We start from the raw sequence: 72,089 nt of genomic DNA, 5'->3' as shown, positions 1-72,089 counted from the left end.
TGACAATATGAAAGCATTGTCTTTTGACACCACAGCAGTAAATACAAGTAATTATTATTTTATAACTAATGCACTTTAAAAACTTACACATGATATATTTTCATATCCAGTGGTTCAAAAATAACATTTTCCATCCAGCAAAGCATTTCATGTCAATTTTCCTTCAATCTCAATTTTTTTTAACGATATATTTTTGATAGGCATACGCAAGGGAATCGCAACATTAATCGAAAAGGAATTGAAAAAAATTGATTTAGTTACCATGTCGTCATCATATTTTGAAATTATATTGAGAGCAGTTTTTGAATTCTTTTGGTCAAATTCATCTGGTCCTAATGTACCAATTTTTAATCGATTGAGAACTGCTTGGGATAAAGTTCAAGAGTAGAATCGAAGATAAGGCTAATTAAAAGAATCTTTTACTGAAAAAATAAAAAATTCCTATTTAAAACTTTTCAAAAAAAATTATTCTTCCGAGAGTTTCTCACCACATAAGTGATTACAAGAATTTACTTGAATATCATTAATTATTTTGGGTTTTAATGTCTAGGTTCAAATCAATTTCAAATATCTAGGAGCTATGAATCATACGCGTTGGATGTCGAAAAGTATATGGGCGATTCTCTGTCAACTCAACGGGTCAAAATTTTTTTCCTACATCTAATATGATTAATACATTGTTTGGGATGTCAGGAATGTACAAAAAAATTTATAGAGCGATTGGGGCCTTCTATCACCCTTTTTCAGAATTCCAAACTTTGCATTTTTCGCATTTTTCCGTAATTTATCAAATAGCGCTAATATTTCATTAAGCTCTAGCTCAGTGTAGAATGACTCAAAAGTAAAAGTGCATCAAAGCTTTTTTGTTGGAAATTGTTCGAATTTTCAGAAAATATGGGTCCCGAAGCGATCTGAGCCCTCTGGGGGCTTCTACAATCGAAATAATAAAAAAAAAACAAAAAACACTAAATCTACTCAAGTATGATCCGGACTTTCCTTTCCAGAGCTAATTAAGAAGCTTCCTTAACTTGTTAACTACTCCCATGTAAGTTTTTATAATGGTTTGAGCCTTGGTTTGCGCTGGAGACACTAATATGTGTCGAAAAACGTGCAAAAAAGGCCCCTAAAGCAGAGTATAGCCTTAGATCTTTACATGTTACACATGCTAGGCAAACTCAAACCTCAAACATATGTACATAAACTTAAAGAGCACAAAATTACCTTTAATTTGAGATATATAAAAAGTCCTTAAGTCTTCTAGAACCGAAGATACATCTGTTTGAAGTTTCACTGAGAATTAAAGCATAAAACCTGTCATTTTAATAGACCAGTTGACATGGTACTTGAATGTTCAGTAAAACTTCAAATATTTGTATCTTCGGTTCTAGTGGACTAGGAGGTGACTTTGTGCTCTTTAAGGCTATAAAACTTTGAGTAGGGTTTATTACTTTTTTACTGAAGCAACAATATAAAACATGCAAGCTCTTGAGTCGCGTATAAAACTATATTTTTTGTTTTGAAAAAGTAATTATATAGCTTTTTACAATTATGATTGATTGTACAATTATGACTAAATAATGATGAATTTAAAGCTAGTCTCGAGTTTTTGTAGAATTTAATATTAGTCAATGATGAAGCAGAAAGTGGTATAGCTTTGATCGAAGAATATAAAAATTGTTTAGCCAAAAACAAAGAACAATTACAATACCTTCTACAAGTTGTACGAGAACACCACAAGCGTTTTATAGATTACGATGAAAAAACGTTAACTAGCTCATAAATAAATTTAAATTCATACGAATTTACAAAATTCTGAAATTTATTTTGCTGTTATTCTTATTTTTATTATTATTATATTAAATTTAATTCTTATATAAATTTCAAGCACAAATTCCATGTCAATCACGAGTATTTGCTGATGTAATCTTTTCTTTTAAATATATAATAAAAATAGCAAAAAAAACGTGAATAAAACGCAGGAAGAAGATGATTGCATTTCAAGTTACGAAAACGAATCCCACAAAAACAGCTGTATCTCAGTGAAAGTTTAATTTTTAAAATCTGAAAACTGCGTTAGAATGGTGAAAAAAAATGTATTAACATTTGAATTGTCATTTTTTTATAGTTGATTATACGAGACCGTTTTTGCAATAAACAAATACGTTTTTTTGAAGAATGCGAAAAACCACGTTTTTTGGTATAAAATTGCCCATAACTCCCAAAATAATTCATCTATCTTCTTTTTAACGCCAGATTCGTGAAAGGTAATAAAATTTTGCATCAAAATAGGTAATCTTATGATATTTGGATTTTTTCGGGAGGAGCTACAAAATTTTACAGAGAAAATAATAGATATTTAAATGTTATTTAAATTAAAAATATTAAGTTAGGTAAAAAATCAAAATACTCGTTAAGCAACCAGTAAAAAGTATTAATTGAGCTAAAATCTTTTGGTGCTTCATTTTTAGTGATATTAATGTCACAATAAGAATGTAAAATTTAGCTTTCGAAGACCTTCGATTTTTTGATTCAGTCTACTGTCGACGCTTATGCTTTCGTAACGTCTATAATGCGTCGTGCAACTGTGTCTCTCTCACACGCGCTATGCATGTTCATGCAAGTTGTTCGATCAAGTGACAATGTATCAAGAAGAATATCTAAGAAATTCGAGTAAGTCTAAAATATTAAGTTAGCTGTTTATGGACAGCCATTAAAAGTAAAACATTTTTTGATTTATTTCATTGAGTACATTAAAATATAACACAAAAAAAAAATATTGAAAAATCTTGAAAAATCTAAAAGAATATCATGAAAAATGATGTCTTGAAAAAATTTGAAAAAAATCTAAGTTCAAGCAATTCAAAATTGAAAAATGTTGAATAAAATTCCATAAAGAAAATTCAATCAAGGAAAGGACTCTGAAATTTGACTTCAAGTGGTTCTGTATCATTAAATGAACAAAATACTAAAAGTGAAACTTCAGAATTATCCTTGGTGGAATTTTCTTTATGGAATTTTTAAATTATTTACTTTTGAAATTTACATGGAAAAGCGAAAATCCTGAACGATTCATTTGATTTTTATTCTGTTGAATTTTTGTCTTTCATAGCGACATAAAAATTTTTTGGATAGCTCATCTAACAAATAAATGCTTGTCGATATCAAAATCCTCTTCAGACATTATAGATAACCGTATCGATTTGGAGCTCGAATGAATGTTTAAATGAGCAAATTGTATACATTTTGACCCATTTTGTTAGCGTTCTCATTTAACCCATTTTAATTACAGTTTTCATTTAATTTATTTTCATTTTGATTCACATTAAGCTCATTTTCTATGTTTTGATTTTCTGGATTTGAATTCATATTTTCAAATTAAAAATTATTTTATTCGAAATCTTTGATTACTTAAAATCACTCTTTTATAACTCGAAATTACTGAAAATCAATTCTTAAGAATTTTGGAACAACACCATTAAAATGAAGAGAAAAAAGTCGATCGATCCATGTGTTTGGATTTTTTTTCGGCCTCTTGGTAAACATTTGTGAGCGAGCTTAAGACACGACACTTTCAGCCAAAATTGCCGTAATTGCGCAGGGTGGCAGACTCATGTTGGACGCGCTCCTATATCCTTTTACACAATTGCTGTAACCCACAAAAATCCCTTTTTCAGCTTTAAAGTCCCATTTCAACCTTTTTTTGTTAAGGAATGTTTACATGAGCTTCAGTACCAAAAATTTGAAAATTGAAATTATCGAGTTTTCTATAGAATCATAATTCTCATGGAGTTTTAAAATCAATTTCAATCTATCTACTTCGGTTTAATATGAAAACAGCTGTATTTGTGGAGTCTGCCCAAAGAATTTTATCGAGACTTCCTCTTATTTACAGATGCGAGCGGATTCTACAAGAGTACGCATTTTTCTCTTGCCCTTTGCATTTGAGTTTGGCATATAAAGCGTGACATAGTAAAGATGGAGGAATATTCTTTTGCATACTTGTATTTATTTATAGGGATGTTTTAAGGTGTCAGGCAAAGATTATAGATGCGCTGAATTTAATGATCGAGTCAGAATTGCTGATAAATAAGTAATTCATGGAAAAAAATTTTTTTTTTCAAAAAATAAAAATAAATAAGTTCTGCGTTCAGTAAGTGTCAGAAAATTTTATTTCGTTGAAAAAGCACTATTTATAAGTTCAAATCGGTGCAAAAAACGCAGAGAAATAGTTATTTCAAAATTTCGAAAATTAGGTCGGGACTTAAAACTTTTGCCACACATAACCTCGGTTCTGGTACTCGAAGCTGAGTGGGGCCTCACACTCGAAAAGGAGCAAAATGAATATTTATCGATGATTGGTCATAAGGAAAACTTGGCACCTAAAAATAAGCGATGATTAGCAGTCGTTCAAGTAGTAGTAAAGTGGCGAGCCTTATCAACAGAAGCAAAAATGATCCGGGTATCTACGACGATCGTAAGGTCCAAAGTAACATTTAATTGATACTGTACCATATGAAGAATTTGGCAATATGAATTTTGGCACAATTGACGAGTCTCGTAAAAATACTGCGACGGACAGCCTACCCCGGGTGGGTAATTCAGCTCGACTGCCGTGCACTTTATTTATGGGGGCCCGCTTTACCTGACTCGAGTCCCAGAGGGGATATTGGGCCCGTCACCAGCACGGGCGAGCCGTGAGCCCGTTCACTCACCTTCCTTCGCTTAAGCTTCTGATACCTGAAATTCTCGAATAGGTCAAGCGAAATGAATTGACACGCGTTCCTTTACGATTAATTGATTTATCTTTATTTAAGGCCCACGAGGGCAAATGATAACAAATAATACGCGAATTACAATCTTCGGCTTACGATACAGCCCCGTAGCCACTTACGCACGCGTTGGGCACTTTCCGATTGCCCACGAGGCCGAGACTTGCTCGCACGTTACGATCGGCCCAGTGTCGTCGCTACGACACTCGCGTGGCCTCACTTACACTAACACACTTGCTCACACACACACACACACACGGGCGGCCCGGCAGCCGCGCCGACCAACGGCTTAGAAATACCTTACAATTACCCCAAGTTCTTCGGCGCCTCGCTGCTGCACTGATGACCTCTCGTCGATGCTCTGGGTGTAGTCTTCGTGGCCCAACTACTACTGCTGCCCGCGTCCGGGCTTCGTCGTACCTCAACGTGTGTTGTCTACATTCAAACTTCTCGTCCTCTTTCGGGCTCTGCGCACCTCACTCGTGCGATTCTGTCTGCCCGATCGGACGAGTCTGCTCCGGCGTCTTGCCCACCTGGGCTCCGATCTGACTCGTGTATGCAATTTCCCACGGGCACTTGCTCACCCGCGTCACAACGACAACTTCAGCAATCACTTCGGCAACTTCGGTTTCACGCACTAGCTCGCGTTTTCCTGCGTCTTTCTATCGCTCTGGGTTTTGCGTGGCCTTCGCACTCGCCAGCGTATTCTAATCTGCCTGCCTCGTAGCGAAAGGAATTCGCTCGGTGTCTGCTCGGCTCTTTTTCTGTCCTTCTCGCACGCGTTGATACTGGGCTACGCTCCTGGCTTCACATCATCAGTCCGACGGGCCACCGCTTATCATCTACCTGAAAACGCGCGAGAGAAGGGAGACACACACGCACTCACTCATACATACGCGCGTGCGGCAGTCTCGGCGCGACGCATTTTCTGCGAGTGCTCGACTCGCTTACTGACGGCTTGTGCTCCGTCACAATACAAAATAAATGGTCACATGAAAAACGATTCAACCATAACATAAAACAGCGGTAGTCTCGACGCTCATGCCCTCAAATAATACGGAAAAGTTGGCATTCAATTTCATTGGTCCAATAGTCAAGCAACATTTGACAAATAAGATAAGATGAGTTTGAAAAACATTTATATCACTAATGATGAGGCTCTTATCCAGGCAGATGTATAAACGTAATCTTGCACCTAACAGACACTAACACGGGAGGAAAAGTTGGTATTTTATATTTTCAAGCAAAAAATAAGCCAACGACTGAGCCAATGGTACTTATAATCGATCTCGCATTGCGACGTCCCATGCTAATCCTTTCCATTGACGTCAGTATGCTCATGACACTCGAAAAAGTTGGCACTTAACATTTTAAAGCGAAAAACGAGCCCACGGCCGATCCGATGGTACTTATAATCGATCTCGCTATGGCACGTCGCATGTGTATGCATACACGTATCTATGAGTTTTACTAGAGCTGTTTATTGAACTTAGTATGCTTATGAAACTCGAAAATGTTGGCATTCGACATTTCAAAGCGAAAAACGAGCACACGGTCAGACCAATGGTACTTATGATCGATTCAGCTTTGGTACGTCACATGTGTACTAGAACTTGCGATTGTACTGATTATTCTTCTGGCCATATCCAATCGAATATTTATGCTGTGTTCCAACACATTTAACATTATTTTATGCAACAAAAAATCCATTCGGATATTTTTGGCAAGTCATTAAGCAACCGTACATTCTTTTTGAAACATTTATTTTCGAATTTTTTTTCAAATTTGTTGTATAATGTAGTATCTACATTTTTCATACATAAACATGTTATTTATATTAATTCAAACTTGCAAAAGCTTACATATTCAATAGTTAATGTGAGGCTGAACATGGCCACAATTGTACTCAACCACACATTCCAAAACTCGCAGGAGATACTGTCGGACACACTGCAACTCGCGTGGTGTCACCGTAGCCCATGCTCGATGAATCCTCAGGATCATGTCGTCTGCGGTAGTCGGCTCACCACGGCAGCATAAATCTTTTATTGTACCCCATAGGTAAAAATCACAAGGCGTCAGGTGAGGGAAACGCGTGGGCCATCTCCGATCCCGCCTTGACCTATAACCCATCCACCGATCTGCGAACATTTCGTTCAAGCAGGCGGTTACATCGTTGGTACCGTGACACGTTTTTCCGTTTAAAATGGCAAAAGCAATGGGACCGGTCGACAAAAGGCTGCTGGATGCACAGGCTCATTCCGAACATCAGAGAGTGGGTCAAGAGGAAACATGGAGAAGTGAACTACCATCTTACACATCTCCTGTTCGAGCATTGCTATTTCAAACACCACTGCCAGTGCTACGACAACACCATCAACGCACAAGGCCCGACCTGTCCCCACATAGTGGAAGACGCAGAGCATGTGCTCTTCCACTGCCCGCGGTTCGGCGAGGAAAGAAGGAGACGAAATGATCTCTGCCAAGAAGAAATAAAGCCCGAGAACATCATCGGACTCATGCTCACGAGCGAGTCCAACTGGCACGTGGTGACCTCCTTCGCCTCCTTCGTGGTGACAAGACTGAAACACGAGGAAATGGCCAGAAGAATATGACCGGATGATGCGGTAGGAAGCAGACGGTGCGCTAACCAGCCCTCAGAAAGAGCAAACTGCTAAATTTTCCCTCCCCGCGAAGTAATGCCTAACGGCGGTCCCGCGGGAAAAAAAAACAACAGGGGAACAAGAAAGGAGAAGATGGATCGTACATGAATTATGTAGAAAGCTATTGCGTTGTCAAACATAATGTTTTTTTTTTCCACTCCACTCCATTCGGACACCCACTGGTAACCGCCGCTAGGCATTGCTGCGGTGAGGCCGGGGTTAGTTGAGCATTTCTGCTACTTCTATATTAGTCGTTTCCATACATCCCCCATCCGTCGCATAGTGAAATGTGACGATTAGGAGTCAGGGACTTATTCTTCTCTACTTGGTGAACCTCCGATCCTGCGCGATGCCGTCTCTTGATTGTCTTGTCCCCTTTTTCAGAGCTTCATCTTTATGTGGTCACATAGTGCTGGCGTCTCCTCCTGAGTTAAGTATCAGAACTCGCTGCTCAGTGCCATCTTGTGAGTGTGGTTTTCACTTTAACAGGATATTTTTATGATGTCAAAGAACGTTTGAATGTAAAAAAAAATGTATAGATTTTTTTTCATTTTCAATGGGAATGTCCCCTTAACCAAATTATATTTTTTTAAAAAATTGGATAAATTCTTAAAACTGAGAAAGTATGTGCGCGAAAAGTTTATCCTGCACATTAGTTCAACAGAAGAACTCTTGGAGATAGCCGAAGAAGCTATCGGAGCCGATATTGTTCGGAACAAGGATGGAGTTGCCGAACTGGCGAATTATTTTGAAGAGTTCGGAGGTGTTTAAAAATTTTACCACGAAGATCTGTGTTTGATGAGCCCCACGTTTCTCATCATTTTTTACTGTTTTTTTTTAGTATTTTCATTCATTATAAATGTAAAAATCTTGTTCTCTGAATAATGTAGTTTTTATTGCAGGCATAAAATAATGGGTTATGATGACGTTAAATATTTCGCCGGTTCTTGTGAAAAAAAGCACACCTCGTTGCAATGCCGTGAAAAAAAGCACACCTCATCGAACACCATGAAGAAAAACACACCCCATCGAGCGACGTAAAAAAAAACGCACCTCATCGAACACCATGAAGAAAAATACAGCTGATCGAGCGACGTGAAAAAAAAACACACCTCATCGAACACCGTGAAGAAAAACACAGCTGATCGGATGCCGTGAAAAAAAACACACCTCTTTGCAACGCAATGAAGAAAAACACACCTCATTGAAACGTTGCTAATCAAGAAGGGCGGTACCACCTAGCCGGCTAAGTATAAAAAAAATTATTTATATAAAAAAATTTAATTATTTTAATAAAAAAATAATATAAGAAGATAGGCCGATCAAGTTGAAATTATCCGTTACTGAGAATTTCGGCTATGTGCAGCGCGCTTATACATACAAGTAAAATCGAAAAAAGCTGCGATTCGCGAGCTGTTAAAGCAGTCGGAATGATATCGAATAATAATACTCGGGTTTCCACGAGCCAACGTATTGCCTAGGCTACAAATATATGTCGGGTGCGCGTATGGTGAGATTTCGCGTTTGTGCTTGGAATGTTTACAAACGTTAAGTATAGATAGCATGTCAGTAGGTCCTAGGCTCACTGTATATACGTTAATCTGTTAACAACATACTTTGTCGCGTACGACATGCTGCATCTTTCAGGCACTCAGTTCTCACACGCTTGACGAAGACGATACAACCAACTATTGTGCGCCTGTAAAATTCCTTTTGTTTATTAAGAATGGTTCTGACTGTGCTGCATCGATGTATCTTTAGGTAAGTACAACATATTTCTGAACGTAATAAGTATTTTTTATAGTTATTACATTTATTTTCCTTAGGTTTTATTGATTTTGAACCGCGATATGAATATTTTAATGTGCATAATATAAATCATTGACTACACTCTTCATTGCGGTTATTTGTTTTGTGTTTTTAACTTTTCTGCATCGAATATTCAAAATCGCGTGTGACCATTTGAAAAGTAATAGAGCGTTACTATTTTCCCTTGTTCTAAAGATACGTTTAATAAATCAAAAGTGTTTATTATAGATATTTTTACAATAATAATTTTAATAGTTGTACCGAAATATTTGAAATTCTAATAGAAAAACATTATTTTTGATTGTCTAGAAAATTATCAGTGTCATAATTTAATCTCCTTTTATAAGCATTTTCTACAATAAAATTTGACAATAGCAATATCTCACGTTGACAATCCTTTTTTTCATTAAGATTCGAACCATTGATAACGAAATTTCAACTGCCTTCCCATACCATGGCCAAAACAAACAAAAAATATAAAGGTACGTCGCAGTGCAAGTTTAATAACATTTTTAATTTTTTAGGACCTCGACTCTGTAAATCTATTATAAATTATAATCTCAAAATAATTTTTCATGTTATTTTTTTCGACTTATTACAGGTAAAAAGTATAAGGCCAAAAAAAAAATGCATCGAAGAAAGGTAAAAAAGCTAAACCACTAAAAAAAGAAGTATTTACGGATATAGAAGAGTTGTCGGAGCTGGAATTGTCAGAAGTAACTGAGAATGTCGATGTGGAGAAATCTGAAGAATTTGAACAAGCACTTAAGAATGTTCGTACTATTCAAGTGAGAGTTACGGATACGAGGATAAATCGTAGTTCACAATCTGAAGAGGAATCGATGACTTCTGAAAGTGAGTCTGCATCTGACGCAGAAGATGATTTCGGAAAAATTACATTTTTGAGGCGAATGTACAATAGAAAAAGTAATCAAGAAAAACAACCAAATGTAAGAAAAAGAAAGCTCGATAAATCCAATTGGAAATCTGAGAAGGCGAAAAAAGCTCGCTTAAACGGAGTTGCTGGAGTTGGACTTGATGGCAAAGTAATTCGTGCAAAAGAAATAAGATACGGTTGTGGAGTTAAATGCAAATTACAATGTCACAATACATTAAATCGAGCAGATCGAGAAAATGCATTCCAACTTTATTGGAAATTGCCAGAGCGACATCTTCAATGGCAATGTCTCATAAATTGGACCGCAGAATCACTCAAAACGAAGAAAATTTATAATGACAGTGACGTCTTAACTTCAGACTCTGATTCTAACCCCGGAATACTTACAAGGAGACCACCTCAACTCCGGGTCATGGATCTGGCCCAAAATCATAGAGGGTACTTTGGGCACCTAGAAAACATGCCCAGTAGGTTTAGTTTGATCTCATACGCCCCTGGAAGAAGTATAATGCACATGCTACATTAAAATATTAATTATATGTAAAAAAAAACCCTTCTATCATCACTTAATGTCTTCATGCGTATGAAATCAAGTTCAAACTCCCTCAATATACTTGAACTAACTCTCTTTCATGTCCTGAACACATTTAAAAAGATTCACTAATCCAGCTTTAGTTATTAACTGTCAAAATCTGACAAAAGCGATCAAATTAGAGCCAAAACAGGCGCCAATATGCACTTACGTCTACAATATAATTAAAAATATTTGTTAAATACAAACTCTTGTTGTTGATCCTTCTTCACCATCTCTTGACACTCAATTAGAGTAATTTTATTTAATCTTGAGTGATAGTGTGGCTTCATGATGATACCACACCATATCAACAAGCATTGTCGCTCAAGAATAGAGAAATTGTTTATTACAGTGATTTCTTGGCGCTGGATTAGTGAATCTTTTTCAATGTGTTCAGGACATGAAAGAGAGTTAGTTCAAGTATATTGAGGGAGCTTGAACTTGATTTCATACGCATGAAGACATTAAGTGATGATAGAAGGGGTTTTTTTTACATATAATTAATATTTAAATGTAGCATGTGCATTATACTTCTTCCAGGGGCCTATGATATCAAACTAAACCTACTGGGCATGTTTTCTAGGTGCCCAAATTACTCTCTATGAGTTTGGGCAAGATCCATGACCCGGAGCTGGGGTGGTCTCCTTGTCAGTACAAAGCAAATAATTTACAAACTGCCAAAAAAAGAAAGCGAAAATTTGGTCAGCGTGTGTAGAAAAATGTTTCTTGACACTTTAGGTAAATATTTAAATATCATTTATAATTAAGACTTTCGTGTACGAATTTTTCCCTGAGTATACACTTCGTACAAATAATTATCAATTCGTCAATGTAACTTCTTGTTAAATTTGTGCTGAATTGTTTGGATTTTTAATACATAACGAGTAAACATGTTTTTCTTTTTCTACATATTCATACGTACATTTCGTGTGTCAAGCAAAACATTTTGCGCGATCTTTATTACTTATGTAATTTTCATCTCGTCTTCACGAGATGTTGAGCTTTCAATTTCTTAGACTTTACTCATATAAGTAGTCTATTGTTTCATCTTTGGGCGTAAGTCTTGGGTATTAAATATTGCCCGTGTAAATTGTACATCATCATTGTAAAAAAAAGGGAAAATAAGGAAAATTATATTAAAAAAAACATTTTATCTTTATCAGTCATTTATTAGATATCAACGTCCAGATTGTGAGAACGGCTATGAAAAAAAAATTGAGCTCACATGGAACATCAGTAGCTGAGAGGGATTTAAGAGGGACTCACAAAAATAGACCTAACCAATATCCGGAAGAAATTAAAAATCTTATAATAGCGCACATTAAAAATTTCCCAACTATTGAATCGCATTACGTGAGAGCAGACACCCAACGAAATTATTTACCGAATGGTTTAAGCTACGCTGCAATGACCAGAATGTTGAATGAAGAGTTGAAAACCGCTGGAATGGACGATCTTCAAGTTTCTCCGCATTTTTACAAAAAAGTGTTCGATGAAAACTTTAACTATGGTTTTTATCGAACGAAAAAGGACAAGTAAGAAAATACTGTAAAATCACATAAATATTTATTGTTTATTTCTAATGAATACGTTTCAAATTATGTAAAATTTATATTATTCGGAATGTAGATGCACCGTTTGTGTTCAGTACAACAATTTAACACCAGAACAGGAGGCTAGGAAAGACGAGAGAGTCAAGCATTTGAAAAACAAGAAACTAGCTCGTAAAATTGTGATTCAATCCACACAAGAAGCTGAACTGGACTCGTCAATTGTTGCAATACATTTTGATTTTCAAAAAGTATTGTCAACACCAAAGTGTGAAGTTTCGAATCTATACTATTTGTCCAAGCTCGTGGTATTGAATTTTACCGCATACGACCTAGCAAAAAATTTGGGCACGTGTTTTGTTTGGTGGCCAAAAAAGGTTCGAACGAAGTGGCTTCCGTCTTAATGTATCAATAGCAGCATATTATTTCGAATCAACCACATGTAAAAGATATCCGAGCTGTGAGTGACAATTGCGTGGGCCAAAATAAAAACCAAAACGTTTTTACGATGTTGGCCATGGTTGCAGTTTTACACAACATAAAAATAAAGTACAGGTAACGTGGTGATATTTTAGTTTGTTTTTATAATTATATACTGAAGAAGTTATTTATGCAACAAGTGCCCAAATATATATTAATGATCTCGATGGAAAAATGTGAGTTATTAACTCATCGTGATACTAAAAACTGTCATTTTGCCCTCTTCATTTGGTGATTATATGAAGAATGTCATGAATATGAAAATTAGCCAATTAATATACATCGTCGCGTATTTATGTGCTCACTTTTAAAACGGATGATTCATTGAATTTTGCCTCGGGATGATCATTGCTATTTTTCACTGCAGAAACTCACAATGGTGCTTGTTATAATTTCGACGAATCAAACATTATTCGCACTCATGAAAATTAGATAGCTTGACCACGTGAATAAGTTGTCATTCGAATAATGAGTATTTAATTATACGCGAGGTGCATTTTTTTAAGGTATTGTGCATTAACGTATATAATTTCCAACTACGCTTTCGAAGCACTGTCACGTTCGCAAATCCAATTTAAGTCGATCACAAGTCCAGCATCCAACGCGGCCGCACTTGCCACACTTGCATATGTTTTTAAGGAATATACTCACTCACAAAAAGTTGTTTTATGTTTATTAATAGATTCCTGGAGGTCGGTCACACTCAAAGTTCGGGCGATTCCATGCATAGCGCAATTGAGCGATACACGAGGAACAAAGAAATTTTTACGCAAAATCAATGGGCACATGCCATGGGAGCAGCTTGTCAAACAAAATATTCCGTGAATCAAGTAAATCAAAGCTGAAAAAAAAACATTTTCTGACTATGATGGAGAAAATGTGGATACCAAAGAAGTACCATAACTTTTATGAAGGTATTATTGAATAGATTTGTTTTGTTTTTCTTCCTTCTTGTTTTTTGTTTTATCGTTATGACATAGATTTTTTTACTAGCAAGAAACTACCAGAGCTGCGGGTCATGGATTTGCTGCAAATTTTTTTTGGGGTCTTCTGGTACTTAATAATGAAGCTCTCTGTGCTTCGTTTTATAAGGCCTATAATTATTTTATGGCCCATCAGGTAAAATGAAGCACAGAGAACTTCATTATTAAGTATTAGAAGACCCCACATAAAATTTGCTGCAAATCCATAAACCGCAGTCCAGATGGTCTCCTCGGAAGTAAGAATTTGTATACTAAGATTTGTTATGTTACAAAAGACGAATTTTTCTGTGTAATCGATTTTTTTTTAATGCAATGTTTTTTTTAACATTTTTTTTGTAAAATTTTGAATATATCACTGTAAAACTTCGATAAAGTTTGTTAAAACTTTGTTAGTTTGGTAAAACGTCGTTAAAACTTTGTAAAAATATGTTAAATTTGCAAAATATTTGCAAGAATTGTCGAATAAAAACTATGATACAAAATTTTCAACAATACAAATTAATGATACAAAGTTTTCAAGCTTATTACTGAGTATCCTTTGTTGAGACAAGTTATTTTTCCCGGTCTCTCGACGAAGTATGTTTTCGCGGTTTTTCTTCACGGTGTTCGATGAGGTGTGTTTTTTTTCACGTCGCTCGATGAGGTGTGTTTTTCTTCACGGCGTTGCAAAGAGGTGTGCTTTTTTTTAACGGCATTCTACAAATAGGTTTTTTTTTCATAGCGTTTTTCATTGTGTTTTTTTTCACAAGTACCGGCGATTTAATGACTTGGTCAGCCCAAAATTATCGGGACATCGTAAAGTTTGTCACGAAGGAAGAAGTACCTTTGAACTCTCCGAAAGTTTGCATTGTTCACTTCTATCTCAGAAAGATGAGATTAGCGAGTTTGGAAGCTGCTGAATTAGTGCAGCATGAAATCGAGCGAGCTTTGAATGAGCGCTTCGAAAAGCTCACTGTGGATCAAATAAAAGAAATGCTCCATTAAAAACTATTGGCATTTTTGTTAGTATATATTCAAGAAAAAAGCTACTTTATTATTTAAAAAATTATTCATAAATTATTAATTTACAGGAACTTTGGCCAAGATTGGTTCAACGATTTTTGAGAAATAAATTTCGAAATAAAAATTTCGAAAAAATTTCCAGTTTCTTAATTATTTGCGAAATTGATAATAAATCATAAATGATTAAATATCTTAAATTATCTTAAATTTATAAAAATTGCAACATTTCTCTTTATAAAAATTGCAACATTTACAAGATTTCACGAATAGGTCAGCAGTTTACTCAGTTCAATAAAAAACTCTGGTGAGACTCATGGATACGTCTACGCTTACACATGCGACGTACCATTGCGAGATCGATAATGAGTACCATTCGTTCGGCCGTTGGCTCGTTTTTCGCTTTAAAATGTTGAATGCCAACTTTTCCGAGTGTCATAAGCATATTAAGTTCAATAAAAAGTTTAGGTAAAACTTCTGGATACGTGTACGTATACACATGCGACGTACCATAGCGAGATCGATTATAAGTACCATTCGTTCAGCCGTGAGCTCGTTTTTCGCTTAAAAATATAATATGCCAACTTTTCCTCTCGTGTTAGCGTCTGTTAGGAGCAAGATTACGTTATTCATTCGCCTGGATACGAGCCTCATCATTTAGCGATATAAATGTTTTTCAAACTCATCTTATCTTATTTGTCAAATTTTCCTTGACTATTGGACCAATGAAATTGAATGCCAACTTTTCCGTATTATTTGAGGGCATGAGCGTCGAGACTACCACTGTTTTATGTTATGGTTGAATCTTTTTCCATCTGACCATTTATTTTGTATTTTTACTATACTCGTAACATTTTTATCGTGCGGGTTAGTTTCAATTGTGTCAAAATTCATATTGCCAAATTCTCCATATTGTACAGTATCGATTAAATGTTACTTTGGACCTTGCGTTCATCCAAGATACCTGGATCACTTTTGCTTTTGTTGATAAGGCTAGCCACTTTTTCTACTAATAGAACGAATGCTAATCATAGCTTATTTTTATGTGCCAAGTTTTCCTTATGACCAATCATCGATAAATATTCATTTTGCTCATTTTCGATCGTAAGGCTTCACTCGGCTTTGAGTACGAGAACCCAGGTTATGTGTAACAAAAGTTTCAAGTCCTGACCTAATTTTCGGAATTTTGAAATGAATATTTCTCAGCGTTTTTTGCACCAATTTGAACTTTTAAATAGTGCTTTTTTTAGCGAAAAAAATTGCTATAACTTACTGAGCTTATTTATTTTTATTTAAAAAAAAAAAATTTTTTTATCAATTACTTATTTATCAGCAATTCTGACTCGATCATTAAATTTAGCGCATCGATAATATTCGCCTGACACTCTTAAACATCCTGATAAATAAATACAAATATGCGAAATAATATTTCTCCATCTTTATTATTTCACGCTATTTACAACTGTCAACTCATGTTTAATACCAAATTTTTTTGTGATAGCAGACACACTTTTCATTTAAAATTTGCTACCTTTGTCATATTTTAAAATGTTACTATTTTGAGTGGTTTCATTTTTAATATCAGAGAATGTGATTTTCAAAACACTTAGTCACTTAAAATATAAAATAAAGTAAAGTATAATAAAATGAAGTAAATTTTATTGTATTCAGAGTAATCATCCTTAGATAATAGAAAGAATCTAGAACCTGCAATTCATGTTAATTGCATTGGTCCGAACACACCTGCACGCACCAACTCGCCAACTCTTTTTTTCAAGTATTTATTATCGAAAGTGATGTATTTCTTAAAAAGCTCACAATGTTATTTTTGTTATATACTTACATCTGATGTTGCAATGAATTGCTGTGGAGCGATGTATGTTAAAAGTTGTAAGCTAAGTTGATACCATATTACCGTGGATTCACAAAAAGTACATTCAGAAATATCATTACAATTATGGTGAGCCATCAAAGTCGGAACATCAACATTTTTCAATAGTAGTGATACCTTTTGTCCAACCCAATTATTAATACCAGCATGTTTTTCCATGATTTGTAGATCCATCTATAAAAATCAAAGAGTTTTATTTAAAAGTGGTTTATTAGACGAACATTTAAGGTCATTTTTGGACAGGATGAATAATAAAAAATTCCAAGTATTGCCATGATTGTGTTAGGAAATAGTATATTAAACGGTGACGTGTTACGCGACACATTGGAGAGAGCAGAGTTTGGTGGGTGATGATCTCTTTTCCCTTCCTTCACCCCGACGTCCACCATAACATAATGATTTCGCGAGTCGATGCGAAAGGGACTTGCGTCTACGCGAAGCGACTGTGAGAGAGAGGTATATCGGGCAAGGAGAGCACGACACTAAAATGAGGGTCACGTGATCGAGACCGTCTGTGCTCGTGAGACTACTACCATCGATGATGAGAAGCAGACGACGCTTCTGGCCCCTTGGGCATGTACAGCGGGCTTGTGATCAGCGTGAGGCACTCTGTCTCTGGGAGCCCTATAGTGCGAACGTGTGTAAAACACTCTATCTGCGATACTGCACCTTGTAAATTGATAACATGCGAGTGTGTGCGAGCTGCTGCGTTGCTGCCCAAGGATCTGTCTTCCACTGCCAGGGTCCTGCTACCGCTTTCTTGGGTCCAGGTCGCCCGGTGTATTTGACCATCCACAGCTAGAATTAACAACGAGTAAGTCGCTTTTCCAGCATTTGCCTGCCAAATAGCGTTCTCTCTCGAGTCGCGAATTCCCGTAAAATGTAGATTCTCACCCACCGAGTAGAGTCACCATTTAGTCGAAGTGAACTAAATCGAGTCGTACACTTTAATCATTGTACTCTTTGTATTATATTTAATTGTAAATCATTTGGCTCTTGATAAGGCTTCACCTCAGTGACTGGCGCTAAATAAATCACCTTATCGTTAATTTTTACTATTAAATAATACGCCTAATTATTGAGACAATCCTGCCTCCCTTTTCAGCCGTCAAAAAGATTTTCACGGGCCACATCTTGCCCGGATTGGCAACCGTTACATACATTACCAGGCAAGGAAGTCAGCTATTGACGGATACGCCTTGAGAACACGTAGCGTTGTTGACGGTCACTCACATTCTTGCCGAGTAAATAATACGATTTTTTTTCACCCCTGATCAAAAGTGCATACTGCACATAATGTATGAAATCATAGTTGCTCTCAGTTTTATTGTGTTGAATGATGAGAGGGCACCGGGTCCAGGGCAGCAGCCCATTAATCAAGCTTGAACCTATAGTTCACTCCCGTGACAACACACACACCTGCGGCTTGACGTAGATAGTCTCCTGGACTACCTCGTGCTTGCACTATACACACACGGCGCGACTCACGAGAATCAATCTCTTCAATGGCCTGTGCCCTTTACCGGTCCAACGGTAACTAATACTTATTTCTCCGACAATCGTGCTTTCATGCGTGCTTCTCTGTTTTCATTCGTATCCGATCATCCTCTCATTGAAATATATAACAGAAGAAGGAAAACATCGCGCAGAATCATAATTGCTATAATAATCATGATTCAGCCTTGACCGACAGTGATGTGTCAGGCTACCTCTCTCTAGATAATACCGATTCGGCATTACACACTCTGATAGTGAGCGAATTGCTGGCGAAGGAGAGATCGATGATTGAGCTGTCTTGCTGACCGGTGAAGGTCGGCGTGTGTCTGGTGTTCAGCAGCACGATGTTTACCAGGCATTTAACCCTTTAACGCCTGAAATGACCATTTTTGGACAACATTTATAGCGATGAATTACACCGATTAAAAATTGTTTAAAAAACTTTTCAGACATCATTTCTCACGTAAAATTTAATGTACTTTTCGAATCCGGAGTTAGAATTTTAAAAAAATTATTAAATAAAAAGTTAGAAGCAATTTTGTAAAAAAAAAAACATGACATTTCGAGAAAAAAATCTCGTTCAACTCAAATTTCAACACGGAAAAAAGGTTCGCTCGTGCGTCTCACGGAATCATGGTCAACGGCTTGTATACTTTATTGTAAAACAGTTATAATTACGAAATTCAACATGGCGATCATAAATTTGACTCCCGAAGACCTGTATGTCATAAAATGATTTCGACAATTTTTAACTCGATAACCATCAATTTTACAAAAAAAAAATTGTTAAATTAAAAGTGTTTAGAATTAATCAAAGAACATGCCTGAATTTTTTCAGATTTCTGAATAACACCATTTTTTCAAAAATCCAAAAATCGTTCCGAAAAATTCTGAAAAAATTCAGGATAATCCACGAAGTTTTCAAAGATTACTTATGTGAAATGTGTGCGAAGAGATTTAGAAATAAACAAACGTCACTTTTGCACATATAGACAGTCCACTAGGGTCGCAAAAATTTGCCGGTGATGAAGACAAGAAAAAAATTGATCGAAAATTGAATTTGCTCTTCCGACATAAAAAAAATCATAAAGTTCTGGAAAATTGAATATGCGAAAAGGGTGAGAAGAAATTTGGGTGCAAATCGCATTTGCTCGATCACCAAAAGACGGTGCACGAATGCCGCAAAGATTACGCACCCGGGAAGTGTGAGAAGAAATGATGTTTCAGAAACGTAAATTTGAATACGCATGTGAGTAGGGCGAGGCTTGTGTTGATTGCTAGATTTTTTATAAATGTCACGTAATGATACTTGATTCTGAATAGATCAAACTCGTACTAGTTAAAGATTATTATAAATTTGCTCATAGATCGAAGTTTTTAAATTTTAATTATTTAACAGTTATTGTTTATTTATTTTTTAATAAACTCACATTTTAAAACCATTTTATGCGTGTAAAATTACAGATCAAAGGCGTCACAGTGTTAATAATTGAATTACCGATTTTTCTATTTATTCGTGTCCTTGAACCTGTTAAAAATTCTAACTTGGTGACGATTTCTTCGAGAAATTATTTTGGTCTTCTTAAACAAAATATCATTAAAAAATTTTTTTTGTAATCTCGAGTCAATAGATCCTTACACCATAGACCGTAAATTATGCAAAAAATTTCATATTCATTCCACAATTTGACGCCTTTATTAGCATGTGATGTGATTGGCGTGCTCCATAATGTCCCTCGGCGTGCACTATAGGAACATTTGTGGTCTTGGAGTAGATCCTAGTGTTACTTGATTACACAGATGTCTAACGTGTGAACTTGGTGTATTGTACATTACGAGAGTATATAATATACAGTATAGTAGGTAGATTACGCGGGTATATACTAATAGATCATTTCTGTTTTGGCTGTGGTAGAGTGTGCCCCCGAAAGAAGTTCACGACCCATAAAAAACAAGTAAGTTGTAGTTTTCTTTAGTAGTAATTCTTTAAAAAATTATTGTACGTATATACATGCTAGTATTGCATTCACTAGGTGTACAAAAAATAAAAATAGATTTCCTAGAGGAGCTCTATGCGGAGATGTTGATGCGGCCATGGTGTGACGGGACATTTTTTGAGATTTTGCCTGAGGCGTCGAGCGTAAATCCAATCTGCGTTGCGGCGAAATGTCAAAACTGCTCGGCTGTCGTAAAATCCCGCAATGGAATCTCGAGCAACTTCGTGAATCATTTGAATAGAGTGAGTTCTTTAAAATATTTTATGCAACAGTAAAGCGAAAAATGCCTTTTTGCACACACTTTTTTGTAAAGTATCATGCTTGTTATTTATGCACTTTTCGCATTCTATTGCATACAATTTTGTATGCAACACGTACCCAGCTTTTCCCGCACAGTGTGCGCAAAACAAGCTACTCTTTCCGGCATAGCCAATACTCATGCATACACTGTGTGCAAAAACGCTTTTCGGGCACTTGTCGCATTAATAACTATTATTGATGTTGAACCTGAATGAAACCTGATTAATTTTAATGTACTGCTTAATTTTTTCATCCTGCAGCGTCATCCTGAAGTGTTCGACGAATACACGCGGTATCGGCAAGAGCAGAGAGTAAATATCATGGCGCGACGTCGGCGTTATATTCAGCGAGGTTTTGCCCGAGCGGCATAAAAGTACATTTGTTTAAAAAAGCCCTAAAATTTTAAATAAATAAATAATCTAAAACAAATATAAATATAATCTTTGTAAATTTATTTCTTTAAATTTTACAGATCTCAACAAATTTTTTCATTAAGATATTCATTAGGGTGCCCGTTCTTTCCCAAAAATTAAAATTCCTCGCTCCAGACATTAAAATCACTTCTTAGTAATATAAAAACATGTTTCGTACGGATTATAACTTGTAGGTACACGACAGACCTAAAAATTAAAATCGATATTTACAAAAGGCGATGCACAAAATAGTATCTAGTTATTTTCAAGTATACGGCTTTCCGGCAGATTGCTTTGTTGTCCTAGGAAAACGTATAATCAACGAGTACACCGTGTCATTTCTGTGTTTATCGTGCTTGAGTGCGGACGCAAAAAAAAGAGTAGTTCTCTGTGACTATTAGTTAAAATTTCTGTCAAGAATCCGTAAGGTTCGGGTTTTGCATCTTGTGTAAGTACATACTTTGTATTATTCAACATACCTGGTTTGATAGTTTAATTGAAAAAAGTATTACATTTACTAAAATTATTAGAAAAAATATATACATTCATTTAAGTTGTCAAGCTTATGGCGTAGACAAAGAACACGCACAGTAAGAATGCAAAAACTTAAACAACTCTTGGGCTCTGTTCATCAACGTATGCTCTGTACTGTATATATGCCCTTCGAGCTTGAGTGTAAACAAAGCAGGCGTGTGCGTGATCGATGTTTTTTATACTTTGAGTAAAAAAGTGACGACTGATTTGTAAAATTTCAATCGATGCAGTGTATTTTATTATAATTTATTGAGTAAAATTAACCTATTATTTCATGCACGCGTTAAAATTATATACTTATACTTAGCCTGACAATTTAAGATGTTTGAAAATAAAACTAGATCGAAAGCTGGAAAAATTTCTCATTAAATTAGATATTTTCCAGAAAGTAAATTTTACTTTTACTAGCTGAAATAAAGGCGATGAGCGAGTAAAAACGCGAAATTCTGCACCGCACGAAGTATTACGCGCCGAAGTAGCTTCCACGCGGGTGGGGTACGCATGTATTGTTTACATATAAGCTCGCAAGCATTTGTACAGTACGTATATGTAGATACATGTACAGAGACAAAAGAGTTGTTTTGTTATGCTTACAAGCGTATTCTGTATCTACGCTATATGTATAATGTGCATTGTTAGAGTACATTTTCGGAGTTCTTATTCACTGCATTGCAATATGTATATATGTCGATCATAGTTTTATCGAGTTTTTTGAGACAGCTGCTGACACATTATTCATTTTTTGCGCGTATTTTATACATTGATTCTCGTAGTCAATTGATACTCCTAGGTGCAGATGCACGGAATGTCGCAATCGAAAAGATTATAATTCGAATTGCTTGAATACATACCGTACGTGGGTGGCACGTTCTTAATTGGACACTGGTTTTTTTTTTTTAAATAACGCATCATGATACAAGGAAGCACTTCGGTTTAAAAAATATATATTTGTTTGCTGACATACTAGTTCGCTGCATACACCGTCAGCATAAATATGGACATCGAACAAGACATGTCTCTCGATGGATTCGAGGATACACAGCCTGAAAAACAAAGAGCATCTTCGCCAATTCCCGATCAACTGCTACAGAAGTTTCAAAATCAACCATGGTTGGACGGTAAATATTTTGAGCTATTACCTCTAGAAAGCGACAAAAAAAACTGCGTAGCGAGATGCATGACGTGCTCAAAAACAGTAAGAGGATCCGCTAATGTATCGTCAAATTTTGGGTTGCATTTGAAACGAGTAAGAAGTTTTTTTCTCAATACTTTTATATTATAACTTTGAGATTATATTGCTCGTATCTTTGTGTAGAGGCATTTAGCAATGGTAGATGATTATCATGTATACGTTAAGGGTCATAAGATTGCCCGAAAAAGTGACGATAGTTCGCATACAAAGAACTGTTGTTGAACTTGTTCTTACGACCAAGAAGAATTCAACAAAAATGTCGCAAGGTTCGTTTTGGACAACGTGTTGGCTTTTCGCACTGTTGAAAGTGCATCTTTTCGAACGATTTGTAGTGGTTTGTGAAATAAATATTCATATGAAATGCATGATGGCAGTTTCACGTCAAGTCGCCAGTAGCTCGCTTGCACTGTATTATTAGGCAAAATCTTACAATTTCTAACTCGCTTTGAAAGCTGGGGTAATTTTCCATCAAAATGATGAGTTATTTTTTTTTCTAGGTGCACTTAGTTACTTTCAAAGCGAATTAGAAATTGTTATATTTTGCCTAATGATGCAGCGCGGGCGAGCTATGGACTTGACGTGAAATGGCTCGTGAGTGGTATAAATTTTGTCGCTGATTATCTTAATATTGAATTTTTTTTTTAGATCTTAAAATTAAAAAAGGAGAAGAAAGTTTGCTGACAAATATATCGCGAGAAAAAGTAAAGAAAATAGCCAATGAGATGATGGATGAACAAAAAAATGAAATCAAGGAAATTTTAAAATCTGTTAACCACGTTTGCTTAACCCCTGATGTATGGAGTGCACCAAATCGAAGCTTTATGGGAGTGACTGCTCACTGGGTAAGCTTTAAATGTATATATATTTTTAAGACTTTTGTCAATCGAACCAATCGACTTTGTAATGAATTAGTCAGACATATACACGCTGATATGTATTTGGGTAAGGCTCAGAACTTTTTAAATAAACCTGCGCTCGTATGTCACCGATCTTGACGAGCTTTTGATATGTTACAGTACATGATAAAAAAGTGCCAAAACATAAATTTCCCCCCCCCCCCCNCCCCCCCCGCCTACCCTTTCCTTCCCTATAAACGTTCATTTTCTATCTATATTTATTCTGAAGGCCTGAAGTAATTGAAAATTCTGAAAAAATTCATAAAAATACTTTCCAACGATCCAAACAATCTTGAATTTTTCCAGATTTTTCGAATGCTTCAGGCCTTAAGAATAAATATAGATAGAAAATAAACGTTTATAGGGGAGGTAGGAGGGGGGAAGGGGTCCAAAATTTTGGTTTTGGCAAAGTACCAAAAGCGCGTCAAGATCGGTGACATACGAGCGTAGGTTTATTTAAAAAATTCTGAGCCTTACTCATATATTAATTGTTGCACTTACATATTCTCTCATGTATTTTTTTTTACGATCTTAAGGAAAAGATTTTTTGAATGCGATAATAAGCGTAGAAGATATCGATGCGATTTAAACGCGTAAGAAAGTACTATTTTAACTGGGCTTAGGCGCGAAAGTGGATAAATAAATCCCTTTTTTTCGTTCAAAGTCACTCTCTCTCTCTCTCTGTCTCTCACTCTTTCTCTTTATTTCACTCACACGTTTAGCCTTTTCTAACAATTTCAACCCTGTCACCCTTCAATATAAATATATACACGAATCAATGCAATCTCCAGTGGTATCGCTCGCGAAACATCTCAAATGTGCATGCGCTACCGCCATCATATATTCTGCGCTACGTTGAGACAGTAATAGTATATTACTGCCCTAGGCCGCGAAAAACAGAAAAGTCCCAGAGTACGTGTAACTAGTGGCCGAGGCGAAGCCGAGGCCGATAAACACGTGCTCTGGGGCTTTCTTTTTTCGCAGCTTAGGCCTGTATACTATTTTTCATGCACAGTGGCCCGAAAATAATACCCCGAACGCTCATACTTACATTTCAGATGGATAAGATTTTATTAAATAGTAAATCTGCCGCCTTAGCCTGTCGACGATTTAAGGGAGCTCACTCACACGACAGAATTACAGAGCTATTATTGGACATAAATAATACGTACAATTTGTCGAATGATAAAATTATCGGTACGGTAACTGACAATGGCTCGAATTTCGTCAAAGCTTTTGGAGTATCTGGTACTCCCTGCGAGATTATGGATGGTAAGTATTTCATGCCTATGTAACAAGCAGTATTTAATTTAATAATGTAATAAATATTGTTCTTTTTTAACTGACGACGATAGAGACGCTGGAAGCGATAGTGAAGTAGATGATGATGAAGACATAATGGACGTTGCAGACGAACGAACTGACTCAAACGATGACGATTCTGACTGCAGTGACATCGAGCAAACTGTTCTCGAGACAGTTACAACCCCCGACGAGTGTATCATTCTCTCGCAACATTTTCGGTGTGTCAGCCATACCTTAAATCTTATTGCGACCACAGATGCCATGAAATTAATACATTCATCGTCAAAATTAAAAAGAATTCATACATCGGTCATTTCTAAGTGCGAGGTATTGTGGAAATCGTTAAAATCCGTCCAAAAGCGCGAGAAATTAAAAGATCATTTCGGCGAATGCTTACAAAAGCCCAACGCAACTCGTTGGAATTCATTGTACAGCTGTCTCAAACAAATTTCAAAATTGAAAAAGAAATTAACCGCACCTGAAATTTCAACAATTTTAAAAAAAGAAATTGACCTTGACGATAATGATTTTGTACACATCGATAATTATTTGGCCATAATGGAACATCTCGCTTTAGCAATCGATAAATTGCAGGGTGATTAACATTGTCATTATGGTCAATTAATTCCATCTCTTATCACTATAGAGCAAAGATGGTTACAGAAGATTCCAAAAATGACTTCGAAATCGTACAAAGATTTCATCCAAGGTATGATTGGCAGCCTGAAAAAGAGATTCAGTGATATATTTGCCATTGACGGCGTCGGTAAGATCGCAGCTGTTGCTACGCTATCACACCCAAACTTCAAAAAATCTTGGGTAAAATGCTTGTCGCTTGGAGCACCAGCGAATGTTGAGCAACTGATTCAGTCGAATCAACAGTCAGCTCCGAACGGAACACTGCCTGAATCGACTGCTGACGATTTTTTTTATTTCGGTGAATCTAATGAACCGACAAATCTTGACAAAATCATTGCTCTCAAGACTAACTCAAGTGAGCTTTTACGCTTCTTAGCTGAACCTCCGAGCACAAGTCTACTCGAGTTAAATCGATTTCCGCGAATCAAAAAATTATTTTTGAAGTACAATACGATCTTGCCTTCTTCAGCACCAGTCGAAAGGCTTTTTTCGTATGCAACAATGCTCAACATTCCAAAATATAATAGGCTCTCTGATTCGCCATTTGAGAAACGCCTCCTCTTTAAAGTTAATAATAAGAAATTGTACAAATGAAGATTTTTCAGTTCATGGTAAAGTTTTATGGATTATATACATTTATTTTTTACTTAACGAACGCACATTCTTTCTGCGCAAATTAATCAGTTCCTGTGCTTTGAAATAAATTTATTTTTGTTACCTTTAAAAATAACATTGTTGCGTGGATTGCCGAAGCGTCCGTGCGACAAATTTTGCTAACTATGCATCTCACCGGTCAGGAATATCACGAGCCACGAGCTCTCACAAAAGGGATTGACTCGTCACGCTCAACCAGATGTAATTTTTGGGCTAAATATTGCTATCTTGCTGTCTTTTTAATCCCATCCTACGTAACAACTTTGGTACTAAGTACGAGATGCATAGTCAACAAAATAGTTCGAGTGGACGATTCACGCATCAATATCTATTTATTTTTTTTTAAACACATTGTTCAGCTTTAAGATTATAGATACTTAAATTTTTAAATGTTTACAAAAACGTTTACGATGAATCATCGTCAGAATAAAGATTTGCATATTTTTGGTTTCGTTCTTTTTAAATTTGATTTCAATTTAAGTTTGGTTGAATTTAAATAATTTCAAAATGAAAAATGTTTATATAAAAATAATTTTGTTAAATATTTATAAAATATTTTTTCATACAACAATAGTATTAATTATCAAATAAATCTTTTTTTACAAACTGCTATTATAATTTGTGTCGTATAATTTAAAAAAATCACTTATTCCTTATTGAAAAACAAAACAACATTTCAAACTAGATCTCCGTCTACTGAATTTCATTTTTCATCTTTAAGAATAGCTTCACTAAGCCATCACCTTCGTTTTTTCCACCAATTATGTGTTTCTCCTTTTGAATTAACCAAATTTGAGTCGGCACCTTTTCTTAGCAGTAATTCTACCAACTTTTTGTGTCCGTATTCCAGGGTCAAGTGCCGCTGAATATCGACGCAGATATTGAAGAAAAAGTCCATTGCTTCATCATCGTTTTTCTTTTGTAAATCATATGTAGAGGCGTCGATCTCTCCAGATTTTCTAAATTTAAAGTCGGCGTATTTTCTCAGCACAAATTCGTTATTGTGGTCCGGAGTATATAGTGTAGCGGTGTGTTTCCCAAATTGTCCTGGGCGTTGACCGGCACTGGTTTATTTTTGTCGTCACTGTTTTCAAAAAACAATTCCATAAGGTCACTGTAGTATCTCTTGCAAATGACGTGCAGAGGAGTTGATCCCTCTGAATTGACTGTATTTGGATATGCGTAATTTATTAGCAGTAACTCGGCTGTGCTCTCCAAATTTTTATCAAGAGCCAAGTTTAGCGGTGTGTTATCCAATTTGTAATTGATCCGTACTTGATGATAATAGTCGAGGCAAATTTCGAATAATATCTTCGACAAGTCATTATTGTTTTCTCTCATACAAATATGTGACGAGGAGTTGATTCTTCTTTATTGGTCAAATTCAGATTTGCTTAGTAGAGGTGATCTAGCTACATTTTTGTGACCGACAGCCACAAATGCAACGGTGCGTGTACCCAACTTGTCCTGAGCATTGACTTGCGACGGTCTGTATTAGCCGTTGCAAATCTTGAAGAACATATCCACGAAGTCGTCATTTTTAGTAAAAAAAATTGTATCATTTGGAATAAATATATAATTGAAATTTTCTGGTGAGCTCTTTGACCTTTCTCTATTTTCTTGGTTCAGATGATAGACACGAGAAAAAAATTTTTTCCAATCATTATTTCTTCATAAATAATAAATCTTTAATTAGAGGTCATGAAGAAAAAAATTTCGGAAAAAGCTTTCAATTCAGACTTTTAGAAGAGAACTCAACTTTTTTGTGGTCCGATGACACCTGTTTTATAAACTCGCTCGTGAATCCATCACAGAGTTTTCATATGGAATAAGCGAAATCCAATATTGAGTGTAAATTTTAAAATATTTCTTATTGTTCATTGTTTTATTATAATTACTAATAACTATTAACACTGCACTATCTCCAAGATTATCAGTCAGATTGTGCAAAAACTCATTTGAATATCAAAATGCACGATAACGCAGATTTTTCTAAAAAATGCGTTCAATATACGTATAATAAACGCACGGCATACAACCACTTCGCAACATCGACGGGCTGGTACAAAAAGGTCGTATCTCGAAACCCGCATGGAGAAATATGCATCTCGCATACTGAACACAACACATTCATACGTGTTTAGTGTGGATGATGCACCCATCTTCAATTTGATAGTTTTAATATCTACTCTTTCTTGAACAATTTTTTTTCCGTCGGGGATGAAAAAAAAATATAGTTAAAAATGTTCTTCTTTTTAAAAATTTCCCCACTTCGTATTCTTCTGAATAGCGAACAGTTTTCCAGGTTTTATGGGTGTCCACTATAGAGAGATTTCACTGTATACATATTTTGCATATTATAATTATCATTATAATTTTCCATTACAAATTACTTTTAATTCGCAATGGAAATTATTTTCCATTACAAATTACTTTTAGTTCGCAATGGAAATTACGTGATAATTTGTAATTTTTATGTGATCGAATTACATTTGTAATTCATTGCATGCAACCCTGCCGCGGACCCAGATGGCAGCTTGCCTATTGGAGTCGGCTATCCATGTGCAGTGTTGACCAGGGTTTTTATATTGGTCACACACGATGGCCACGTTTATGCCGAGCTCTCGCACTGTCTGGCTCAAGAGTTTTTGGGCCGACCTGCAGTCAAAAAACCTCATCGTCGGCTGCTAAGAAACTTCTTAGCCATAGGGCAGTTAGGGCTGATAGTGGTGTGGCCGCTGGCATCCGGACCCTGGCAAAGTAGGCACACCGGTGCGCTTATGCAGGTCTTAGCTCGATGTCCGTACTGTCCACACCGATAGCAGAGCTTCGATCGGTCAGGACCTACGCAGCGTGCAACGACGTGGTTGAACTCCCAATAACGGAAGCACTGCGAGGCCTCAGCGCGCTCGCGCACACGGCAGCTGACCCAGCTTACTCTCAAGTGACCAAGCTTGATCGCCCTGGCCGCGAGCTCGTCGAGTAGGTCGATGACGGCGGTCTGCAAACCGGCGTACGCTTTTTGCAGAGATCCCACGACATTTGGGTCCAGGTTGGCCACGCCTAGCTGGTAACAGAGAGCCGTGCGCTGCCGCGGCCTCAGGGGCTGCGGGCCAAGTTCGGCCTCTTCAGCCTGGTGAGCGTCACGGCACCGGCCACGTCGACCTTTCACGAACGTGAAGGTCTCCACACCGTGTACGGTGTTGTTGTTGTTGCCGTCGACGACCTGTTCGTGCGGGTGAGGTTCAGTGGCACGCTTCTCCGCTGCAATGACCTGCAGTGGCGATGCCGTAGATCGCTTGTTCCTCTTCGAGGACGGAGTGGAGGCAGCTACCACGGCCTCCTGCGAGGAAGGTACATCCATACACTCCGTCATCGTCTTTAAAGCCGCGATGGCCCGGATGAGGCAGGAACCATCGAACAAAATGAAACCACATAGGCCACAATAGATTGAGGCTCACTCTTGGATTTCTACGACAGGTAGCTTAGATGTATCTACAGCTTAAGTAGAGGGTCAACACACTAATTATGTCTGTACTTAACTGTTTCCAAGTATCCAACTGGACAAAATGCTTTCAAATAGGGTATTGAAAAGGGTTATCATGTGTGTTCTTAAAAAAAATTTTTTGTAACTTTTACAGCCTAGTACTGTGATTGAAAAATGAAAAATAATCAAGTCCCCTGTGTGACGGTCGACTCCCCGTGTCCACCGTCTACAAGGCGTTCTCAATGCCTGGCCGACTTTGTCGTTATATTGTCGTTATACGACGCGCCAGACGAGCGACTGCTCGTCGTCGGCCAGGGTCCGGCTAGCTCTATAGGGACGGGAAGAACGCGAGATACTACCTCGAGGTCGTAGGTACGACTCTCCTCCTGGAGGGGATGTCGACAGGTATGGAGCGGGGACTCCTGCAACTGCAAAAATGCACCTAGAAAAACACCTGTAAACGAGAAAATCCGCGAGAGAGAGAGGAAAGGAAAACGACGGGTTTTGAAATAATAAAACAGTGAGTTTCGATAAACACAAAGATTCTATTTTATTGAAATACTCTAAATACTCATTCACACACAGCCAAAGCTCTCACACTCATTCACACCGGGTCGCGGACGCGAGCTGCGTTGCCGTTCGGAGGGTCTATGCGAAGCGCGGTAATACCAATGGCTACTCACAGTATTCCTCGCTCTCGAGGCTCGCGACCGCACGGGTAGACTCCGCGTCGCCGGGGTCCTAAGAGTTGCTGCTGCTTTTCCTCGTGGTCGTCTGTTGGCCACAGACGTGAATAGGGACGGGCCGGAAGATCGAACTACGTCGCGTTGATGTCGATTTGGTGCGCCGCACGTCTTGCCAGCACACACGCTCGAGCACGTGGCCACCAACTTCTCGCTCTCACCAACACGCACCAAGACCAACCTGCACTCAACAATCACTCACTACACACTCCTCACACACGCTCAACTACAAAAATACTCCGACAAAACTACTCCGAGGAAAGCTTAACGACGACTCGCATACACTCAGCTCCACACTGCTCAACGGTCGAAACTCAAGTGTCGCGATCGTCTGCTAATTGGCACGCACGGGTCGTGAGGATCTTCGTGTCGTCTTGTCTATGTCTCGTGTCTGTAGCAGCTCCGGCTTCGCGGCGCGGGCCAAGCGAACGTAAACACGGCAATGTTTACGATCGCGCGCCACTGCGGAGAGCGAGCCGGGCTCTACCTTCGCTCCTTTATTCGCGCGTACCTGCAAAGATACCACGCAATTATTATCGGCGTCGCCAACATTATTAATTATCCATTTCTCGCAGCCGACGCGACGACGTTTGCAGAGGCACAACGTCACACCTGTTAGCCCTTAATAATCAATTTGGGGTAAAAAATTTTTTTCTACTTCTGATTGTCTCAATTATCATATATTATACTGAAAAGTTTGAATAAATAACCCTGAAAACCTCTATAATAATGTTTTCAATTAAATTAAAATATGTGTCAAACTACCCAACATTTTATCTTAAATATCACTATGCTTACCTGTTTCAATAATATGTCTAGCATCAGTATTGTACAAGATATTTGTATTTCTTCCAATGTTGCAAATTGGAGAATTTTATCAGACAAGGAAGGTTCTTCTGATAGTAATGAAACTTTATGAGAGTCTACTTTGTCTAAGTATGCTGCAAAAAGGAATGGACAAATAACTTTAATTAAATTTTGAAAAGTCATTATACACCTTAAAATTTCTCATCATGAATGAAATATTCTTTCATTTTTTATTAATTGATTATCGATTAGAGCTTTAAAAACAAATTAAGTAACCATTACAATATAATTCAGATGGTAAACTTGTTTGACATATAAACAATCTTCAATAACAATTTTAGATACTATGAAGGAAAATTAAGAGATTAAAAAGATAAAAATAGAAGGTGCAGATAAAAAAGAGTCTTAAAACCAATTAATAAACATCTAGTATATCAAAATTTGGGAATAAGATAAATTATAACTCCTTTCACATACAATTAAATATTAAATAACAGAATATTTTATTCACTTATGATAATTTTTAATATAGAAGATTACTCAATTGTATGTCAAAAATGTTAAAGTTTATCTAATGTTTAGATTTTGTTTGCAACTATAATCAATGGCCTATCGAACAGAAAAAAACCTTATTGAACTAAATTGAGTCTTGCGAACACTTGACATTCTTCGATAGTTAGCTAAGATGTGTCAAATACTTATCGAAGAAGGTCTACACCGAAAAAAATATCGGAAGTATGGCCTGAGTATGTACGGAACTTACGGCAACGATTATTTCTCGATGACTCAGATTTGTTACGTTGAAGCGCAAGATGACAAGAAGTATAACGAAACGCTACTTTCAATCTTCGCATGCAGAGACTGCGCCGAGTCGTAGCATCAGATCACGAATGTCGGATTGTGAAGCGATTCTATGCTTAAACGGACGGCAATTCCGACTGGTAGGAACGTCTGATTCCGACCAGCGAAAAAAGTGTGTACGGTATAAATGCGCTGTTGGTGACTTGTCGTTATATTTGACTGCGAATGCTGTTTGCATAAGCTTCATTGAGAATTGTATAAAAATTATATATAATTAGTAAATAAAAATTGAGTCAATTATGTTACGCACATTATGTTATGCATAATGCACGTAATCAAAAGTACATAAGTACACAAAGTGTATGTAAAGTACGTAGTACTTTACATATTATAGTTATTGGTCATGTGATTGTATTTCTTGAAGTTAGACTTATACGACTTGTAAATAGACGAGAGGGATAGAGTCTTGTAAATAGTGAGCCGAAAAGGGTACTGTGAATAATCGACACGTAATGTCGTTTCTTTGTTCACAGGTATTTATCATTGTAAAATAATTTAATAAGTGAAGACAATATTATTGTATTAAATCTTTGTTCACAGAGAAACGCATTGTCTTTAATCCACCCCTTCACGTGATTCACATAGAATAAACATTATAAAACGACATTATCGTCAAGTTAATATTCACACGATGGATAAATTGAAATTTACGTTTGAAATGAAGGCTATGCCCGATGGGAAAAGCATTAAGATATGTTTGACGGCTGTGGAGACTAAGGATGAGCAGATTTATACTTACCCAGAGAATTTACAGGATATGAGTCTGCATGTCACACTAGGAAATACTCAGACATACGCTGGAATAAAAAATACTCTGAAAAGAAGACACCAAAAGGGAAGTGTGTACTTGGCTCTCACGGAGGAAATAAAAAAAGTATATTGCGATAACGTAGGAAATTTGACGTTCGAAAGATATTTTTTGGAAAAAGTAGAACCAGACGAGGAAGAGAAAGGGGCTGGAGAAAGTGAAAGCGATGGATCTTTGGCCGAGCTATTTGGAAAATTTTTACAACAACAACAACAGACAGTGGATAAGGTAAACTTACCGAAAATAGCAGAAAAGTTCATGCTTGAAAAATTTTCAATGAAGAGTTCGAATACTCAACAATGGATGCAAGAATTCGAAGATGAATGTAAGCGCTGTGAAATTAGCGAAGATAAAGAAAAGATCGAACTTTTCAGACTATTTCTAGAAAAATCATATCTAGATTGGTATGGCCGCATGTTAATTAAAGTATCATTAAAGTCCCGATGGAAGACATGAAAGAAGAATTTCATCGAGACGTATTCCAATAGAGGATGGAGTCATATCAGGTACGCGATGACGTTTAGATTTCAAGCGGGATCCCTTTTGGAGTGCGCTGTAAAAAAACAGAGACTTCTCCTAGAAAGGCGAAAAAGTATAGATACAGGCACGCTGATAGATCTCATAGCTATAGGCTTACCAAATTTCGTAATAGATAGAATTGACAGAGATGCACTTCAAGAGGTAAAAGACTTGTACAATGAGGTCGGAAGATTAGAACACCTCGTGGAAAAAAAAGACCTGTAGAAAGTAAAATGTCAAGAATAGAACCGAAGCAAAAAAAGTCACCGTGCAAGTTCTGTCAAGCGTATGATAAAGGAACAAGATTTCATGCAGAAGAAGATTGTTGGTTTAAACCAAAAGAAAATAAGAGGAAACGGAGAGCTGAATTCATTAATAATGCAGAGTTACAGGAAGTCATAAGAGACGAAGCAAAAAACTTGAATTGACACCATTGATCAAATTGAAAGTAAGGCTTAACTACTCGTTCGTAGTGGATGGCGGGTATGATTCTGAGGCGACTGTGTAACTGATAAAAGCAAGATTAGTAAAAAAATTGAACGATCGTATAAGCACTTTAAATGGAAAGAATTTAAAAACGATCTTTGGTGTCGGAAAAACAGATAAATTAATATATGCGAAGATGAAAATTCTAGGAATGGAACAAAGAAGACCGCTTGTTGTTGCAGAGAGCGAATATTTTGACTACGATATTTTAATATGATTGGATTGCATAAAGGATTACAAATGGCGCCAAGATGAGAATCTCAAAATTACACGAGCAGATGCAGCATACGAAGACGGAAAAAGCTTACTTGCAGAGGAAAATATCGAAATGAAATCCACTTTATTTGAGAAAGACCAGGTCACAATAAATTTCAATGAACACTGTGCCGTAGATAATTTTGAGATCCAGGCCCAACACTTAAAGGTCCAAGAAAAAGTAAAAATCGACAATTTAGTCAAAGAATATATAGGAATTTTTGCTAAGGACAAATACGATGTCGGATCAGTGAAAAATTACGAAGCCCACATTGACCTCCAAATGGAAGCTTACCTCAGTAAAAGACCGTACAGATGCACGCTTGAGGATAAGATTGAAATCGAAAAGCAAGTAGGAAAACTGTGGGAAAAGGATTAATTGAGGCATGTGCTGTAACGATTTCCGTGGCCGATACTTAATTTCGTAGAGGATCCTAGGCCATGCGCGTCCTCACCTAACAAGGAGACCTTCTCACCTTCGAGTCATCGATTTGGCCCAAACTTTTTCTGGTGATTCAGGACAGTTAGAAAACATGCTCTGTATTTTTAAAATTTATCAAAAATAATCATTAATGAATAAAATATTTTATTAAATTGAATGTGGAAGTAGTCAAAGTTGATCTTATGCTTAGCTTGAGGTTGCGTTGATGGATAATGATCCATCGAAGAAAATGAAATGACCTAGAACTTAGTCGTGTCAAGCCATCACTTAGAATCTTACGACAAATAGCTTAGATATCCTCAGTGCTCTTCGCTGAAGGGTCATAGGCTGATACAAGTTAATTTAAGTGTTTGTAAGTATTTAACTGGACAAAGTACTTTCAAATGGGGTATTGAAAAAGGCTCTTATGCCTGTTTTCTGAAAAAAATTTTTTTCACTTTTTCAGCTTAATACTATAAATAGAAATATATAATTATTTAAGCCCCCTTTGAGCCCTTAAAGGGTTATGGAGGCTCGAGCGAAAATGCGTTTATAAGCTACGGGGCTGAAACTTTGAGAAATGATTCTTGATAATCATACAAATTAATTAAAACAAAAACCGCTGCCAATTTATTGGCAAAGAGCTTCCTCATAAAAATGATATTAATTAAACGTTTGATTATTAAAGGAAAAATTCGTATTACATTTTTGCACACTGAACTACAAAAAAACTTGTAGATTTTTAGAATTTTGTGAAAGATTCCTTTGTATAAGTTTCCCTTACCCAAGTTCACGCTACGCGTATACTTTCAAAAGTTACAATGGTTTTAGATGTCAGCTTTTGCTTACGCAGGAGCATAAATACAACTTTTTCGTTTTGAGTCTTAACTTTTTTTATATTCCGAGAATATTTACGTTTTTGGTCTTTAATCAAAGCTTGGCTGCTCCACTTACACTATACCGAACAAAAAATAATAATAATTCCTTCATATATGCATAAAAAAATCGAAAATAAAATTTTTTCCAAAAAAACCCAGTTTACAACACGATACAATAAAGTATTTCCCGTGGAAGGCGCACGCAGGAACGCCGGTGGCTTTCGCAGCGCTACCGGATGACCTGGCAGCCAAGGCGCTGAAACTTGGCCACATGAGGATTAGCTGGGTCAACTGCCGCATTCGTGGTCGCAAGGATGCTCTGCGCTGTTACAGCTGGTGGAGCCCCGGCCACGTCTCGGCCCGCTGTAATAGACCTGATCACTCGGTTCACTGCTTCCGCTGCGGACAAACAGGCCATCGAATAAAGGACTGTAAGAACAATCCAACGTACGTCTTTTGCCAGGACCAAGGGCTGTCCACGACCATGCGTCCACAAGCCAGCACTGTCCTCTCGCATAGAAGTTCAACCAAGCTCGCCGATGATGAGGATCTTACAGCTAAACCTCAATCACTGCAAACCATTCTCGAGCAGCGCATCAATGTGGCTGTCTTGTGTGATCAGTACATAAACCTTGATCCACCTTACACATAGCTAGCCGATGCCAATAGCCAAGCCGCAATCTGGGTGCATGGAGGTGGCCTGGTGCAGGAGCACCAAGCAAGAGCGCGTCCTTTTTTTACCTGGGCCCGTGTTGGGAGAGCCTTTCTCCACAGCGCAATCGGCGCGGGGCCCTCCGGCATCCCTGAGTTCCCCCAGGCGAGGCATGCGTGTAGATACGAGATTGATGTGTTGCTACGGCGCACATCCTACGCGCATGTCCCCGCCTTTCCGGCTGCGGCGCCTCACTTCTAGCACAGCCTTTGCACGCTACGCATCGAGCAACAGTTACCGTTTTATACGCTTGTTCCTTTTATTAAATAAATACTACGTTTGAGTATAATAGAGCCTTCGAGTCTTCGAGTCACAGTTTTGTTTATAATAAAGTATATTGTGTTCATTAAATATAAACCTGCCTCAAAGTTTATTTGTGCCTCAAATCTCCTGCTCCACTCAAAACTCCACGCGAATTTAACAACAGCTCCAACAGCCCGAATCAACGGTACCTATTTTTTCAGCCTCTACGCACCACCAAGACTCGCTGAAGCTGAATTTTCCGCTCTCCTCACCAACATCATCGAGGAAGCCTGGGGCAAGAGGCCGGTCATCGTCGCAGGTGATGTCAATGCCTGGTCAATGGAGTAGAGATGCCGTGTGACGAAACAGCGCGCCACCGCTCTCCTTGACACGTTTGTCATCCTTGAAGCTGTACTTCTAAATACCTGAGACACACTAACATTCACCGGTCCAATGGGCTGCTTGGTCATTGATCTCACCTACGCCAGTGATACACTCGCTCCCCGCCGTAAGTGAGCCGTAACGTACCGTAACCCGTAAACGACCACCATGCCATCGTGTTTGAGATAAAGACCGCCAGACCGCCTAGACCTTTCACGCGCCAAAGCTGCAAGGGGAATGCATGCACTCTCGACACAAGGTGCCTCTCAGTCATGATGGCCGGGACAGTGGTTCCTCCTGGGCCTCCGAAAGAGATGGCAACGAGCCTCACGGCTGTCATTACCAGTGCATGCGATGCGTCTATTGGAACTTTTACACGCCAACTCGGCCCCGGTCCTTTTCAGGACCTCCTCTCGTAGGACCTCGAAAGAACGAACGAACTTTTGCTTAAGATCGAGGCTAATCGTCTTGTCAGTTGCAGAGGGCAAACTCTGCCACTCTCTTCGGTTTCCGGCCTTTTCAGGGCTACCATTCGAAAAGTCATCGAACTTTTATTAAAGTTCGATGCCAGCCGTCTTGGCAGTCACAGAGTGTAAACTCTAAAACTCCGCTCGGCTGCGGGCCTTTTCAGGGCTACCGTTCGAAAAGCTAGTGAACCTTTTTTCAAGTTCGATTCTAGACGTCTTGACAGGTGCAGAGTGTAAACTCTGAAACTCCTTTCGGTTTCAAGAATACCATTCAAAAAGTCGTCGGACATTATTAAAATCCAACGCTCCCGCTTTACAACACAGCCGCAAGATCCTGGAAAGAATTATCTGAGACCGCCTCGAAGCCATTACTGAGAGCCCCGGGGGCCTCTCAGACCATCAGTACGACTTTCGAAAGGGGCGATCGAAGATCAATGCCATCGAGAACGTCATCGCTACAGCCTGAGAGGCTATCATGGGCAAAAGATGGAACCGCGGCACCAAGAAATACTGTGCCGTCGTGATCCTCGATGCGAAGAACACGTTTAATACGGCTCAGTGGAACAACATTCACGCCGCGCTACGCCGAATGCGCACTCCCGAGTACCAGCTAAGAATAATCAGCGGCTACCTCTCAGCGAAAGTGCTCGACTACGACACGGATGACGGACCGAGGTCCTACAGAGTCACAGCAGACGTTCCGCAAGGGTCTGTTCTTGGGCCTATCCTGTAGAATGTCATGTACGACGCCGTTCTGCTTCTCAACTTCAGAGGCAACGTAAGGATCATAGGCTTCGCGGACGACTCCGCCTTGGTGGCCGTTGCTAAGCACCTGTGGCAGATCGAGTACGATCTGAACGCTGCCATCAAGCAGGTGCGACGCACGCTTAATGAGCTCAGCCTTGTAACCGCTGACCATAAGACCGAGGCCCTACTCATCACTAGCAGGAAGAAAATAGAAACTATCACCATTACAGTGGGCGACTGCAGAATAAGGTCGTCCCCCTACATCCACTACCTGGGTCTATACATTGACTCCAGGCTGAGGTTCAACCACCATCTCCGAATCATCAGCGAAAAGGCAGCGAGAGTGGCTGGAGCCCTCGCGAAGATCATGCCCAACACCGGTGGGCAGAAGTAGCCGCCGAGAACTCCATGCTCACGTCGTCGACTATGATCTTCCTGTATGGAGCGCCCATCTGGAGATGAGCGAAGGAGACGCAGGCCTACATCCATCAAGCAGAGGCCGTGCATCGAAAAGCCTGCCTGCCCGTAATCAGCGGGCGACCACACGTCTCCTACGACGCGACGTACTTGATTGCCGGCGTACCACCGCTGGCCCTACTAGCGGACGAGCGAGCGCGCATATATCAGCGCCGCCCGGAGGATGTCCAGGAAGAAGAAAGAAGAGAGACGCTGAGAAGGTAGCAGGACCGGTTGGACCGGGCCTCAAAAGGCCGATGGACACACCGGCTAACTCCGAACTTCGCAGAATGGGTAGAGAGGGGACATGAAAAAGTGGGCTACTATCTCACGCAACTCCTGTTCGGGCATGGCTACTTCAAAAGCCATAGCCAGAAGCCTCCAAGAAGACTTTGCGCAATCAGTAGTCACTAGACTGAGACAAGAGGCGCAAGAGGTGTAAGAAACAATCTAGACGATACTGTGAGAAAAAGACGAAAACGACGCTTCAGGTTCCCGAACCCTTAATCACCGTAAGGTGGACGGGGGATGTACGGAAAAGACACAGATGTAGCAGAGAAGTTCTATAGAGTCCCCACCAAAATTATGTTTAACGACGGTTTCCAGTGGGGTACTCGTTTCGAAGGGCCACTGGCTGCAGAGTTCACTCTGCCCACGTCCATAAAAAAAAAAAAAAAAAAAAAAAACACACACACCCCTGAGGTGCTGCAAGCGACAGAGGCTCGTCTTGCGGCCGATCTGCATGCTTGACGCGATGGGCAAGATGCGGAAGAGGATCATCTGCGATCGTCTGCAGGCCTTCACGGAGAGCCCAGCTGGCCTCTTTATTCACGCCAAGTCACGTATCATTACAGACGCTCACTGCAGGTCATGCCGAGCTTTGCGGGTCGCCGCCGTTTCTCAGCCTCACTGTAATCACGCAACTTCCCAACCGAAATCGAACTGCCAGCGGTGGTGGTGGGGGTGGCCGCTGCGTTAAGCGCCGTCCGCACCGCGCTATATAATCCGGCTCGCTAGGCCGCTGCTAGCATTAGCTTGTGAGCTCTTGCGCTGAGCACTTCTCCTAGCTATATTCGGAGAAGTGCGTCACTCTTACACAGAGTCACCAAGACCCAAGCGACGTATTCTCTCCGGGCCACCGGAGTTTACACAAATCTCTCTGACTTTCAGAGTTTCTATAACTCGACGCGTTCGAGTTGTCAAGGTTGTTGGGTGGATAGGGACAAAATCTTTAAATAAATATTTAACTTAGTTTCCCTGCAAACAATCTCTTCTTATTCTTTGTGATGTATTGGCATTAGCCAAACGTACACGTGCAGCGGTTGGAAGCTCCGATAACGAGCCGATGCGCGACTCTCTCGCCAGAGTGTATTCGTCAGCGGACACGAGCACATGTTGCGCTCGCCGCAGTATGCGTGCCGGAGTATCAATATACAGGGTGGGGAATAAATATGGAAACCCCTGGAAATTTCGCAAAATAAGATGGGAAAAAAAATCAAAAACCTCATATCCGACGTATTTTTTCAAGGGGAATCCAATGGTGACCTTGAATTTGACCTTGAACATGACCTTCAAGCTCCAGCGACCCCAAAATCGATTTTTCAAATGAAACCCCCATTTTTTATTGCAGATTTGAAAAGAGCACAAAATTTCACGACATAATGTATGTTTCGTTTTTTTTTCAAGGTCATTTTAAGGGCGTTACAGACGCAAATAAAACCCCAATTTAACCTAAAATTAAGTTCAAGCAAGGGCTTTTTTTCTAATTGTACTACCTCCAAAATGACCTTAAAAAAAATAATAAAATACATATTTTCACGTAAAATTTTCCACTCTTTTCAATGGTGACCTTCAATTTGACCTTGAACATAACCTATACTCTACGGTGAACCAAAAATCGATTATTCGCACGGTGACCCCTATTTTTTATAACAGATTTGAAAAGAGCACAAAATTTCACGTCAAAATGTATGTTTTGTTTTTTTTTCAAGGTCATTTAGGAGGCGGTACAATGAGAAAAAAAGCCCTTACTTGAACTTAGTTTTAGGTTAAATTGGGGTTTTATTTGCGTCTGCAACGCCCTTAAAATGACCTTGAAAAAAAAAAACAAAACATACATTTTGACGTGAAATTTTGTGCTCTTTTCAAATCTGCAATAAAAAATGGGGGTTACATTTGAAAAATCGATTTTTGGGTCGCTGAAGCTTGAAGGTCATGTTCAAGGTCAAATTCAAGATCACCATTGGATTCCCCGTAAAAAAATACGTCGGATATGAGGTTTTTGATTTTTTTTCCCAACTTATTTTGCGAAATTTCCAGGGGTTTCCATATTTATTCCCCACCCTGTATACCGTTCACTAATTACTTACCTTAATAAAAATGTATAATTAAACTATAGTGCATGTCTACTTATTGACTACGTAACAATTGGCGACAAGAAAAACGTACCCAAGTGTTTGCAATTAATGTCGGGTGATTGGGAAGAAGAACTTATCTTGGTGTCAGCGCTATCACGAGAGGAAACCATTAAACAATTAGAAAAAAAAGTGTAACAATTGAACCGAAAGACTCAATAGAAAGACTTAAAAACAAACTCGTAAAAAAACTAGCAGAAAGAAAAAAAGCTGTCATACAAGAAGGTGAAACTAGTGATAGGGAAACCGTGATAAAAGAAGGTACAAAACCTATAACAAAAGAAGCTGAAGCTAGTGCTAGTGAAACCGTGACAGATAGAATTCGAAAATTTGCCTCGAATTCGAACTAGGAAAGGATGAATGGGAGACATTCACCGAAAGACTAGAGTTATTCGTGTAACAGTTTACCCTCGGGAGGCAGATAAATTGTCCGGCGAGATGTCAGTTGACCTGTAAACGGGGAACAAAGAAAAGGTGTGCCAAAAATAATCTACGCAATCATGTAGTGTATAAGGCCGATTCTCTGTGAAATCGAATGGTTCAAAAAAATTTTTTTCTGCAAATATGAAAAACTTGTATTTGATGTCAGATTTGTCCCAAAAATTGGGGCCTTCTATGACATTTTTTCAGAGACCCAAAGTTGGCCATTCCAGGGTTTTTTTGAAATTCATGAAAAATCACAAATATTCAAATAATTCCTGGATCAGGGTAGAATAATTCAAAAGTAAAAGGGCCCAGCAACTTTTTTGTTGGAAATTGTCCAAATTTTCAGAAAAAAAATATGCCAAAGTGATTAAAGCCACCTCAAGACATAAGTGGGAAAACATAAAAAAAACATAAAACAAGAAATCTACTCGAGTTCGAACCAGACTTTCATTTCCTAAACTATGTGAAAAGCTTCCCAAAGATGTCAAATCCAACAAGTTTTTCATATTTGCAGAAAAAAAATTTTTTTGACCATTCGATTTCACAAAGAATTGGTCATAAATATTAATTAGGCTTATTTATTAAGAAACGCGCTAGTCACGACAGTGACGCCCAATGATATAAAATACAAGAAAGCTAAGAATTACGAATGATGTGCGATAATTGTTCGCTCGGCATGAAACATTCACCCGTACAATACGTAAACGGCATAAGGCCACCACGGCTATTTCGGTAGATACGACGGTCGTGAGTTTGGGCTAGGCGGGGACGAGACCGAGAGAGATCGAGCGTGTTGAAAAATACAATAATATGGCGCATATGCAGGAGAGAATCGAGAGACTTACATTCGTTGACTATACGGTTTAGTGGTGGTTGATTGGGCCTGACGAAGACTGCAAAAATAGCGAGGGCAGACGAGAAGGCAGCCAGATGTTGATGCTCTCCAGGATGGCAGACTCACTCTCACACACGCTGGCCATCGCAGGTCCCACACGAGAGGGGTCGGTAGCTCGAAGCTATTTCACGCTAGGTCCAACACAGAGTGTTCGCTTCATCAACTCCTCGTCGGCTCGTCAGTCAGCATAGGCCTCTCTTTCCACTTGACAGGTTTTTGTCTTCTTATAAGACAGCACGCGCAAGACCCGTCTACGCACGTAGCGTTGATCACGGCTCTCTTTCTGCAAATTCGACGCTTATCGCAAATTGGCCCCGATCCGCATTACCATTAGACTCGCTTATTTCTGATCTCTCTCTCCAGTGGAAAGACTTCTAGGATATAAAACAAAGGAAGGAGTACCGCCGGACCCTGTGCTGGACTACTTCCTTATATTCGTCACAGTCAACAATGTATCAGACGACACAAAAAAAGCAGCCATATTACTAACTTAAATAAGCGCAGACACTTATGAATTAGTAAAGAATTTGTGCCATCCAGCAAAATTAAGAGAAAAAATGAACAACTAGTTAACTACAACAGTATGAACAACTAGTCAAACTAGTAACCGATCAGTTATGTCCAAAACCGTCGGAAATAATGGAGAGGTACCATTTTTACTTGGCAAAGCAAGTGGTTTTGGAGTCAATAGCGGACTTCACTATACGGCTCAAAGAATTGTCGCTACATTGTAATTTCAAGAAAATAGAAACGGCTTTACTTGATCAGTTAGTATGCGGTATACGAGATCACACAACGAAAATAGAATTATTCAAAGAAACTGAATTGACATACGATAGTGTGTAATGCAGGAAATGGCATTATCTGTTGGGCCGCCCTGACGAACCATCGTCGACTTGCCGAGTGTATAGTTAGTTATAAGAATCGTTATTAATAATTGTATTTTGAATATGATTTCATGTGAGCGCCAAGTGTGAAAGAATAGAACGTAAACACGCGTATACGTTGAGATACTAGAGCGTACATATGAACGGAGAAAGGAGTCGAAGATCTGCTTTGAGAGCGAACGGAGCTCGAGTGTGAGAGTTGAGCGCGACATCCTGGGGGATGTCTAGGTCGGATTGACGAGTACCTGGCGGCTAGTAAGATCCTACGTCGCCCGAGTGAAGAATGCGAGTGCCGGTACGAGTCGACCCGAGGGCGCGAGAGAGAACCAGCGGATCCAACGGCCGAGCAGACCACAAGGACGACCAGGGGTGGATCTGGACCAGGAGAAGATCTCGACATCGTGTGGTGAGTCGGGCGGCCCAGATCTTAGTCGTTGTATTTGTGAGCCGTACGCGCCGACGTGCCCGCCAGGGCTACGATCGTCGCGTCTGCTGTCGACCGGGTATTCGGGTACTCTCTGAGGCCGTGTATAATGTTTATTTAATAAGAATAAACCTGGTAGTTGTTATTGTTATATGGAGTGTTTGATTCTTGATGGGTGTGTGAGTGTACAGAGCTTTCCTTTCGCGTATTGCATGCAGCTTACAGGTAGACCCCGGACGTGCGGAACGGATCCATAGAGCCAAGGGACACACGTAACCGACGAGGTACGTCGGGGTGAGATATGAGGTTACAAATCGCGATCGCGCAGACGATGCGCTCATCCGTTGGTTGTACCGCCTTGAACAACAGGGTAAACTTAATGTCCCTACGCCGGGTGAGGTACTCGCGCATTGCGAGTGGCCTCGAGATGATAATCTCATCCCTATGCCGGGTGGAGGCACCATTTCGGAACGTTGTCTCCGGGATTGGAGTGCTACAGGTGGACGGCCAACGGTACAGGCAGAAACAAAAAGAGAGAGAAGCGTTGAACCTAATTCACAGGAGCAAGATGCGTGGTCTCAAGGTGACTTCGTGACCTTGCAGCTCGGTGGAGAAATTGAAGAGCCTCCACGAGAGACGCAGAAGGAAACAGAGATGAGAATGTGCGATGAAAAAACATGCGTAGTTGGACCGAAATCGGGAGAGGTAGTTGCACCATGCGAACGACCTCGGGGTGATTTTTCAACCCCTAAGCCGACGGAGGGATCTCTGCATGACGTGGCAGTCAAGGGTGAGTCACGTAAAACACTAAGGAGTGTGAGTGCAGTAGAGAGCGATCGTGTTTCTACGCTGGAAGAGAGACTCGGTAGTGAAGAGTTTTCTCGAGGTAAAAGGGTTACCTTTAAACCAGGGGAGGATTGTACCGGGGGTACAATCTCTCGAAACACGACTCGCAGAGACCCTACGATTGGAGGTATGTCGTCAGATATGGCTAAAAGTGCAGTATGTAGGAGCCAAACTCAGTCGCTGGTATCAGGAGAGTATAACAGCGACGAAGATATTGAGTGTTTGGACTCCGTATGCATGGCGACGTCGGAGACTTCAATGCCTGATGTGCAGGATGGAGCCGACAGTGGGCCGGAGGAGGAGGCCATTGTTACGACGATCGCCGAAATTCACGAACCGCAAGAGGCGGAGCGTGTCGAACGGACTCGATCGATCATTTATCTAGACATCGCAGCGATGACAAAAGAAAATAGATTTTTCGTGGATGTACGAGTGGGTCCGTTCACATACAAGGCTTTGCTGGATAGTGGAGCACAGTGTTGTTCAGCGAGGCATCGTATGATGAGAGAGTTGGCGGAGAGGATTAAGCCGTCATGGGCCCTGATAGGATATGCGGATCAGAATACCCAACCGTCTGGTGGATATTTGCCAGTTATGCTGCAGATCGATCGAGATGCCGGCCGAATCGACATTGAGTGTACAGAGATTCTGCCGATAGAAATGGTTTTAGGCGTGGATTTTGGCCGACGATGGAGAGTCGATATTTCCATGGGTCGAAATCAGTGGCGGTCTGGTGATGGGCCGTGGCACAATTTCACCAAATTAGACGATACAGGCTCGAGGAGATGCGATATCGTGGTGGAATGTGCCGGTATTACTGTATCTCGTCGCCTCAGCGCAAGAACCGCACAAATAAACTCAAGTGGCAAAAAGGTGCCTTAATCCTATCCTTTTAACATAGGGATAAGGTTGTTTTTGCCCCTTAAGTTTATTTGTGCGGTTCTTGCGCTGGGGCGACGATCTGGTGGAGAAAGAGAGCTTATCGAAAGAAAAATTAAGAAATTGATACCAGATGTACCACCGAAGCTTGGTCATACGGATAAAATTGTCCACCGAATTGAATTGGTGGAGGGCGCGAAGCCGGTATGCCATAGAACACGTCGTATGACACCGAAGATGGAGAAAATTGCTCATGAGTGCCTGCAGAAGATGAAAGAAGAAGGTATCATCGAAGCGGCGAGGAGTGAATGGAACAGTGCTCCGGTGTTGGTAAAAAAGTCAGACGGATCATACAGATTTTGCGTAGATTATCGAGACTTAAATGAAGTTACTAAAAAAGATGGTTATCCGTGCAAGAACATGGATACGATTTTAGATCGACTGAGAAGAGCGAGATACATTTCAAAAATTGACTTGGAGAGCGCGTATCATCAGGTGTGCTTAGACGAAGACAGTAAAGCGTATACCGCTTTCTCTGTACAAGGCTCGGGGCAATATCAATTTTTACGGTTACCATTTGGTTTAAAGTGTGCCCCTATGACCTTCCAACGATTACGAACGATACAACCGTACGTTTTTGCGTACTTAGATGATATTATTTTGGTCACAGAAACTTTCGAGGAGCATGTGAGCTGGCTCGAACGAGTTATACGCAATCTACTCGACGCTAAGCCTGTAGTGAACCGAGATAAATGCGAATTTTGTTGCCAAAGCGTAAAATTTCTGGGCTATGTGCTGGACAGCAGTGGACTTCGCATCGACAGCGAGCGAGTCCGCCCAATACATGATTATCCGACACCGAGAAATGTAAAACAAGTAAGACGGTTGCTTGGCATGGTAGGCTGGTACTCTCGCTTTATTAAAAATGAAGCAGAAATTAAAGTGCCACTTGCTAGGTTATTGCGTAAAGACACACCGTTTATGTGGGGTGCCGAACAAGAACAAGCGTTTGAAACGTTGAAACAATCTTTGTCGGAGGCGCCAGTACTTGTGAGACCCGATTTTGAAAAAGAGTTCGCAATACAGACCGATGCATCGGACTACGCGATAGGTGCTGTGTTGACACAAGAACGAGAAGACGGCGAGCATCCGGTGTATTACATCAGCCGTGTATTGACACCTGCTGAGCGTAATTACACGGTCACGGAGAAGGAGTGTTTAGCGGTGCTATGGGCGATCGAAAAATTTTGACCGTACGTGGAGGGCTATCACTTCAAGGTAGTGACGGATCACCGCGCATTGAGTTGGCTGAGAAATTTCAAAGACCCACAAGGCAGAGTAGCTCGCTGGGCTTTGAAATTGATGGAATACGACTTTGAAATAGTGTATCGAAAGGGTTCGCTACACTACGTACCCGATGCGTTGTCGAGAGCGTTTGAGAGCGACGAACGAACTGAAGTTTTTGCATTCGAGCGCATCGAGGACGAGTGGTATATGAAAAAGATGAGCTAAGTGAAGAAGTCGCCATCGAAGTATACAAACTGGTGTATCGAGGACGGTATGTTGTACAAGCGCAGCTACAATGCATTGCTCGATCCGGTGTCGAACGCGGAGAATAGTTGGAGATTGGTAGTACCAGCAGAGCAGCGAGAACGAGTGTTGGCCGAGTCACACTGCCTTACGTCGTCAGGGCACCTTGGAGCCAAGAAAACGTACGATAGATTGGCGTGCGAGTATTGGTGGCCGGGCATGTGGTACGCAGTAGAGGAGTACTGTAATTCGTGTGACGTATGTCAACGATATAAAGTGCCACAGACCGGACCGAAAGGCCTTATGACGAGGAGGGTTGTAGATCGACGCTGGGCAGTCGTGGCGGCGGATATGATGGAGTTCCCTCGGAGTAAGAATCAGAACAAGTACTTGTTGGTGTTTCAAGACTTGTTCATGAGATGGATCGAAGTTATACCGCTGCGTAAAGCCAATGGAGCTAATGTGTTGAGAGCGTTCGAAGAATTAGTATTGTTTCGATGGGAAACACCAGAATTTTTATTAACGGATAACGGCAAAGAGTTCGACAATGCAGTAGTGAATACGGCACTCGAAGAATACGGCGTGAAGCATTTATTTACGCCTCCTTATCACCCTCAGTCAAATGTAGTTGGACGTAGTAACAGGACGATAAAGACGATGATCGCATGTTACGTGGGTGACAAACATGATGAGTGGGACAAGTATTTGCCGCAGTTCCGTTATGCAATTAACACTGCAGTGCAGTCGACACTCAAGGTGTCGCCGGCGTTTTTGAATATGGGCCGACAGCCGAAGCAGGCAAAGAGTTTACGTCGCGAAGTGGAAAAATGGTGCAAGGCAGAGTTAATGCAACCAGGTGCGTGGGCGGAGCGAATGGCGAAGCTCGACGAGTTGCGAGAGGTAGTAATGCAACACATTGATGCCGCGTACGAGAGACAAGCAAAGTATTTTAATAAAGATAGGAAAGAAGTGAAATTTGAGATTGGTGATAGAGTTTTACGACGAACGCATAATTTGTCACGTGCGGGAGATAAATTTAATAGGAAATTAGATGAAAAATTTTGCGGGCCGTATGAGATTATAGGCAAAAAGGGCGAAAACGTCTATATATTAAATGTTAAGAGAAGTAAAAAGAAGCCCGAAGTGCATGTATCTCATCTGCGTAAATGGATCCCACGAAGGTCGCTTCGACAGCGGCCGGCCTGATATCGTACTGTTTTTTTTGTGGAGTCGATACGTGTTCTATGCGTGAGGAATATTTCATTTATTAATTTTTTTTTTGTTTTTGGTGTGGTTTTTTTTCTGTTTTTCTCTCAAGCAGATGGAGCGCAACAGCAGTGAGCAGCAGGGACGTTCCAGGGTTGCATAATTTTTAATTTCGGAATTACAAATTACAAATTAAAAATAATTTGTAATGGAAAAAAATTTCCATTCCGAATTAATTTCAATTCAGAATAGAAAATTGTTTTAATTCCAAATTACTTTAATTCGGAATGGAAAATTCTTTCAATTCTAAATTATTTTTAATTTGTAATGGAAAATTTTTTTAATTCCAAATTACTTTCAATTGGTAATGGAAAATTTTTTCAATTCCAAACTACTTTTAATCGATAATTTGGAAATTCTTGTTTATTTCAGCACCGATGGAGCTGAAAATTTGCATGGGTTCATGGTTTTTGAATGGCTATCGAATGGCACCGGGATTAGCCTCCCATTATTAGTAATACCCTTATTCCAAGTAGTTTTTGATTTGCCTGAAAATTTTTTTGTTGACATTTTTTTTCATGAAAAACATTTAAAATTTTAGTATTTTTTTAGTATACCTATGGGTTTTCGGCACTTTTATTTTGTAGTAAATAAAATAAGTAAATGCAGTTACAGAACAACTAAAAATGTCAGTTATTACATTAAAAATCTCAGCGAATATTTCCACCCAGCCTAAGCAATTTTTTTGAATAATGAAATATAAAAAATCGAATCATCTTATCAATACATTTCGTGCAACGGTTTGGGTTTCGTGGGTGCATATGTATAAGAAGGTTATGAAAAGTAGAATCATTTGTTGCTGAAAGTTCTCAAATTCAGCGAGTTACCTTTCTTTGACGCAGGTTATGAAAAAAAATGCATGTATGTAACAAAATTCTGTTGAGTTCATATGTACATTTCTCATGTATACTATTATTATATTGTACTATCATTATATATCTTACATTTTTATCAAAAAATACTTATATTTTAGTGTCACAGAATAAAATATTCTTAACAATGTAGACAGAGAATGAGAATAAGATTGAAAAGAGCGAAGTTACCTATTGGTATAATTTTTTCAAATTTACTTTGTACAGTACTCGATTCTCGAATTGACTATCTGATAATCGATTGTACTTTGGTAAATTCATCATGGTCGCATAGGAAAATAGACGCTCTACGGGTGCTGACGAAGGTAAAATTGTGTTGAACTTGAGAAAAATCTTTCTTATCTTTGGAAATCTGTTTAGATCTAATAAATTAGTCGTTGGAGGTTCCGCCAAGAATCTCAAAAGCTCAGTACATCCAGTTTTCATTGTAATAATCTTATCTAGATTCGTTGGCTGTCCAGCTTTTCCATAGAAAACAAAAGGATCTGGCAGGGCTCTAGGGGAGGTTGGCTCTTGCGAAAACTGATCTTTGGTCTGGATTAGTCGCTCGACATTGTTCTGAGCTTGCGTCGACAAACATTTCACCCAATCTTTTTTGTAGACTGGGTGAGTCAAAGCGGCAATTGCTGCGAACTCACCAATGTTTTCCACAGCAAATATATTTTCAAATCGTTTTTTCAAACTTCTAATTAAACTGTCAACCAATCCTTTGTACAAAGTTTTTCTTTGAGCGTCGAATGAGTCACGTGTCTCCAACCACCTTTGCTCAATCGTTATGAGCGCAGGAAGAAGCTGACCATAATGACAATTTTTGTCCCCTTGCAATTTGTCAATTGCACCAGCAAGAGGTGCCATTATGGTTAGATAATGCTGAATGTGAGTGAAGTCCGATTTTTCGAAATCAATCGTCGATTCAGTTATTTTGTTAACTTCATCAGACACGAATAAATCTTTACGCTCATAAATTTGTTTAAATGCATCGAAAAAAGAATTCCAACGAGTCGCATTTGGTCTTTTGATGCTCTCGCCGATATGTTTCACTAATGCTTCACGTTTTTTTACCGATTTAAGGCTTTTCCATACCTTTTCGCATTTTTCTACAATATCTGAATGAACAGTTTCAAATTGTTTATTCTTTTTCATGAAGTTGGCAGTATCTGTTGTTGCAATCAAATTTAGCGTGTGACTAGCGCACCGAAAATGACGAGATAACGTTATTACATCATCAGGAAACGTAGACGCCTCGATGTTAAAGTCTTCATCAAGACGATCAGCCGACTCTGCCCTATCATCACTCGAATTATAATCATCTGTCATAACATTTATACCATCTTTCAAAGCGTTTTTGAGATCGATTGTCTCCATTTCATCGTCGTTGTCAACTGAAACATTACAATACATAAAAAATAAACGTTGAACTGATAAGTATATGTATTAAAAATTCATACAAAAAAAAATACCCGAAATGTCGTCACTATTGCCAAATACTCGAAACGCTTTTACAAAATTAGAACAGTTGTCCGTAACTGTTCCGACGACTTTGCTGTTGTTCAGATCATATTCGTTGCTGATATCAAAAAGAATTTCAGAAATTCTATCGTAGGAGTGAGTACCCCGGAAGCGTCTGCAGGCTAATGCTGCCGATCTTCTTTCAAAGGATTGTCGATTAATCTAAGAAAAAAATTAATAATATGTTAGACGAAAGTAGATGCATTTACGTGCTTCTATGGATTAATGATAGAAAGTCAAAGGATATGTAAATGCGTACGAAATAGAGCCAAAAATTGCATTAATTTGTCATAGATATATATACGTAAATATCAGTTTGCGGTAAAGGCATTTGTATACTTGTGAGTGTGTTTATGTGTGTGTATGTGTGTGAACATTGAGATAATTGGGATTACGCACTGCACCTCTTAGCTTTGGAAAGCGTACGCTCAAGGTCGGTAGGATTATTACTGAGAAACTGAGAAACTCACCCAGTGAGCAGTCACTCCCATAAAACTCCTTGTTGGAGAACTCCAAACATCAGCTGTCAAGCACACGTGTTCGACAGTTTTGATTTCGTTCTTTATCTCGTTTTTCTGGGATAAAATTAAGTCATTTGCTACTGTTACCACTTTGGCTCTTGACAAATGCTTAATAGTACCGTCTCCGATCTTGATGTTCAGATCTAAAAAAAATATTTGTTGAATATTGAAAGCAGTCAGTGCATTGCATACGAGAATCGATATAGTTGATTCAACGTACCATCGAAAATAGCTCGGAACGATGGACTTTCTACCACACGAAAAGCTACCATGTTGTCCAAAATGAAACGGACGATATTGTTGTTAAAGGTTCCTGCGTCAAAGGAGCAAGTCACTCTTTTCTTGGTTTTTATGATATCCACACAGGTATCATCGCTGCTTAATTTTTGACGCTTCTTTGCAGATTCTAGGTACTTGTCATACTCATCCAAATCTTCCTTATGCTTCTACATTGCAAAAAAACAGTATAAAAATTAGTTTGCTTGCAAATAAGGTTGTGCGAGTACTCGAGTTTTTTCAAGCTTTGGGCTACTAAAAGATGCAATGACATGTGCATAGTCATAAGTGCATTCGCATCGGCACATAAAGTTTTGCATCGAGCTCATGAATCGTTGTTGTTGTATTTAAAAAATTGAATTTTTCAATATTACTGATTTTCCCTTGAAAATTCGCTGTATAAAAGTATCTGTGTGATCGAACGGGACTATTTATACGACATAAACCACGACATGCGTATATAATAGATACGAATGCATTTATATGACCATACAATTACAAAATACATGATAATGCTCACTGCATAATTCAGTTGACCGAAACTCGAAAAACTCGAAAACTCAAGTTCGAGCCGAGTACTCGAAAAAACAACCCTACTTACAAAATTTATAATTATTTTCTATGAATTTGATTCTATCAATGATAAATAACTTACATTTTTGAGATGTTTTTTAAAATTGGAAGATATATCTGCAGGTCCTTTAACGGTTTCAGCACATTTCATGCACTTAGTAAAAACAGAGTTTAAGGAGGATTTCTGTGGTACAACTTCAAAAAATTTTCCATCTATCCACGGGCGTCGAATCACCGATTGTAGAAGCTCAGAGGAAAGACCAACCATGGGTTTTTCCACTACTTCGTCAGCATCCATAGAATCAATTGCCATTTCTTCATAGATGTCCATTTTTCCTCTATTAAAAAATATTGTTGGTATTATTTATTGGTTCTTTGGTTATATTCATCGAGTTTCGAGACCTATTCTAGTCCAGGTCCCAGCTTCGCAATGCTTAAAAGAAATTAAACCGGCGAGTTTGGCCAGCTATACACATTGCCAGTCGGCGCTCACGCGACTCGCTCTTGTCACGCGCGATGTGCAATTTATACAGCTAATCTTTGAGAACATGGTAAATAATGTAACAATTCTTAGCTAACAATAAACTAATTATTTATTTAAATAATATAAGCTGAAAGTTGTACTCACAATTTTTGGAGTTGGATTTTATAACAGTTTTTTAAAATAAAAACATAGCAGTGACTTGATGATAAAAAATTGTGAATACAACTTTCAGCTTATATTATTTAAATAAATAATTAGTTTATTGTTAGTTAAGAATTGTTAAAATACTTACCATGTTCTCAAAGATTAGCTTCATAAATTGCACATCGCGCGTGACAAGAGCGAGTCGCGTGAGCACCGACTGGCAATACGCATGACTGGCCAACTCGCCATGTCTCTGCAGTTCGTAACGTTATCAAATAACGAAAAAATTAAACGCAGTATATCTTTGGAAATATGTTTGTTTGTCTCCGATCCCACAAAATATGAATATCCACATGTAAATAAATAAGTACACTTAAGATATAGGTATAAAACAAGTAATATCAACAAATTTTGATATCGATTGAGGATCGATTGTGTACAAAATATGGACATCTTTTTCCAACCCAAGTCGTCGAGTAAAATCATGCAACATGAGAGTAAACCAAAATGTTATTGTTTTCTATTGTTTTTTATCTTTTAAACAAATTTCAAAAAAATTATTTATTTATTTATGTATTTATTTATTTATTTATTTATTTATTTGTATGTGTGCACTTATTTATTTTTATTAACTCGACAAAAAAACTGTTTTTGAGCATCGCGAAGCTGGGGACCGGACTATTCGTATGAGACTAAAGAATGTAAACAATCTGTATATCTTAAGCTATGCTTAAGTAAGAACCTGTCTATAAACACTGTAATACATAGCATAACTGTATTACTTATCGTACACTGTACATATACGTAAGTGCGTAAGCTTCAAATACATGTTGCGATAAAAAATGTCCCGTAGTAAATTATAAAACAATTTATTTACACCCAGTAATTAACTCAACAACAATCGAAAATAATAACGATGTGCCAATTTAATACTCATCCGCGTACTGTCACATCTAAAAATCTATTTTATAAATGTGCAATTATTTGCGCAAAAGTACTAAATAAACATTGATCATGTTATTAGCTCGACTTATAAATAATAATTCATTCCATTACTTACGGTTAGCAGTAGTATGTTCAGCTCAATGGATTATTTACGCCTGTCCACTTAAACACTTAGTGCAACTTTCAGAGATCAAATGCGAAATTTGAGCGTCTGTACTCGCGCACATGCAAAACAATAATGAACGACCTCCCGATGTGTTATCTTCACGTAAAATATTTCAGGACTACAAAGCACTTGTTGCTGAAAACCCTAAACTTTTCCGTGTGTATGTCTAGAATTTTTTTCAAGAAATCGCATGTACTAATATAGTGAGTTTTTGAACAATTTTTATTTTGAAATTATTACTAACTTTGAGTAATAATGAAAAATATAAAAAGATATATATATAAAGCGAAGTTGGTGTCTGTTTGTCTTTTATGATCTGAAAAACTACTTTTTTTTCATAATATTAAATTTCTATAATATTAAAACCATTATTTACTATTTAAAATTTAACACATTAATTTATCATTAGTTATAATTTTTTTTATGAAAGAATCTATTAGTTCCATAAATTAGGTTTCTGAAAATGGTTCGACACGTATTATTTGTTTTTCAATTAATCAATTATTAACGGAGGTATGATCAGTTAAAAATGAGCGTAACGTCACAATCGTAGTACTCCTCTCGTTATATCTACTGCACGGAGAAAGTTATGTAGGGAAAATTGTTATGTGTTAAGGAAAAATTACTATATTTTATAGTATAAGTGTGACATCTCTGCATTATGGACAAATGTACTATGTACTATGGTAATTTTTATTATGTTTCTGGTATTATTTACTATAATTCTAAGAAATTTTCATACATTTTATAGTAAATTTTTCCATAATGCAGAGATGTCATTTTTTTACGATACACATAGTATTTTTTCTTATGTGGGTTTCTTCGTGTATGATTGTGACGTCACGCATGTTGTTTCAAATGCTATATCTTCGTTAATCATCAATTTATCGAAAAACAAATCAATTCGTGTCCAATTATTTTCAAAAATCTACATTGCAGACCTAATAGATTTTTCATAAGAAATGCGAATTCATTATTTTAACGCAGTTTATCAATTAAAGTTATGTGAATTCGAAAAAATTGAATTTCCCGACTTCTCGTATTATTTTTCGACTTCTCACGTCATTTCTCGAATTCTGGTATCGTCTCTCGATACATCGAGATTCTCAGCAACCGAGACGAGAATTGAAATTTCTCATCTCGTCTCGTCTCGAATGCATGTTCGCAGACCCTTACTGCGTTTACTGCAAGCCTGTAAAACGATTGTGCGATTTGTAAGAAAAAAAATCTGAAAAATCCCTTTTTTCAATGAGATTAAATTTTTAGGGCTAAACTGACTGTTTCATTGGATTTCAAATTATCTTGCAAAGTGAAATACCAAAATATTCAAAAATGGGCATATAATGATCAAAAAATTGTGTTTTAAAACAATATGATGTAATAGTTCGCTGTAATTATCAATAATTTCCAAATTATCGACGAAAAAAATTTGTAATGGACATTTTCTTCCATTCCGAATTAATTCTAATTTGGAATGGAATAAAATTCCCATTCTAAATTAAAAGTAATTCGGAATGGAAAAGAATTTCCATTCTAAATTAAAAGTAATTTAGAATGGAATAGAATTTCCATTCCAAATTAAAAATAATTTGGAATTTTGTGTAATGAAATTAAATTTTTAATTAATTATATGCAACCCTGCGACGTTCGTTCGCTGCAGTCGTCGGAGGAGCGACCGAGAGGACCACGTCTTCAGTCTCGCCATCGATGGGCGGGCGAGCGGCTACGTCGAGCGTAGAAGGAATCGCCAGCGAGGAGGCAAGAGCCAGCCACCAAGCGGTGGTTGAGCTCGAGGAGTATATACGCCTCATGGAGCTCGGCGTACCCGCTCGCCTCCGCGCAGAGCCGGAGGGAAGGGAGACCGTGGAGGTCTCGGGCAAACTGGTCCCGGTCTATCCGAGTTCGTCGGCAATGACGGCAGAGGACGAGATGGATTGGGAGGAGTCCGCAGTGTTCGAGGGCTACAGCTGGCAACAGCCGGCGTGGCAGCAGCGAGCGGACACCAACAGAAGGAGAGAGGCGCGCCAACGCAGACGTGTCAACGGCGTTGGTACGCGCCAACGCACTGCGTCGCCGGGTGAGGGACGACGTCCGGATGAAGGTGGCGAGCGGCTGCAGGAGGAGGATATGCGGGCGATGCTCCGGCAGCTGGTGGCGGCCCGTCAACCAATGGAGGAGTGGGACGGCGAGGAGGAGAGTTTATTGTTGGAGGAGGGGGAGGCGACGGCTACGCTTCGTCGCTCAGGTGAGCCGATGGAGGAGAGCGCACGGGTGCCGACTCCACCTCTGGCACCCGTACAAGAGCAATTTGCGCTGCCGTTGCCTCCACCAGTACAGCAAGTGAGCTACGTGGCGGGTCCGCATGGCTTGGTTTTCCAGCCGTTCGTCGAGCAACAGCGACGCCTGCCACAGGGGGAGTACGTCCTCGACGGGCAACAACATCGCCAACTTCGTCGTCCGGGCCACTACAAGGAGCAACAACAACATCAGCAGCTACCCCGGCTGCAGCAGCAACAACATCAGCGAGAGGAAGCTCGCGTGGAGGTTCGACCTCTAAGCCCGGTGGCGGGCCCTAGCTCGCTGTCGGGGAGCGCGACCGCACCGGCTCGCATCCGAGGCGAGAATTTTGGAGGCCTGGAGCCGGTGGGGTTCGTGCCGGGGTTGGATCCTCCGCGCGGAGCATGTTTTCAGTGTCACCAGCCGGGACACACTCGTCGCCAATGTAAGAGTCGTTACGACGGCGACATTTCCACGAATTGTGGGCGGCGGGGTGTCAAGGTTCGGCACTGTGCTCGCTGCAGTCGGGCCTGGAAGAAGAGCCAAAGGAACTTCCATTCTAAGAAGGCCGCGCGGAGGAAACAGCTGTGGAAAGCACTAGGAGGAGGAAAGCGCTAGAGTTTGAGAGAGAGAGACCGTAAGATTTTTGGTTTTTTTTTATATTTTATTTTAGTAGTTAGTTGTGTTGTCTGTAGTTATAAGAATCATTTCATTGAATGAGTGAATTTCGAAGTGTGTGAATGTAGTACTAAGCATCGATGGCTTGACGACAAGGATGTGTCGAGCGACAAATTGACAAACTTATTTGTACAGGTACGAATAGTTTGGTGGAGGGCTTTGTAATGCCGAAACGGTATTATCGTAGAGTAAGTCGCCCGACGAATCATTGTCGGTCAAGGCTATAATAATGATGATCGAATATTATGAGATGCTGCGTGATTGTTCCTCTCTCTGTTATATGTAAATACGACGGATGGCTGAGGGAGAACAGAGTTAGTTACCGTTGGACCGGTAAAGCGTACAGGCTCTCAGAGCTACTGTTTTTCTCGCGAGTCGCTCTGTGTGTACACGTGTCTTTATATCGAGTGTGCCAGGGTGAGTGCAAGCACGAGATAGTCCAGGAGACTATCTACGTCGAGCCACAGGTGTGAGAGTGTCCGCGGGAATTAGCCCTAAGTCCTCACATCCGAGGAGAGCGAGTGAGAGTGAGCTCGAGGTCGTGCTTGTGTGTGTGCGTGTGTTGTGTCTGAACGAGTCGACCCGATCACCGCTGCAGAGGTGACCAGCGCCGTACTCAAGGAGCCACCACATCCGTCTGTTACAGGGACCCGAGCCAGCCAGAGGACCACCAGCCAGGCGACCAGCAGCGGCCAACTTCCGGTACCAAGGACCGACGTCGTCAACGGTGAGCTGAGCGGCGCGGCCGTTGTCTACTTCCTAATTATTGTTGGTGCTCGAACACGCTCGAGAGAGCTACGTTGGCAAGAGCCATCGATGGTCCGGTCTCACTCTCTCAGAGACCCTTTTGTATATTAAGTAGATAATAAATCGTTGTTGTTTAAAATAGAATCTCGCGTATTATCTTTTATGCGTGAATGTGTGAGTGATGATATCCTGTCCCGTATTGCATGAAGCTTACAGATAGACCCCGGACGTGCGGGACGGATCCATAAGCCAAGGGACACACATAACCGACGAGGTACGTCGGGGTAAGATATGAGGTTATAAGTGCATATAAAAAAAAGCCGAAAAAGATGCAGATTTTACAGAGAAAATGCGTGAAAAACAATACATACAGAAAGATGTACACGCTCTCAAATACCAAAAGAAATTCGAGAAATCTCGCTCAGGAAGCAGAGAGCAAAGCAGTAACGTGAACCTTCCGAAGTCAGCAAGAGATGAGACCGCACGCAATATGATAATCTGTTATTGCTGCGCTAAAAAATTCCATACAGCGAAGGACTGTGCACACCGTAAGAAAACGTGTACACAGTGTAATCGACGCGGACACATAGTCACAGCATGCCGAATACAAGGCCACCGACTCCAAAACATCACCAAGCAGGACGACAGCAACTCTAGCGAAGCAGAAAGTGTAGACAGCTCGCACATATGGTGCATTATTTCAAAAGTGTGATATTTGGAGTGGGTAAAATGGGCAATATTGGAAAAATTGAAAAACTTATTTTCTTCTATTTTGAGTTTAATTTTTCCGGACCCCCGTAGTTTCTGACACTTGATTCTTTGTTTTTTCATGGAATATTCACTTTTTACCGGCCATCATCTAATCCGTTTATTTTCTTATTGCAAACATGAAAATTTGTCACGGAGGGGACACTCACGGAGGGGACAAATCGCACTTTCATCAAATTTCACGACGACAACAAAGTTGAAAATTTTTTTTCCGATCAAGCACAAAAATTGTTTGTAAAGACGAACGTTTTTACGCCAGCAGATTCAAAAATAAAAAGTGCTAGCTCAAAAACTCGTCGATCACGGAGGGGACACTTTATTTTACTAGTACGATTTTCGTGTGCAAGTATTGTTATAGCGAAGCTGCAACTAAGATTTGAATATTCTACGGGTAAAAATCGAGTACTTTAGTTCTGAAAGATGACCCTCGTATAGTTAGAGAGGTCAAAATTATTGTCTAGCACGTTTACTGGCACTATATTTGTAATGATGTAAAATTTCACATAATTTAAGGACACATTTGTAACTTATGTACAATTGTTTTGAGACTATTTAAGATGACGAGTCATACAAAAAAACTTTCTTTAGGATGTATAGAATAAGGCCCATGTATCACAATATTGCTGGATACTTGTAAAAATATTTTTAATGAGTGAAAACAATCGATTCTGAGTTCAGGACAGGTCACGGAGGGGACATTTGGTGTGTTTATCCGGCTGGCAAATCGATGTGGTCTTTTTTTATGGAAATTTTATAGTTGCGGAAGGTAAAATTCGGTAAAATGAAAGGTTCTACCGTCTTAGTTTTCATTTTTTCAAAGTTTTCTAATAGCTACAATAACAAGACATGTCATATCACGCTTTTGAAATAATGCACCATATACAATATATCGTCAGTGGGGCATTCAACAAATGTCAACAACATCGACGATGCAGACGCAGCTTGAAAATTGATGTATTTAAATGTAAGCGTAAACGCAGTTGCAATCGACATGGAAATAGACTCGGGTTCGTACTGGAGTATCATGTCAGATGACACAAGAAAAAAATTATTTCCTAAAGTAAATATTTGTAAATTAGCGTTCACATTAAATGCTTACAATCTCTTAGTTGAGCCTATAAGTTTGCTACGCGAATTAAAAGTTAATTACAAAAATAAGCCGTATAAATTATATATTGTAGTATTACTAGGCAAAGGCGCGACACTAGTGGTCAGGTCGCAATGATGTAGGCTGAGGCGACGAGCACCAGGAGACGCTTAAAAGGTGGCAGGTCCAGTGGGACAAGTCGACTAGGGGTAGATGGACGAACCAACTTATCCTGGACATCAAGGAATGGGTCGAGCGGCGACACTGCGAGATGTTTCACCATCTCACGCAGCTACTGACCAGGCACGGCTACTTCAGAAAACATAGCCAGCGCTAAGACAACAACATCAGCGCCGGTTTCCCCGATAAAACCGAAAACGTGGAGCACGGGTTTTTCCACTGCTCGCGTTTCGAGCCCGAAAGAGAAGTGCTGCAGGTACAACTCTGCGAGCGAACCGAACAGGAGAAGATCGTCCGGCTTATGTTGAGAGACCGGTCAATTTGGAACGCAGTTTCTAATTTTGCGAAGACGGTAGTAATAAGACTAAGGCAAGAGGCAGGTGTAAAGCAAGACCAAGGACGATAAAAAGCAAAAATAAAATAATGAAAGCAGTTGAAAGGCGGCTGGGGCTCACACTGAAGTAATGTCTAGCGACGGATTCCGGTGTGGACTCTTGGTTGTCACGTTAACCCCCTCTGGTCCTCCAACGGTGCTGTCTTTTGAATCGTTAAATTCTGATTTGTTAATTAAGTACAATTCATTATGCAAAATAAAAGACCTTCAAAAAAACGAAACACACTCACACACACAGCCGCCCGGAATGCAGTAGCAGACAAGAGGTGGTTCCGCGGCACCAAGAAGTATTGCGCTGTGGTGACACTTGACGTGAGGAATGCGTTCAATTCGGCCCGGTGGGACAACATCCTCACCGCTATATGCCGTTTGTTTGTACCCGATTTCTTACTGAGAATAATTTCCAGCTACTTCTCAGCAAGAGTGCTCCACTTCACCACGGACGATGGTTTAGAGTTCTACGAAGTCACAGCAGGTGTCCCACAGGGGTCAGTCTTGGGCCTGATCCTGTGAAACGTCATGTATGACGCTATCCTGCACCTCAACTTCGAGGGCGATGTTCGTATCGTCGCCTTCGCGGACGACATCGCAGTGGTGGCTGTCGCCAAGCACCTACGGCAGATCGAATACGACCTGCACGCTGCCATTCTATAGGTGCGCTGCAAGCTCTCAGCTTGCAAACAGCTGACCACAAGATGGAGGCCCTGCTGATTACCAGCAGGAGGGAAGTGGAAACCATCACCATCACGGTAGGCGACCATAGCATACGCTCGTCCCCCTCCATCCGCTACCTGGGCCTGCACATTGACGCCAAGCTGAAGTTCGACTAGCACCTCCGAACAGTCAGCGCGAAGGCAGCCGGTGTGATCGGTGCCCTTACGAAGACCATGCCCAAATCTGGCGGGCCCAGAAGTAGCCGATGTAAGCCGTATGCCCACGTCGTTAACTCCATACTCCTGTATGGAGCCCCCATTTGGAGCACAGCCGCACAAAAGCGAGACTCCATTTGCCAGGTGGAGTCAGCCAACCGATGAGCCTGCCTGCGTGTGATCGGAGGCCGGCCGCATGTCTCTTACGAGGCGACATATGTCCTTGCCGGCATACCACCGCTGGCCCTTCTCGCGGACGAGCGAGCGCGGCTCTACGGCTGGCGCTGAGAGGACACAAAGGATGAGGAACGCTTGGCAACACTAAGTAAGTGGCAGGAAGCATGGGTGAGTAAAATTTAAAAATCATTGTTGTTGATTATTTTTTGGATCAGAGTTTCTTCAGCTTTTTTTAGTTAGCGACATGTGACGCGAGTCGTCGCTCGTGACTCGATTGACGACGACTCAGACCTCCTTTTCATGTGGTAAGACCAAAGTGCTCAAGCTTGCTCCGAAAAATAAATTGACGACGAAGGAGCAGTTGCCACCCCAATTGCGCCCGGTAGCGTGTGGTTTACATACTTTCGAACACTTATTACCAAATTTGGTGGAATTTTTGGCAAATATATATTCTCTTCGAGCACACTGGAATGTATTTAAAAGATTCAATAATACATTTTTTGAGGAAAGATCTATCGTCTTTTTCAACGCCTTATCATTTCACATTAATATTTAGCATCATCCTGTAATGAGCTGGCACCTAGCATATACCAAGCGTTGCAAAAAAGCTTTAAATGAAGAAAGTTAAGAAATTAAAATTAAAAAATTAAAAAAAAACATAATTCTCGAACTTAGTAAAATTCACTTTTTTCTTTCATTTTGGGTCAAACTTTTATGATAAGTTAAATTATGAACATATAAAAAAAGAAGATTTAATACTTACAGTAATGTTGTTCAAATGTATTATTACATTTTTCTCGCGTGGAGTTTTTTTCATCTTGTGCTTCACGTTGACTTGTTTGAACAGCAACCTCAAACATGTCAAAGATTTGCGGCAATGGAATAATAATATCAATCATTGATAATGTTTGTAACCAACCTAAAGCTTGCTTATGGATGGTCATATCAGTCATTGAAAAACGTTTCAGTATGAACTTGTACATTTTTTCTGTCCCAAATCCAGATGGGTTCATATCTGGATCCAGCATTTTACTGGATGATAATAAATAAATTTTATTAGATCGGGATATTGCATAAGATGTTTTGATTACCATACCTTAGTATACTTCGAAATTCGTGCAATTCATTTAGTGGAACGTCATTCGTTATAGCTTGTATCCAATGAGGCATAACATATTCCCAAATTTCTTCAGAAATTACTTCATATGGCACTAAGCAAAATAACCGATGCAATCCATCCTTCAAAGTAGAAACTCTATTTGCTAGAGTTTCCCTGCACAATTTAACATTTATATCATTTCATTAAGAGATTTTAATCATAAATGAATTTGTTAAATAATGATACGAAAGGAGATATGGCGTTTTTACAATCCGAGTACAATGGTCTTGTTGATACTTTTTTGTACCTACGTACAAACGTTTTGTAGAATCATTCTGGTAGTGGTCATGCTCCTATGAAATGTAAATTTGCATTATCGCAAATATAACCCTAATTTTTCAAAACGTCTGGTTTTAAATCTCATTTTTGAGCCTGTCACATAGCTTGCGCTGTAAGGAGGCCAAAAGGCCACAAGATAGGTGCATAGAAATGATATCTTCATATAACGCATGAAGCTTGAAATTTCAATTTTGATAAAACAATATCATTACGTTTTAGAAATAATGCAGGCACACAAAAAAAAATTCAGTACTAGAGACCAGACCTAGTGGACTTTACGTTTTTGGGGTCGATGAATTCAGCGTTATTTTTTCACCATCAAATGGATTTAAGGTCATTTAAAGGTCACTCAATGATAAAATAATGAAAATAAGGTTAAAAAATCTGAAATTATTCGTATATTTGTTTTCAAGGATGTTGAACTCAAATCTGAAGTCAGATGACCTTTACGACCTAACCTTAAAGGTCATTTATAATCAAACTTAGAGAATTCAAAGTTTATTTAGACTATACCTGATCATTTTAAGGTCATTTTAAGGTTAAGGTCATGAAAAGAGGGCAAAAATTGATGGATTAATAATTTTGCATGCTTTTTTACTTTTTTATTTTGTAACCCAGATGAAAATAGTATGTAAGATCTGACTCAAGATCTGGCATCAGATCTGGTATAAGATCTGACAAATGTACGCCAGATCTGACATCAGATCTAATGTCAGGTCTGAAGTAAATGTGTTGCCTTAATTAATTAAACAATGAGTTAATTAATAATTAAAATTTTATAACAAATTAAGTTATATTTTAATAGTCATATCGATAATATCTTTAAGAAAAATTCCTACGATATTTAGGTTTCTGATGATGTTAATTTAAATTGATTCAACAACTTTCATTATTAAGATTTATTATAAAATTTTAATTATTAATAGACTTATTGTTTAATTATTTAGAGGTAAACAGTCACTTCAGATCTGACATTAGATCTGATGTCGATTATCGAATACAAGATCTGGTATCAGATCTGATGTCTGATATTATCTGGTGTATCAGATCTGAGATCAGATCTGGTGTACATTTGTCAGATCTTATACCAGATCTGATGCCAGATCTGGAGTCAGATTTTACATACTATTTTCACCTGGGAATGCACCTTTTTCTCTTTAAACGATCGGTGTAAAGATTAGCGTTTGCGTTTAGCTCCTCTATATTGGCTCTTTCTCTTCAACGTCCAGCAGTAACCAGCCAACATAGCAAAATCGCATCTACCGTAATATCGCTGCTTCATATGTATTATGTCTTGATGGAATCGTTCTCCTGGCTCGACACTAAAATTACCACAGTTTTTTGGGAACTCATCTGGATGGTTATGCAAGAAATGCAGTTTGTAAGACATATTGCATTTTATTTCACCGAAATTTTTTATCATCGTTTAAAGCGCTTAACGGACAGTAGAGATCGTAAAGAACATTACACTGAACACAAGTGCTCTGAGAGAAATCCTTTAGAATCTGGACATCATAATGTTATTAGTAATAACATTAATAATAACTTATTACGAGCCCGTTAGAAGACTCTAAAAAAGTTTCAGTACCTCCTTTACATATTCAATTAGGCATTATGAAACAATTTGTAAAAACTTGGAGTGAGAACGATGAATGCTACAAATATTCAGAATCAAAATTTTCCCATAAATCTGATGCCAAATTAAAAGAGGGAATATTAGATGGACCAGAAATAAGAAAATTGCCAAAAGGTGTTAATTTTCCCACTGATAAGACTGAGATTCAGAAAGCTGCATTGATTAACTTCAAAAATATTGTAGAAAATTTTCCAGATAATCACAGAAGCGATGATGAAAAAATTTTAATATTAACTTTTTTCTTGATAGTGTATGGGTAAAAAAAATTTATCTCAACTACTGAATATTTTATCTATTTCCATAGAATGTGGCCGTTAATAGCCAAAAGTTGCCAAAAATATATTTGGCATAGTTACTTTCAAACCTTTTGTCAATGATGTTTTACTCACATGGATAATATCGCCATCGCTTCAAGAGCTTAGCTAGTGTGTTTAATAATAACATTTTATGTTACCTTGGCTCGGCTATTTGCTTGAGTGCGTGTTTAGCCGGGCAGAGAGAGATAGCTGGCCAGGGTAGTTGGAGGGTCTGTGGATGAGTGGCGACATAGTTATCGAGAGCGTTTACTGAGCGTGGCGGCGTGTTCTGAGCCGCCTTCTTAGTGATCGATACTTCCTGCTGTTGTGGCCGAACCGGGGGTACCGCAACCTTGGTCAGTTTGTGTTGCCTTTGACACATTTTTTCGTCAGATGATGGTGGAGCAGTGACGGTCCGGTGAGTAAGTTAGGTTATGTGACGTCGTGAGCTGGAGTGGTAGAGGCGCGATCGCAGGAACCTCCTCTGGCTCTGGGTCTTCGTTAGTTTCTCTCGGTGCAATTGTCCTCCCCCACTAAAATAGGCAGAGCACTGGCAGAGGCAGATATGACCAGGTGCGCAAGGACTCACCAACGCTGTTAGATTTACCCTGGCGAAGAAGCCAAGCGACAAACGAAGCTCCTCACCGACTCAATGGACTGCTAGAGGTTGGTCACGAGGTCTACGTCTTAGGGCTAAATGATGCAGAGATATTTCAGAGCAGCAGATACGAGAAGATGAACCCTTTGAAGGACAACAACCTTCTTCTTCTGGTTTTTGATCAGCGTCGTGGTCGATTTCCCGTTCCTAAGTCAAGGCAATAGTAGCCAACAAAAAGACTCGAGTAAGAGTCCACTTTTGTAAAAAAAATTGAACAGTTAAAAGCGAGGTGACAAAAGTACGATCAACTTTTTGGATTTCACTTGTAACAAGTCAAACAGTCAAAAGCTGATTGATTTAGATCGAGAGGCATCTATACTAGTACTCTGAACTCAAGCTTTACTCTTGCGGGCACGAGTTTTCTTGTGGTGCCATGACACCTAGCGGCTGAGTTAGAAGTTCGAAAATTCAAAAGTGGGGAAATGACGAGATAAAATATTTAAGTACTTTGACGCTGTAGAAATATTTCCCTAGGTCAAAACTCTCAGAAGCTCGTCGACGCGAGTGCGAGGACTAGAGTCGATGTGCTCTGGCTAGCTGCCAGACGATTTCCTTGCTTGGCCAGGCACCTTGCTTATTTAGCGAGCGAGAGCGCAGTGATTGGCCGTTGGCACAAGGTGAGGACCCGTGTAGCTGTGCAGTGTGCACGTCGTTTGACTGGGGACATCATTTCATGCGTTAAGGGGACACATACACCTTAAACTCAAACAAATTTTTATTGCTTTATTGAGTAGGATTTTTTCGTCCCTTTCCATTGCTTTTTTCGAAATTTCAAAATTTTGATTTTGCACTGAGATACAGCTGTTTCCGTGAGCCTTTTTCCTATACTTTACGCGTTAAATTTTTTCTTCTTTTGCGTTTTCTGGCGAGTAGTGTTTTTGGTCGCCTGTCGTAATATTCAAAGGGTACTGATTGAACTTTCTGCACCAGGGTCGCGTACACTTCTTCAGAACATGAATGGTTACGGCCACTACCACGGGTGAGACGAGTGAACGAAAAATGAAAAAAAATGTGTGTTTAACTGTTCATGACTAGATCATGCACTAGAAGGTATGATTGTGTTACGTGTGCTCACGTACACTGCTTGATGCGTGTGCTCACGTATCAAGAATCGAGCTTCTCACCTCGTGTGCTCACGATGCAATGATCGCTTTGGCTAGAGCCGAATCTGCCTTACCGCAGTGAGTTGCCTGCTTCTATAGGCGGGCACCAGTTGTGGGGGCCGTACGTTGCCTAGCAACGCGAGTATATGCGTGGGGCCTACAGCGGCGCGCTCGTCTGCTCCGCGGCTCGCTCAGCTGACACGAGTACTATCGGTGAACTCCACGCGCTAGTAGATGGCTCAATCACTCCTTGTTTGGTCATCTTTTCGACTTCGGCGTCTATTATTTTTTGCATTAAGGGGTTTCACGGACGATATCACTGTTTTATCGGTGTGTTCGTTAAGATTTCAATCTCGTAAATCGTGTTTGGGGTAGGACCGTGTATGTTGTCAAGCGAGAGTTTTTCTTCCTCTACGAATTTATTAATTTCCCGCTTTTGGACTTCCGAGAACTCGAGCACTCCAGCCACTGCACAGATCTCATTGCCGGTATGTAATTTTGTTTAACTTAGCTCTTCATCATTAAGGAAAACTTTTGCATTTAGTTTGTTTAACGTATCCATCCCAAGCAAGAAGTCATGAGGCAAGTCTGGCATTACATGGAATTGGACGGTTAATTGTATCCCTGCTATTTTGCAGACTATGCTGGTTTTCAATCAAGTTTCCTGTGGACTCCATCCACCACCCTTGCCTCATGATATGTCTGTGTGAACTTCCAATTCTTAGTTTGTCCGTAACTGGCCATTTTTTCATTTATGTAAGATCTGTGCGCCCCAGGGTCCACGAGTGCTCGGAATCGGGTTCTACCAATTAGTAATTCTACGAAGAATCTTCCGTCTGATTCTTCGAGACTCGAGTCGACGGTTTCTCGGTCTCTGTCTCGTTTTTTGGTCCGTGGCAGTCGCGAGTTAAAACATTGTCTTTACCGCAGACAGAGCAGAATTTTCGGCTGGGATTTTTACAGTTAACGCGGGAGTGACCTCTTTGTTTGCAATTCCAGCAATACCTCGAAGTATTTCTGGTATTCCGTGCAAAAGGTCTGTTTTCGAGAAACCGTATCCCGTTCTTAGCTCTTCTACGCGGTCAAGAAAGGTGTACAAGTCTTTGCCATCGAAGTGGCAATTCCGTTTTCTTATTTGGTCAAGGATTTCGCGTTTTGAATCTATCTTCGGTTCACGTCGCGTTGGGGTTGACGTTTTGAAACTTATGTTGGGTTCGCAGTCCTCTCGGTTATGAATTGAATTTAAGGTTTATAAAAGCCCTTAAGTGAATATATCCGTATGTACCTATCTCAAGGCTTCTTTTTAAATGATACTAACTTTTTATTGCTACTTTAAAGTGATCTGTTTCAAAAGTATTTTTTCAATCCGCGCTAATATACAGGGTGTCCCAAAAGTATGGAAACATCTGAAAAGTGGCCAAAATAAGCGGGGAAAAAAATCGATAACCTTATATCCGACGTATTTTTTCACGAGGAATCCAATGTTGACCTCGGATTTGACCTTGAACATAATTTCAAAGCTGCAGTGACTCAAAAATCGATTTTTCAAATGTAACCCCCATTTTTTATTGCAGATTTGAAAAAAGCGAAAAATTTCACGTCAAAATGTACGTTTTGTTTTTTTTTTTAAGAACATTTTAAGTGCGCTACGGGCTCAAATAAAACCCCGATTTAAACTAAAATTGAGCTCAGAAGAACTTCATTTTCTAACTGTAGCGCCCGCAAAAATGATATTGGAAAAAAAACATAAAGGCTATTCAAACGTAAAATTTTTCGCTCTTTTCAATGGTGACCTTAAATTTTACCTAGAACATAACGTAAAAGCTGCAGCAACTCAAAATCAAGTTTTTACACGGCAACCCCAATTTTTTATTCCAGATTTGAAAAGAGCAAAAAATTTTACGTTTGAATAGGCCCTTATGTTTTTTTTTCAATATCATTTTCGGGGGCGCTACAGTTAGAAAATGAAGTTCATCTGACAAGGAGACCACATGAAATGCGGGTCACCAAATGTCCTGAAAATTTTTTTCTGGTCTCCTGGTACCTAATAATGAAACCCACTATGCTTAGGTTGATTCAATGAGCCTTAGGGCCCACTATAAAAATTATTTTCTAATTTATTGAAAAATCTTTGTGATTTTCTAACTCGTAACAGGACATCTTAAACGAAAAATTGCAAAATGTACAAGTCTTAAAAATAGTCAAAGAATACATTAGATTTTTTTCAGAATTTTTGAAACCTACTATCACTTATTTTCAAAGGTCTCTGAAATTCTTAAGAAAAAAGTAAAAACGCGTTAAATTTGGGCCTTTGAAAATAGGTGATAGGGGGTCTCGAAAATTCTGAAAAAATTGAAATGTATTCTTTGTCTAATTCTAAGATTCGTACATTGTGCCATTTTCCGTTTAATATGTCCTATTACTAGTTAGAAAATCACAAAGATTTTTCAGTAAACTAGAAAATGATTTTTAAAATAGGCCCTAAGACCCATTGGATCAAACTCAGCATAAGCGACTTTATTTTTAGATACCAGGAGACCAGAAAAAAATTTTCAGGACATTTGGTGACCCGCATCTCATGTGCATCATGAGTCGCTGCAGCTTTGAGCTGATGTTCAAGGTCCCCATTGGATTCCCTGTGAAAAAATACGTCGACAATAGGGTCATCGATTTTTTTCCCCGCTTATTTTGGCCGCTTTTCAGAGGTTTCCATACTTTTGGGACACCCTGTATAAACTCTCAAATGTAAGATAATGTTATCAGTCACAAACCTTTTGAGACCCAAGAATAATAATTGATTAATAGTTTTAATTTTAACAGGTAGCAGAGAATTTTTGGTATGGCATGATATTGTATAAAATAATAATATAATTTTACAGGAAAAACAAAAAAATAATAAATTAACATACGATTTTTATCTTTTTTAATTTACAGGTAAAAACAAAGTTATGTCCAATGAAAAAAATCGAGAACAAAAAGTACTGGATGCTTCTGAAGGTATACACTCATAATGTTAATCAGCAATATCCAGGATAGGGTGAAATCTTTTGAAAGCATTAGGAAACTATAAAGAATCGAAGGAGCAGAAGAATATGAACAATTATTTCCGATCCTTTTATTCCTTTTTTTCTTTACAGGCACTTAGCTTTAGCAAATGCATTCTGATTTATTCTGATATTACCGTCTAATACCACAATGCAATAAAAATTGTTGAATCTATACTTACCAATTTCCACTAACGTGAGTGTAGTTTGAAGGACGTGGCAACAGGCATTCTATGAAAATACTGTAATGCTGTTTCATCACTTCCAAGAACCATGGGCAAACGAACTCGGTTTTAAGAGTTTCTAAATGATTTCCCACTTCACCTGCATTAATGAGACGAGGTTGGTTAACGATTTCATTAATAATATTATTTTAATTATAAAACGATATCTAAAAGTAATAATGACAATGTTCCCAAAAATTCAAGAAGGAAAGGTACCTTCGATCTAAAAGAAAATTAACCTTTTTTCATCATTATCTCGATAGGAGTTCTCTTCAGTTCTTCCGTACTGTAATCCAAATTTAAAAGTTCTTAATTTATCGTAAGAAACATCCTATTCAATACTGACACTTTTACAATTATTTTTGTACAATGAATAAAACAATTAAAAGTTAATACACTCGGCAACAAAATTATCGCAACAAAACATTTGATCGAAATTTGGTCGATTTTAAATTTCAAATCTTAGGCTATATTTATCGTATCGACGCGGCTTTTTTGATTTCTTGGAAATTTCATCTTCTTCAAATCCATATATACTACGATAAGATTTGAGTCAATGTCGAGTTACCAGTTGTGTTCGAGCGTAACACTAAAAGGTAATAAAAAAAATCTATTGTTTAAACTTGTCCATGGACTACAGAACAAGAAAATGGTGACAATGCCTCCACCCTCGGCATGGAATCGGACAAAGCCCTTGGTGACACGGCCTCTGCCAGCGTCCTACAGCATACTACCATGGTCGAGATCAGGAATGAGTGTACCACCAAGAAGGAGATCGCCGAAGCGCTGGGCACATCGCTGGGCGCCCCGGGTCTTAACAGTGAAGTAGTAAGGACACTACGGAGAGCATACGTGGAAACGCAGGCGGCCGTCACAGCGCTGCAAGACGATCTGGCCGCCAAGGCGCTGAAAGTCGGCCACATACGGATAGGCTGGCTCAACTGCCGTATCCGTGGTCGTGAAGGTAGTCTGCGCTGCTACCGCTGCTGGAGCCCCGGCTACGTTTCGGCCCACTGCAAGGGACCTGATCGCCCGGCAAAGCGCGTCCTTTTTGCACCTGGGCTTGAATCAACGGAATCTATTTTTTCAGCGTCTAGACCACCAAGACTCGCTGATGAGGAATTTCCGCTCTTCTTACGAACATCATCAAGGAAGCTTAGGGCAAGTGGCCGCTTATCGTCGTGGGTGATTTCAACGCCTGGTCAACGAAGTGGGAATATCGTGAGACGAGTCAGATCGCAACAGCTCTCCTTGACGCCTTTGCCACCCGCGATGCTGTACTGCTAAATACCGGAGATACACCAAAATTCATCGGTCCACCGGGCTACCCGGTCATCGATCTCACCTTCGCCAGCAAAACACTCACTCGCCAAATCACATCATGGGCTGTAAGCGAGCTCTACACGCACAGTGACCATCAGGCCATCGTGTTTGAGATAAAGACCGTCAGACCGCCTAGACCTCTGACGCGACAAAGCTGCAAGTGAAACGCACGCACTCTCGACACGGAGTGCCTCTCAATCATGATGTCCGGGACCGCGGTTCCTCCCGGGCCTACAGAAGAGATGGCAACGAGGCTCATGGCTGCCATTACCTGAGCATGCGATGCGTCTATGATCGAGGCAAGTGGACGACGACATCGTCGTACAGCCCGCTCTATATGCTTGACACAGTGGGCAAGATCCTGGAAAGAATCATCTGTGACCACCTCGAAGCCATTAATGAGAGTTCTCAGACCACGTGTACGGCTTTCGGAAGGGGCGATCGACGATCAACGCGATCGAGAACGTCATCGCTACAGCCCGAGAGACTATAGCGGGCAAGAGATGGAACCGAGGTACCAAGAAATACTGCGCTGTCGTGACCCCCGCCGTGAAGAACGCATCCAATTCAGCTTGGTGGAACAACATCCACGCAGCGCTATGCCGAATGCGCACGCCTGAGTACCTGCTGAGAATCATCAGCAGCTATCTCTCAGCGAGAGTACTCGACCATGACACGGATGACGGACCGGGGTCCTACAGAGTCACAGCAGGCGTTCCACGAGGGTCTGTCTTAGGGCTCATCGTGTGAAACGTCATGTACGACGCCGTTCTGCGCCTTCATTTCAGAGGCAACGTAAGGATCATAGGCTTAGCGGACAACTCCACCTTGGTGGCCGTTGCTAAGCACCTGTGTCAGATCGAGTACGATCTGAAGGCTGCCATCGAGCAGAGGCGAAGCACGCTTCATGAGCTGAGCCTTGTAACCGCTGACCATAAGACCGAGGCCGTACTGATAACTAGCAGGAAGAAAATGAAAACCATCACCATCACAGTGGGCGACTGCAGTGTAAGGTCTTCCCCCTACATCCGCTACCTGGGCCTACTCATTGACTCCAGGCTGAGGTTCGACCAACATCTCCGAACCGCCAGTAAAAAGGCAGCAAGAGTGGCTGGAGCTCTCGTGAAGATCATGCCCAACACCGGTGGGCCCAGAAGTAGCCGCCGAGAACTCTATGCACACGTCTTCGACTCGATCCTCTTGTATGGAGCGCCCATCTGGAGAGGCGCGATGTAGACGCAGGCCTACATCCGTCAAGTTGAGGCTGTGCATCAACGAGCCTTCCTGCGCATGATCAGCGGGCGACCGCACGTCTCCTATGACGCGACGTACGTAGTAGCTGGCGTACCTCCGCTGCGGCTCTACTGGCGGATGAGCAAGCGTTATAGTTCACAGCTGAGTTATATAATAATAACTATTCTTTACAATATATATTATATTAATATTAATCTTATATCATTTATACTCATATCATTCTTTCATTATTTATAATCGATATATTGATTTATGGCTATTGTGAGTTATATTTAAATAAAGTTATAAAGATATCCTATCAATGCCTACCTTCAGAGGCTTATTTAGGTATAGGCTAAATAGGCTATAGCCTAGGGCGGCAAATTTTGAGGGGCGGCAAGCTGAAGAGAAAGAAAGTAAGCATAAAAATGTCATGTCAAAAACCCCAGAGTTGGGCAAATTTTTTAACCCGTTAAGGCCCAAACGGACAGAATTTTCTTTTCTTATATAGTTTGCAATTAAATCATCTATCAACTCGAGAAAAATTCTCGAGTACCCATTTTCTATGTAAAATTGAATGTACTTT

General features: G+C 39.5%; 2 protein-coding genes across 2 annotated transcripts; both read right to left on the bottom strand.

The window, feature by feature from the left end:
* Positions 1-16,407: 16,407 nt before the first annotated feature.
* LOC106651114 lies at positions 16,408-31,263 on the bottom strand. Its single transcript, XM_014369480.1, has 3 exons — positions 31,072-31,263; positions 16,569-16,790; positions 16,408-16,425 (listed from the first exon to the last, which is right to left on the bottom strand). The coding sequence occupies exons 1-3, from the start codon at positions 31,261-31,263 to the stop codon at positions 16,408-16,410; spliced, it is 432 nt and encodes a 143-aa protein (XP_014224966.1).
* Positions 31,264-48,924: 17,661 nt separating this feature from the next.
* On the bottom strand, positions 48,925-51,963 carry LOC106651121. The gene is made up of 5 exons (XM_023458892.1): positions 51,898-51,963; positions 51,004-51,229; positions 50,733-50,926; positions 50,214-50,424; positions 48,925-50,135 (listed from the first exon to the last, which is right to left on the bottom strand). The coding sequence occupies exons 1-5, from the start codon at positions 51,961-51,963 to the stop codon at positions 48,925-48,927; spliced, it is 1,908 nt and encodes a 635-aa protein (XP_023314660.1).
* Positions 51,964-72,089: the final 20,126 nt, after the last annotated feature.

This window comes from Trichogramma pretiosum, unplaced genomic scaffold (assembly GCF_000599845.2).
Source record: "Trichogramma pretiosum strain Unisexual culture from Peru unplaced genomic scaffold, Tpre_2.0 scaffold25, whole genome shotgun sequence".
NCBI classification, from domain to species: Eukaryota; Metazoa; Arthropoda; class Insecta; order Hymenoptera; family Trichogrammatidae; genus Trichogramma; species Trichogramma pretiosum.
This window is presented reverse-complemented; position numbering and strand designations above follow the sequence as displayed.

Excerpts from the sequence above, each read along its gene's own strand:
- LOC106651114 (XM_014369480.1), bottom strand. The coding sequence starts at position 31,263 with ATGACTTTTCAAAATTTAATTAAAGTTATTTGTCCATTCCTTTTTGCA. Across the intron at positions 16,791-31,071 it reads TAGACATATTATTGAAACAG|ATGGATCTACAAATCATGGA; the intron begins GTAAGCATAGTG and ends TGATTTTTATAG.
- LOC106651121 (XM_023458892.1), bottom strand. The coding sequence starts at position 51,963 with ATGGACATCTATGAAGAAATGGCAATTGATTCTATGGATGCTGACGAA. Across the intron at positions 51,230-51,897 it reads AAGTAGTGGAAAAACCCATG|AAGCATAAGGAAGATTTGGA; the intron begins GTTGGTCTTTCC and ends TTTGCAATGTAG. Across the intron at positions 50,425-50,732 it reads TGGGAGTGACTGCTCACTGG|ATTAATCGACAATCCTTTGA; the intron begins GTGAGTTTCTCA and ends TTTTTTTCTTAG.